This window comes from Desmodus rotundus, chromosome 8 (genome assembly GCF_022682495.2).
Source record: "Desmodus rotundus isolate HL8 chromosome 8, HLdesRot8A.1, whole genome shotgun sequence".
NCBI lineage: Eukaryota > Metazoa > Chordata > Mammalia > Chiroptera > Phyllostomidae > Desmodus > Desmodus rotundus.
The window spans coordinates 41,991,491-42,063,579 of NC_071394.1; the positions used below are offsets into that span (position 1 = coordinate 41,991,491).

The window sequence follows — 72,089 nt, forward strand, 5'->3', positions numbered from 1 at the left end:
TGTTTCTGTGGTTTTCTCCATAAAAGAGTAAGACAAGCAGATTAAGGACTGAGTTTGGGGGAGTTAGCTCACACCTGTGCTTTGTTACAAATTCCTTTAAATTCAGTAGGGAAAAGTAATTCACCAAACAAATTATTAGATTTGCAGCTAGACAGAGCAGTAAGAGGGACAGACCAGGACACAGGTAGATAACTAGAGGACATGACACCCAGCTCCGGGGCTGGCTGGTGCCCCTGACCTGGGCAAGAACGGGTCAAACGCAGGACCCATTCCCACAATGATGCATCTATGATGAAAGTGACCCTAATCATAATAATACTAACACCACAGGAGCTGCAAGCTCAGGGTATTTAGAAGAGCTTGCCTTCAATTAACAGGTGAAGGAAAGCTGATTCCATCTTGAATGCTCACAACCTGGAAAGAGTCTTTGGTTTTTCCTCACACTGCTGAAGAGCAAGGAGGAAGCTCTCAGGTGGTCCTTTAAGAATGGGATTCTCTGCATTAAGTTTGAACTCAGTAACAAGACTGTCTAGCACAATTCAGCCTGCTTTTCTTGAATCAAGTGAAAGATGATACTTAGTTTTGACTCTTCCTTGGAAGATAAAATGGTCTTAAAAAATCTCCAGGGATTTGTAACCTAACATGTGCAAGAGAACTATTAATTATGTGCCTTTGTTCCCGATCTGGCAACTTTTCCCTTACACTTTTTTTCTGCACAAACATCTGAAGAAAATGCTTAGAAAAGATGGGGAATGGTGCTATAAGGCAGAAAGAGTGGCTTCCTTCTAAAGGGAGGGGGGAGAGTTCCTTTTGAGGATGAGAAAAAACACATTAACACTTCAAACCATGGGGCTTAGTGAAGTAAGATGAATTCTTAAGAGGTGGTCCTAGCATCTTATTTGAACGTACTAATAGCAGAGTGGATTTATGCCATCCTCTTCCTGAGAAAGCACAAAATAGACCAACCCAGACTCAGCAAATGTCTAAAACACCATCTGTTGCTATGTTGAACCATTTGACAGGAGAGGAGACGGCTGACAAAACTACAAAGCACCGTTAGACACAGAATTCCCCACTCTGAGCCCTCCACTTGGGGCCTGGAGGAGGAAAGGGACTTGGCCGGTGCCTAGTTGGGACCCTTGGATTATTGTAGTCTTACCAAGTGTCAAAGCATGTATACAGCTCATTTATGTAACTTTACTGAAGCAAGATCGATTAAACAAAAGTGTCAGAAACTTCTGAAATAAGGAATATTTTAATGCCGCTTTGAAGGGATTTTTCTTCTAAAGCACACAGTCATCATTTGATGGTTGTTTATTTGCTGAACTTTCACTGAACTGAATGTAAATTTAAACCAGCCTCTAAAACGAGGCATGGCTTACAGTCACTGCGGTCACACCAGAATTCAACTCCGTTTCCGAAGTATTATGAAGGAAAAATTTCCCTGGAAACAAAATACTTTTAAAATATAACCCATGGCAAAATTCACCATTGTCTTTATCTGGGGTCCCTTTTGGCGGCAGCAGCCACTGTCTCTGAACATCAAATGACCTCTTCAAAGGGTAACTGTGCATGAGCAGAGACTGGCCTTTGGTGATGAAGGAATGGCTTCCCAGATATGCCCGGTGAACAGCCGTTTGATTATATCATCTGGACTTTAATAAAGAAGAATGGGAGCAGAACAGGATGAGACCCAACCGTTGGCTTTGCTGCCAGAACGTATAACACTCCTCCAACCTCAAAAGCAAATCTCTCCGGGTTGTCCCCGCGACTTCAAGCTGACCCACGACGACAAAGCCCAAGGGAGCAGTTAGCACACTAGCTGAGAGCACCGTCCTGTCCATGATTTTTAGAGTGACGTGTGCGATGTGGCCACACTGGCTTTCAGCGCCGCTCCCAGAACTCCGGAGCCTGCGGTCAGGAGGTCTCCCGGCGGCAGTGCCCGTATCAGCCGGTAGATGGCGCACCAAGCCACCCACTCAGCCTCAGCGAGCCAAGAGCAGCTTCTGCCGGCGAGGCAGGCAAGGACCTTGATTCATAAAAAACATAAATTCTACTTGATGAACAACAATAATAAAGGAAATTGACTACTGGGCACCATAGAGATGAATTTTTAAGGCCCCGAAATCAAGTTATTTGAGTTTATTTAATTTAATTTACTAAATTTGAATAACTGTGCGATGTAATGATGCATGGCAGGGCATTTAGGTTTTATGGCTTCTAAATGCTTCTCTTTAGGGTGATTGCACTCAGTTGCACGGTCGCCAGAGAACTTGTCCCCGTCTCCAAGCTGTGTAAACAAATTGAGGAGAGAATAATTACACATTGGGAGAAAGGCAAGGAGAATCTACTGAGGCTAGTGAGAGGGCCCCAGCTACAAAATTTCCCCCCTTTTAAGGAAACAAACTACATCAGAAATACTTAAAGACCAATGCTAAAGCCTTTATTAACGTAAGCACAGCCCCTAAGCCTAACCGAAGCACTTCCCTGGTGCTTCTTGAAGTAGACCCTCATCTCTTAGTAAAACAAATAAGATCTAGAGCAAAATGTATATTTGTATCTAAATTTAAGTTGGTGAACGTGCATTTCTAATGGCTTCCAAACTGACAAATTAGGATGCTGCAAAACCTAGAAACTCTCTTCATCCTTTGATCAATGAAAATTTTCTGCAAGCAGATGTAAAATGTCCTTTTGTGCAAATGCAGCCCCCATGTTCCCTTGAGGGGTGCAGCTCCAGCACACAGATTCCATGTTTGCCCAAATGTGCATGCATGTCTGCATAAGCACAGGGACATGCACACACACACACACATGAATTCAAATACCACGAGTGTATGTACATATATGGGCATATATGTGCATTCTGTGTACCACTCTGCTTTATTGCTTTCAGCATAACTGAATTTGGCACCAGCTCTTTAGCACTTTGGAAGGGCCTTCATTAGCACTGGGATAGTATCCAAAAAGAATCCAGAAAAATCAACACATGGCTGCTCTTGTTCTCACGATAAATGACAGCTTTGGTGGAAAACAACAACAGTCAAGAAGCAAAACAAAAACCAGAAAGCAACAAGAGTAGCAATAACATGAATACAGGAAGTCAGACATCACTAACTCAGATTTTTTTTTAATTTTTAACTTATTTATTTATTCAATTTTTACAACTCTCTTCCTTTGCCACTAAGCCTCCGGGTACTTTCACACAATTAAAAATATAAATAGTAAAATATATTAAGAACCCTGGGAAAAACACAACAATCACGTGGGCTTATATCTCTTTATAGACACAAACAAGCTTATTAGATGCTTAAAAACGTGTGGCAGCATATAAGTGGCCCATTTATGTAACTGTGCTCTTACGACATGGCAAAAGCTGCCTATTTCACCACACCAACCCCCAAATCCAACGCTACCTGCTACACCAACAACCTGCAACGGTTTGGAATGAACTAGAGTTCTGAAGAAATGAGCCTTTCTTGGAAAACAGAATCTCCCTCGTTACTGAAAGTCATATCTCAAAACCATTAATAGGAACTCTTGGGTAGGGCAGATGCCATGAGAATGTTAAGGAAATGCAGTAATTTCTAAACTAGTCAAAATCAAATAATATCCAATGTGTGGGTGTATGTGCATACCATGTCTTCTAACAGGCAGATAATAAATATCTAACAGGTAGGTAATAAGCCACGCACTAAAGAAGCAGTAACCAAACAAACTAAAAGAGACTTTGATGTAAAGGGTTAACTCTCATGCACTTCAGCTGTCAAAGCAATAGTGGAAAATTGAAGTGAGTACAGCCCTTTACGGCCAGTGGCTCTGCCCAGGAGACCAGCCATCAAGGAAGAAAACCCCATTGGATCTTAGGAAAAGTGAAGTTATTGTGCTATTCACCCCTCCATTAGCCCTTTGCCTTCTCTTTCCTCTGTTTCTCAGTTAGAGTCTGTAAGTTGTCTATATCAGAGGGTTTTGAAATTTTTCAAGGAGAAGGGTAAAAGGAACGAAAAAGCAATGAAATATATATATATATATATATATATATATATATATATATATATTTTGGAAATGGAAGGGAGCAGATGCATGGGATTCCGAACAGGAAAAGGTGAGGGCAGCATGGGCTAAACTGCCTTAATGGGAGCGCGGCCCAACGCTGGTAGTAAGGGTCCTAAAAAAAAAAAAGCTGGACATGAATAGGTGGGAAGGGAAGCATTCAAAAGAGCCAAATCTTAGGCTTAAGACATTCTAGAAGTGCGCTATGGACTAATTCAAAACACAGGAAGAGCCTGAGATGGTAGATCACAGCAGAGAGGAAGCAAAGCATCTCCAGATTAATTCATTCTTTCCACAAATATTTATTAAGTGCCTCTGTTGTGACAGGCACCATGTTAAGCCCTGGGCATGTGAAAGTCAACACGATATTTCTTCTTGATGCCTTTCTTACTTAGAACATGGCCACCATTTTGTCTGACTCCAAACTCAGCGCACAGAATCCTCTCACTCGGGAGGCAGAGGTTCAAAACCGTGTGAGTCTGTGGACCAAGAGGCAATTGAGCCCCAGAGCTGAATATTCTTAAGGTGGAGTATGCCTGTCTCACCACCTCCCCTGACCACTCTGCGCCAAACACTCAGCTTCTCGGGGGCTCACTAGTTATTCCAAAGGGTAGCCTAAGAATATGTTGACAACAGTTGCTCCTTAGAAACAGCCCCATTTCACTCCATTATTATGAATAACCTAACACAACCTCATGTTTGACAGAATGGTCTCACTCTCCGAGAAGGGCCAGAAATCTGATTGAAAGGCTTCCAGAAAGAGGAGAGATTCCAAGTAGAACTGAGGCTACCTCTCAATGGCCTATTCAATAACCCTTCTCTCTGTCGTCTCCCCCTAAGACAAGGAGAGCAGCAGCTTGGCGTTTGACAGGGAGACCAGTGTCAACACTCTCTATATTTACTTATTTATTGGCAGTTTGGAAGGCAGCCACCGTTTGTGGTCCTTCATTCCCAAATCGAGGGAGCAGTGATTCCTGCCAGCAATGACTCCGAGGCACCTGACTGGCCTTTCTCTGCACAAGCCAAGAGCGGAATATGTCCAGGACATCCATTGTTGGCCACCATGTTTATAACACATGTAACACTGACTTAGACTTTAAAAGACCCCAACTGGAAAAGAGAGGGGGCTGCAAGCTCCCCAATATGGTTGAGCTCTCACAAAAGCAAGCTTTGGAAATGCAGAACCTGACTGCTTCCACGGCCAGCCACACAAACCCCCGTGCGGTCCAGCCCATGTTGGCGTTCTGTTTGGAAGGGGAGGAGAAGTGGAGTGAGATGAGAAGACCTTGGAGAGGGTCCCAGAAGGTTTCAGGTCCACACAGATGATAACATGTTAGGGAAAACTGTCCTTCTGAGAAGAGGCCAAATAAATTGGGATTTGTTTTAATGGAGCAAAATGAGAAAACTAGAAAAAGGATGTTTTTGGAATAATTCCGAGAGAGTGAGATTGTCTTTGAATGAAAGTAAACAGTGGTTTTTAAATTCCAGTACAGCTAGAACAAGAGAAACTGGAATGGTTTAGAGCTGGATAAAGTTTTAGGGATTATCTAGTTCGACCTTTTTATTTAACAGATGATGATGAAGTGATTGATTGATTGTTGATTGATTTAGATTCTGGACTAAAGGTAGGTCCCCAAAGCCAGGGTGAAGTGCTAAATTCTCACAATTGGCTGACACCAGTCCCAGAACAAGTAATTTCAACATTATTAGAAGCACAGACATGTCACCAAAGACACTCAAGCCACAAGTTAAGTTCTAGACCAAGGTAAGCAAGTTTGTTTAGTCAGGAGCACAGCACACCCTGTGTCAGGACTCAGGAGACTTCCTGTAACCCTTGTGATGAGATAAAACAGCTGCTAGCGGACTGCCTAGTATGCTGCTTTAGAAAGCAAACTGACTATGGGTTGGGGGACAGGAGGAGCTCAGCCTGTCCTGTGCAGGCAGAAGAGATTGTGGTTTTATTAAGTGCTGGAGTGAACCTAGTTATGAAATCCGAATTGTCTTCTAGACAAGCAGCTCAGCCTCAGTTCTCCGGGCTGTTCACACTTATAGGCAATTTCATGGGAAGCTGGTTGTGGACATGCCATGTGAGTCACTAAAGTTCGTTGGCCTCCACCATGGTTGCAGCATGAAATTTCCCGTTTGCTCCACAACCTCCAAATTTAGAGCAAATTGCCACCAGCTGTGCTTTCAACTCCTGCAATGCAAGTAAAGAACAAAACATCTCTAATGATAATGTGGGTGGAGAAAATTTTAGGGAACCCCCTTCTCCACTGAGAGTTAGTGAAGGTTGACCAAAGCCCAAGCCAACCACACCACTTGATCTATTATCTGCTCCCAAAGGTGATGTCCTATGACCTATGCGGTCCAATAGATGGAATAGTGAGACTGGACCTGAGGTCTTATCTTCCTGAGAAGAAAATGTACAATCAAGACAGAAATGTGTCCACAAGAGAAATTTCACCTGAATATTTTCAGCAGCTTAAACATTAATCGACGTTACAGAAATGAGGTGACATATTTTCAGTTCCTGAGGCACCTGCTCTCCTTTTCACTGTCTTTGCACACACCATTTCCTCTGCCGTTCCCCGGTCCGCTTCTGTCACTCCCCTCAGTCAGCCCCCCTCACCCTTCAAACCCCAACTCATATCACCATCTCGGTGCAATCTCCCAATGCCCCCAAAACAGAATCACCGTATTTGCTGCATATAATGCATCCCCACGTTTTTGGCCCAAACTTTCAGGAAAACAATCTTTTATTTTAATTTTTTAATTTATTTATTTATTTATTTATTTATTTATATTTAAAAACAACACCAGTTATCATATTCCAGGGTATTATTTTGCATATGGATATCATTATTGCTTTCTAGAGTTATACTTTTAAAGCATAAACATAAATAAAAGAATTAAAAACATTTATATAGATGTAGAATTAGTATTATCCATGCATAATGCACATCCTTATTTTTCCCTCAGAAATTTAGGCAAAAAAGTGTGCATTATATACGGCAAAATATGGTAGATATTCCCTCCTCTGCTATTCCAGATATAAAATATTATATATTATACATATTTAACACTGATCAATTAAACAATGAAAAACAGTAAGGAGGGGAAAATAACAAGAGCTCTGGGATCAAAGTTAAGAGACTCTATATCCCAAAGCCTCCATTTACAAACTCTGTGTCCTTGGGCAAATTACCCGATCTTCCCAATGCAGCTCCGCCTACAAAATGGGGGCAATAATGGCTACTTTAGAATATTCTCGTGCTGATGACGTGAGATTGGTAAATAAAGGCACTAGCACTGGACCTGACTCAGAGTCAATGCACCATGTTAGTCCCCTCCCCTTTCTCCTTCCCGCAAAGGCAGAAACATGCTCTTCATCACCGTGTCCTCAGCATTGATCACCAAACCTTGAACACACCGAGGATTTAATACATGCAATCATGCAATGAATGTAATAACTAAGGACAAATAGGGGCCAGCTTTTAATCGTAGAATGTCAGGCCTAGAAAGGCAAATGGCATTTGACCCAATGGTCATTATAGAGGAAGTTCAGAGATGAAAAGTGGCAGGCCCAGAGGAGCCCCCTCTCTCCTGCTCCCAAACCAGAGTCTCCTACTATTTCTCGCTGCCAGCACAGGCTTCCCTGTTTCCAAGTGTGGCAGATCTTTCTGGGGATGCATTTCAGCTGGCTTCTTTGCCCGCAGACCTGGAGACCAGACCCAGTCTTGGTAGCTGCTTTAATAGGAATCCTATCCAGCTATTCGTGGTTAAGGGCAACTTCTCATCATCCACGCTAATATGGCTTCGTTCAAATTGGAAATGATAGATGATTAACAGGCTTGAGAAAATGTGTTGTGCTACATTCAGAAAGGAGGCAAATGACAAGAACACGCTGCCCCCTGGACAGGCAGGGAAATGGCGGGCAGCAGAACGCACGTGCCTCCTTGCACCTCCGAGTCTGGCAAGACGGTTTTATGGCATTTAGCAGCCCTGTGCGAAGGCACCCAAGGCAAACCATAACTCTCACAAAACAGCGTTTGCATGTGCTAATGGCAACTGAATCAGAAACACATGGATTTAATTTCCTTCAAAATACCCACGGGTATAAAAATCAATGCAGGAAAGCCATTTGGCTAACTCTATTTGGGGTTTTTCTGAGCCCAAAAATTGTGAGAAATTGTTGGAGATGGTTGCCGAGCTCAAACTCCCAGCAGGTTCAACCCTCCGCATGCACAGCCCTGGCCTAATGTGATGTGAAACCCCGGCTGTCTTTTTGGAGAGAGGCAGGTGCTTGCTGTGTGGTACCTTCACGGCTGCCATCTCCACAGATTTCCTGCTTTCTGCTATTAGTTCATTTGCTCAGCCTCTCCCACCACATAGCCATCAGGGAGATCTCATTTTGGCAGCAGATCGGGATCCCTGCCTGAGAGTTGATAGAGGTTGAGCTATTTGCAGAAATAATGCTTTCCAGACGTACTAAACAGTCCCCCTCTTTCCAGATGGAGTGGCATTAGTGTTGCTTCCAGCCATTTCCTCACCTTCTGGTACACTTGTCAGTTCTCCCATATGCACCACAAGCCTTCCGTATTCTGGGGAATCTCGGAAAACTGCTCAGCCCCTCAGCTCCTCACCACTTGCATGCACAAATGCGTGCGCGCACGTGCACACGCACACACGCACACATCTCTACAGCCCCCACTCACGTTTGCACATGCGGTTCTCTTCCCCCACCTCCTGGGAGTCGACTTAGATTTTCCGAGAGAGCTAATCACTAAATGTGATAGTTTAGCAGCTCAGGGAATTAGACAGGCATGAATACAGGGACGTCAGAGGAGTCCCTTGGCTGTGCTGGATGTGTCTACCGTTAGCAGCAGTCATCAACGGCAGTGTTATTCACATTGTAATGCACATTGCCTTTTGGTGGCCTCTAGTTTTCCATGTCAGAGGGACATTAGAGAAGAGGTTACTTCCTGGCTGAAATAAACCTCTTGAAAGCTGGATTGAGCCTCTGGGTTATAGCTCATACATGAGACGTTTTGGATTCAGGACCCCATAGTATCACATCTCTGTGCTGTTTCCTTATTGAGAAATTGCCTGGCTTGCCATATATTGGATCAGCCCTGGATGGTTTAATGTGCCCAGGCCAGACTCAGGTGCTTCACCCAGCTCAGTTGCTGAGGTCCTCCCAGCAAAATGCTTCACTGCTCTCGGGTTCTGATGTCACTCTCACCCCTCCGTCAGGTGGAGCATGGAGCCACATGGGTGGAAGTCCAGATGGAAACCGTCCCCGGGAAGAATGTAGTGTCTTCTCTGGCTTGCAAGTCTTCTCCTTTTCTAATTCCTTCCTTAAGCTGAGCTCTCCTTTCCAGGGAGAGGGGGCAGGGAAGGGGGTGTTATACATGCAGAGCTCCCCTCTCTGCTGCCCTCACCTCTCAGTTCAGCTGACTTTTGCCCCTGTGTTCAAAATAGATGTGCTCTCCTCAAAATCTAAGACCTTTTCTGTTTCTGCTCTCACAGAGGAAAGACCCATGCTTCCCAGAATGGATAAAGGAGTGAGTGTTTCAGAAGAGCCTGAGGTTGGCACTTCTCTACTATATACTGTGAAAGGCTGAACAGCTGAGGTCAATTACTAAATATAATAAAGACAAGATAAAACAGAAAACCCATTTAAAAGGTACAAACCATTGGATATAACTGATACCTTTCTCTTTCAACTCAAGTCTCCAGTTGTTAGTCAGAATCAGTATATCCTGTGTGACCTTGAGCAAGTCACATAACCTCTCTGTGCCTCAGATTCCTCATCTGTAAAATGGGTCTAACAATACTAGATACTTCATTGGTTTGTTGTATGGATTAAATAAGATAAGGCTTGTAAAGTGTTGAGAATAAGTTTGGAGTGTAGTATGTGGGCTCTGGGTGTAAGCTGATGACCAAATCATGAATTTTTTTTCTGCCTCCAGGAAGAATTACTTCCTATTACCTCCTATGCCTTTAGGGACTGAAAGACCTTGGCTCTCAGCCCAGCCATTGCCTTTGGTAGACTTGATCACAGTAACACTTCTAGGTCATTGTGGTCATCAATGTCCTTGTCCTTGATGTGTGAGTTGAGTCACTGATGGTCAGGCTTGCTCCTTGGAGATACAGCCCTCGCTGATGAGCTATGTTTCCTTCTGGAAAGGCTCTCCCGGTCATCGTGGGGAAGATCTCACACACTCGGGCCTATTTCCTGAACCCTACATCTCTTGATCTTGCTAAAATGACAGGGATACAATCTGTTTGCACCCAACTGTGCTATGTCCTTCCAATCTAGAAAAAGGGAAGTTTAGTGAGCAAATAGTTGCTTCATTTGATCAGGTGTGTAGCTTCCCACCTTGACCACGCCTCCCTAAACCATGGATCTCTCCCACCCAGAGCTTGGCAGAATTGCCACATTTCTTAAAACCCCCAGCTTTTTTCTTTGATGATTCAAAACACACAAAAGCAATAACAAAAGCCTTTTTTACAAGTTACAGCCATTCTTCTAACACTTCGAAATGCATCTTATTGCTTGATTGATGTGTCTGTACAGTTTAAAGTACAAATCAACTGCTCCATATTTATTTGGTCGAGGCCCACACTCCTGGATTCTGGAAGTCCCAAAGAGCAAAACAGCACCCTCCGTAATTCTTTCTGCTACTGCTGTTGATAAAAGGAAATGAAATGTGCTAGTCAACACCCATTAACTCAGGCTTCTGATTACATTGCAAGACTTGCTCATTAAAGCAGGTACGGGGTGCACAGCAAAAAGGAGGGGTTTCCATTTAGCCGTGATGGGAGTAACAAGTTGATCAGCACGACAGGCCAGCTCCATGAGGAGAAATACCTTAAACAATTCCATCAACATTGATTTACTTTATTTAACCAGGTAATATTTTAATGAGCCAACCCCAGTGCTCCCTGGATGACATGCCTTCTCAAACTGAGGGTGTACCGCGTTTATAAGAAAAAAAAAAAGCACTAAAAAAGCCAGAGAGTTGACACTTGCAGACGAGTCTAATTCCCTTTGTCCTGTGGACATGCCCGGTGTTGGGAGAGTTCCAAGTGCATCGAGCTGATTCTTGCTGTCATCAGAACTGACCCCCGCTCCCCCAGGAGGCCCGCGGCCTGTCTGCTACAATGACAGGGACGGGAGCCAAGCTTCAACGTGGGGTCCTCAGATGTGCGGCACAACAGGCTACGACCAGCCCTGACGAGGGCAGCTGGATCGCATGAATTTTTAAAGTAAAACAACTGATTTGGGGGGGTGGGGGCTGAGAAGGAGAAGCGGGTCTTACTTTTTCCTCCTGTGAAATCCCCATGGAAGAAATGCATGGACCCGGCATGTTGATTTTGGCATCGGCACACACAGTCCCTCTGTTCTGAAGATGAGCTGACACGTGCAGATTTGCAGATCAGCCATTTCAAAAGGTTAATTAAATATTACCATTGTTTTCTAAGCTATTAATGTATGTTCTTTTATTTCTTCATGTGAAAGGCTTCTCCCTACTCAAAAATCAAGGGTGAGCTTTGATTCCCAATCCCCTTCCCTTTGTAAAACCAGGAAAGAGAATGACCAGAGAGAGAGAGAGATGGACAGAGAGAGACAGAGACTCCCAGGCCAGAGGCAAATGCAGTTTTGAGCTGAGAAAGAGAGTGTGTGGCTGACATTGTCTGAAGTGGAGCCCCAGAAACACATTCTCAGCTGCAGCTGAGGGATTAGCATCATGTCATTCAAGGAAGCTTCTAGAAAGGAGCAGAAAAGGAACCCCTGCTCTCCCCATGTTTATTGACTTGCTGACATCATTGACCTCATTGGAGCTCCGGAACATTGCAAGCCTTGGCCTTCAGTGGTGCTGAGGGAGTGTAAGCACGTGAGTCGGCAAATGGCCAGTGAGAACTGAGACAGGAACACGGCATGTCCCACTTTGCAATGTCTGTTTGTCCCTTGCCACCTCCAAATGACTCGGTTTTCACCCTGCCTGGCCTGGCCTGCGGGCGGCAGGACAAGGCCCTCAGTGCAAATGAGAGAGGGACTCCAAGATGGACGGCAGGGATAATAAGACAGAGGTCATGGAGAGGACAAGGCTCCTCTCTGGCAGGAAGTGCCACCCTCTGTGACTGCAGTTTACAAGAATCCTGAGCCACGATGAGCACAGCAGTCTGTAGGAAATCTCTCCAGACAACCCATCTTGCCCAGCAAGCAGGACATGTTTTGTTTGCAAAGTAATAATGCCTCCCTAGGTGTGGGGAGGAGACAGCTAACTTACAGGGTAATGAATGAAAAACAAAGGCGAGGAAGGAAGACAGGTTGGTGATGGAGTGCATGGGCAGGGCAGGGCTGACCCAGTCCGATGAGGACAAAATCCCGTGCGGGACACCTCCCCTGAATACTCACTCCCCACCCCACCACGCACAGGCTGGCCAGTCTGACTCGCTGTCCGCAGAGGCTCCGTGACAGAACGCCACGATGCTTACAGGTGCAAGCTCTCTGGCTGGGTTTCCTTAATGTTTCTCAAGTCCTCAACGGTTCCATTTTTCAATGAAATGCGTGGACAAATCGCTATACTGCCAGGTTGTTAAAGTGATTTTTATAAAAATGTTTAAGTGTCCAGCATATAGTAAATGCTCTTGAGATGGGAGGAAGTAGAGGGAAATGGGATGAACATGGGCAAGCAGAGGGGCGAGGAGGAGAGTGCAGGAGTGGGAGGCCTGGACACCTTTGCCCTTCTGGAGCCACCTGTGAGGAAGCTACCCAGGGGGTCTTGGGTCCAGCTTCCCTGGATGAGCTCATTCTGATTTCCTGTGGTCCCGACACAGCATGCTGCTCAGTGCTTGTGCCCCAGCCTGCCCTTGCTTTGCTGGTAGGGTCACGCTGCGCACACCCAGCGCTGAGCCTGGCCTGCAGGTGAAACTTGGCAGTGACCAGGCAGGTGGGACAGAAGGCGCCAAAGGCGAATGTATGTTTGCACAGTCTGGAGCTGTGAAATAGGAAAGAGAAGCACACGTGTCCTCAGTGAGCATGTGGCAAGTGCTGAGGGGCAGCCTCCAGCGGAAAGTGCTGGATCTCCTCTGAGATTGTTGGACGGCAGACAGGCGTGGACAGGAAATGATGTAACAGATCTGAGGACCTTGGGCTGACTAAATTCTACCCAGGTATGTCCTGGCACCTAATGCGAGCCAGGCCCATAATGAAATGTCACGATGCACTGAGCCAGGCCCTGCTGCTCATGGAGCTTGTAGCACAGCGCAGGGGCCAGACTCCGAGAGAGTTAGCAACAGTGACCGTGAACCACAGACCTGGAGAGTTAGCAACAGTGACCGTGAACCACAGAGCTGGAACCACTGAGCTGGAGAGTCAAGCTGTGACCAGGAGGTCCGAGTGATGGGAGAGAGCTCCGTCCCAGGTGGAGGAGAGCTGGTCTGAGTCGGGCAGGCGTGGTGCACTCCGCTGGGTTGTCTGCTAGGCACAGTGTCCACCCTACCCCCACCAGCGGAAAGTGGGCCGCGGTGAGGACTGCTCAACCCCACTGGCTGCAGGGAACTGATGTGAGGGTGAACAGAACCCCTACTCCCTGGCTCTAGGCCTATTGATCTAAGAGGGCTCCAGGTTAGGGTTGCCAAACTTGCCAAATAAAAATACAAGACGTGCCGTTAAATTTGCATTTCAGATAACCAATTAATAAATTTTTAGTTTAAGTGTATCTCATGAGAATTTGGGGAGAAACTTATAACTAAAAAAAGGTGAGTTGTTTCTCTGAAATTCTAATTTATCTGGGCATCCTATGTTTTATCTGACAACCCTACCCCTGACCCAAACTGGGCCCTCAAGAGAGTGCTTCCTGCAGAATGGAATTAAAGGAGAACTCAGTCCACCTCTCTCCAGGGGCTGAAGGTGCAAGAAGTTTTCTCCAGGGGAAGCAGGCCAACCTACCCACCAAGGGAGAGACTGAGATGAAGTCAGAAGTCAGTGATAAGCAGTAACACAGAGAGCAGGAGGGCTGGCAGCTCTGGAGGCCACGGTCAAGTCTCTTCCTTGCCCTTGCGACGACTTGGTTATTCTGCTGCCTACTTTCAGACCCCTAGTCCCTGCGCACCCCCCACCGTGGCGCCCAGCTCCTGTTGACAGAGGAGAAAGTAGAGGCATTTTCATTCGTCAGCTCCATGGTAACCAAGTCAAGCAAATGCACCTTGGCACAACAAGGCCAGGGTTATATGGTACATGGTCCGAGCCATTTTACAAGAAGAAATGCCATTTTTTATATAGACCAGACTGGGTGTTTTTCAAAAACAAATCAATCCTCAGGGTGGTGAATTACATTTGACTTCCAAATTTAAGGAGAATAAAAGCCAGAATTTATACACATATTTTCTCCCCACTCTGTCCACGGAGCCAGAAGTCCCTCTGCAAACCAAGCATGACAAATTATTTACCACAAATAACAGACCCTGGATTTATATCCTATGAAGAGTTCTTCCTAACTAGTAAGAAAAACGCTATCAGCACCATCCCTAAAAAATGGGCAAGGGGCAATTTGCTTAAGAAATGAGTTTCTAACATAAAAAAAAAAGTTCAACCTCATTGATAAGCAAATAAATATAAGCAAAAACATCAGAATGGCTTTTTAGACTGTTAAACTGGGAAAGTGAGAAAATCAATGGTACCGGATGCTGGCTGGGGTGCGCCAGAGCGAGCCCAGGTTGCACTCATGGTATACTCCTCACAGACCAAGAGCCTCGGCAAAATAACAAATGACAAGGAGTCAAGCGAGAAAGTGGGCAAAGGGTTTGAGCAGGCAACTCACAGAAGAAGTTCAAGTGGTAGCAATAGACAAGGTATAGATAAACATATCGATTTAGATCGGGGTTTAGACTGATGTAAGTGCTCATCCTCACAATCACAGACGGTCCACATAAAGCAAAATATCAGTGCTTGGCCTGTGCTATCCTAAGTCCTGATGACTCCTGTTCTGGGGAAATAGCCAGTCTCACAAACTGCTGGTCGATGTAAATATTCCTACAGCAATTTAGCAGAATAATTGAGCACTATCTATTAAAAACACATGAAATCTCTGACATCTCTGTTTATTCCTTAGAGAGAACGATGTTTTACTCTCCTCCTAGTAAAAAGAAGTTCACAGTTCTTACTGTCTCAGGAAGTAATCATTACTCCAAGGCTCCCTCTTCTCCAATTTAAAAAAATACGTTTTGGACAGGCTTATGAGGGGGGATCACTTCATAAGTTATATAAATGTCTGAAACTAAGACAATATTGAATGTCAACTGTAACTGAAAAATAAGAAATAATTTTTAAAATAAAAAAACACATTTTTGAAATTTTTATACAATGGGGTCCCCCCCCCCGTATGTCAATCCATTTTATCGTTATTACGGGCAGTCTTTGATGAACCATCTCTCATTTTTTAACAGTCCATTTAGACTATGGTGACTGATGTGGTCACAGTATCACTCTGAAAAAACAAAGCTTAAAAGCCAGCGACTATAACACAGTAATTACGTTTGCAGCAGAGATGGGGAAATAGTGACCGTTGGAGTGAATGGGGAAGGACCCTCTGCATCCCGGAAATGCAAGTAGCCCTGCCCGATCCGCAGCCCGTTCCTCCTCTCCTTCCCTTGGAATTTCTCCCACTGCCCCTTCAGCTACGCACCCTATTCCCTCCTTCAAGATTTCCTTGGCTCTTGGGCAGGAGTCCCTGCGCCTGGAATCCTGCCGCATCCCATCTTGTCAAGCTGTCTCCTGCAATCATTCGACCAGCTCCTGAAATCCCGCTTCCTGCACAAAGCCCTCTCCAGCTGAGAGCAAAGTGATTTTCCTCCAGCTTCCCACCTGTTCCCAGCCACTGGGGCTCCCTCTCCTCCTTCCATTGTTTGTGCCAAACGGCAGAGAGCTCAATGACATCCTGTCCACTAAATGGCTGCAGCGTCTTGCACGTCCCTTTCTGTGCCCGTTTGCGTCCATGACGGCTGAGGCCCGAGTTTATAAATGTGCTTTGCTTGGATCAGCAAAGCGGGAAGCTGTGAGTGACTGTTTACGTTCTCGGGAGGTCACCTCGCAGAGCGTCGCGGAGGATCAAAGTTCCCTGGCTTGGGAACCTAGGCTCGCCTTTAGGGTCAGGTTTGCTCCCTGGGAGACTTACACGAACCTTTCTGTGCCTGTTTCAAGTGTCCTTGGGAGAGGTATGCTGACTTAAACTGGCGAGATCTGAAAATTAAACTAACCCTATTGAGTTTAGCGGAACAGAGGACTGGCTTTCCTTTAAGTGGTTAAAAATGCCACTGACAACTGAAACTAAACATCAGAACCCACCCTCCCACAATTATATTTTCCCCTTCCGTGATTCAGCACGACTTCAACTGAACTGGATGCCACAAAATTAGAGATCCGGTCTATAAGACCATAAAACACCTTTCATTGGTAAAATAGGTGGGAAATTTTCTTTTAAATCTTTTTTTTCAGATTTTGTTTCTATCCACCATTAAAATTAATTTCACACCCACTTCCCCCCTTATGCCTTTGGGAAAGATGCTTGCTTTTACAGCCTTCTCTGAATGTCAAAACAAAAGCCCCCTTATGCTTCCTGGAATCTCCGAGATCCTTTTCTGGTAAAGAGAAAAACAAATGTGCTTGAATTAAGGCGACCAGGGAAGCGCTGGCTGACAGCAGAACAACCAACCCTCCTCAACTCCCCTGAACTGGGAGCTCCAATAGCAATAGACAACAGGAAAGCGGAGAATGCCAGGAATCACCGGGTTTTCTCTCCCTCGCTTGCCCTTAATGTTTTCCTAAAGTGTTGTGTGGATTTTTGTGAGCCACGATCTGAGTGAACACATTTAGGGTGAGATACAAAGATTTGTTCATAATATTGTATAAAATTCTATTCTACAGTCAACAGTGTTTCTGAAGAGCAAAGGATTTTTTTCCTCTCCCCTCCTCTGTAAGGGAACAAGAGAAACAGAACAAGCCCAGAGTCGAAATCTCTGGGCCCTTTGAGTAATGCTTTTTTATTTTATATAGGCACTGACAAAAATACCCCAAGGAGGACAAACAATAATATGTAATAAATTATAGATGCTAGAAAATTGAAGGACATTATGCTTCAGCGTTTCTGCCTTCTAATAAAGCAGTGGGGACGAGACGCCCTTTTTCATCTGTCTGCTCGCAGACAGTCTGTTCATTCACACCCACTGTGTCGTGGGTCACCTGCACAGGACCTCAGCAGACAGACTGTAAAAGCAGGTGAGTGGCCGCTGACTGCTGAACCCTGCCTCCCTCCTCCTCAGGCCATCTGACTTGGTCCAAGGGCATCCTTGAGAGTGGTGAGAGATGAAGGATGATTCTCCTCTGAGTCGCAAGGAGGGGCTGCGAAGACCCGCAGGTTCCAGTCTCTGCAGAACCTTTGTCAGCATCAAGGTCTCCTCCAGTCCCTCCTACACCAAGCAGACAATCCCTTCCCCAAACCCAGAGATCGGTAATAATGGATTTGGCTTCCAGCCCGTACCCTTCTGATGCAAAAGCAACAGCACAGTTCACTAGGTCCTTCTGATTTCTCCCTGCCCTCCCTTCAAGAGAACCCTCGTGTCTGATTAAAATCGGTAATGCGCTGGTCCTGGAGTGAAGAGGTGCTATTTATTTCTGTCAAGTTCTGCTTGAAAGGTTTGAGGCTTCCTCCTACCAGACATTTTACTAGTAAACAGAAAAGTTACCCATATTGTCATGCTTGCCCTGACCTGCGGAGCTAGTGAACAATAAATCTTAATTACAGTTAAATGCCAAAATCTTCAAAGAATGAGACAGCACTAGTCAACTGTGAATTGGTTCGACTCCTCACCTCGGCTGGGGTGCAGCTGCAAGAATACATAAATTAGTTTGAGATTTGTTTGTGCTGGAACAATCCGTCCAAGCACTCCCAGTATCAGTGGACACACTGGCATTCATCCTGTGCAGGTGGCATCTGGGAAGCTGTATTTTAAAGGACCTGCAGCATTAGGCTCGGGTTAGTAAGAAAGCACTATTTCTAAATATCTCGGCAGTTTTCCAAAAGAGTGCTCAATCTCCTGACATCTGCTCCGTCCATACTTGTTACCTTTGGGTTTAATTCTGGGAACTGCTGAATAACCTTTTTGTTAGCAATCTCCTTTTGCACTGCGCGGGCCACCAGAGCGCGAGGCAGGCGTCCGTGCAGGGGTTCTCTAATTTTTTTTTTCCTGCTGCTGCAAAGCTCATGAGCTCCTTGGTATTCAAGTGTTTGCTTGTCATAATGCTAAATAAAGCCACCCTGTTGTCCCCTTGCCTGGGTCCTCTTGATGTATTGGCACCTATATGCAAGAATTCGAGGGGTGATTGCAGACATAACTCTGTTCAATGGCTTTGGGCTGTTCTATCAATTTTGAGACTGACAGAAGATCAGAGAGGGAACTCGGAGGCAATGGAGTTTGGGCTGCCAGCGCTCAGTCCCATGAATCAATCTGCAGTCTTACTCATATTATTTTCAATGCAGATCCTGTTCTCACTGGGAGTCAATCACCTGCCAGGTGTGCCTACCCTCGGTTTTCTAAATGAGAGGGCAGGCGCTGATTCCCAGGCCTCTGGAATGAGCAGAGGGTAATGGCATGTGGGGCATGAGTTGCTCTTTTACTAATTACAAGACGGATGTTTCAGAGGAGAAGAGGGAAGTAGAAAAACCCTTCCCCAACAGAGGCTGGGGGATACAAAAATAGGCAGAATCTGGTCCTTTCTGTTGTGTTTTTGAGACAATGAAAGAGGGAGCATTACTGGGTACTTGATAGCCAAGTCATTTTCACTTGGAATCCCCTGCAGAGAGCCCTCCCTTCGTAGCATAGGATGCTTTACCCCCAACAACTCCCCCACGGCCCCCACCACCCCTGCCCCCGGGCTCTTCCCGGCTCTGGCAGGGCCCCATCCTGTCACCAGCAGTCCTGCTTCCTGTTTGTGTTGCTGCTTTGTTGCTTCCTGGCGGTCACCCCGAGCCCGCCCTTCTGCTGAGCCTCCACCCTGGGACTGGCTCCCTTCCCAGCTCTCTCTTGTGCTTGCAAATCTGTCTCTGCCTCCGTGTAAACCCCACATTTTTCAAGGATCTGTCCTGGTCCTGATGCCTTTGCCACCAAGCCCGCCAGGAGAGGGTTGTCCTCTCACATACTCTCTGATTCTCTTCAGACCTCCATCGGAAGAGCTTGTTCAAAGCATTTCGGCTTTTGCTGTCTCACCTGCTCTTTTGCATTCTTTTGAGGACGGGGCAAGGGTCGTTTCCTGCTATTATTGATTTAGAAAGAGGCCCAGAGAGAGACGGAAGCCCTGAGTGGTCCTGGAGGAGAGTGGGACCAGCTCAGGCTGGCTGTATCCAGGGGCAGCCACTCTCACTGAGACCACCCACCCTGTGCCCCCTTCCTGCTGTGCTCCCAGCCCCACACATTATTGCATTTCATCTACAGGAGCACTGTGCCAGGTAGGCGTTATTAGTGTTATTTCAAACCATGGAAACGGAGGTTCACAGCAGCTATTATCTTGCCCAGGGTCGTGCAGCTGATATATTTGTCTGACTGAACGCTTGTCTCTGCAGGTGCCACCGAGCTTGCGGTACAACACCCTTACTTCACCCAGGTCTCTGCTCTAATGCCACCCCCGCAGATGAAGCTGCATTAGATAAAGTGCTCGGTCTCAAACAGCTCTCTGTTACTTTCTGTCCCCTCACCCATCTTCATCCTTCTCTGGACCTCTGTCACTACCGAATACTGTATATATACTTAACTTGTCTAGCTGTTGCTAGCCTCTTAAGAGGTCAGGGACTCGGACAGTTTTGCTCACTGCCCTTTCTTCCTGGTGCATGGTGGGCACTTAATAAATACCTGTGAAGGGACAGAAAGGAGGGAGGGAGGGAGGAAAGAAGGAAGGAAGGGAAGAAGAAGGCTGCATTCCAGCCTGAAACTGCAACACTCATGTTTGGCCAGGTGGCCAGCGGTGACAGGCAATAATTCCGCCTACAATGGAAAACCAGGCATGAGGTGGCCTGGTTCAGGATTCTACCCTAAACCACTAGTAGATTTGGGACTAAACCATCAAATTCTCTAACAAGCTAAGTCACTGCCAATTTTCCTAGCAGTGGCTTCCTACAAATTCTTTCTAGGAGCTGTTTGACTAAGCTTCTCGACACTTATTTCCTGTGTACTGCAAATTCTTGCCCAGACATCACTAAGCCAACTCCCTACACTTTGGTGGCTCCTGGAAGCAGAAGGTGGCAAGCCTGTGGAGTTGACCCATGTGTCATGCAGACAGAACACGATAACCCTCACAGCCTTCCCTCAGGTCCCTCTCCTGACCCCCACATTTTTTTTAAGTCAAAGCACATAATTCCTATGTTTGCCTTGACCCTGGGAAGCAACCCCTTTTGCTGTCTAGTACTCCTGCTTAGAGGGTCCAAGAGGAAATGTTTGGGCCAGGACTCCACTGGAGACCCCTCCAGAGTAAGCCCCACTAGAAGTCCCAGGAGTTCAAGAGATCCCCTCAGAAACTGCTCTGTCTTATAGGAACTTGAACTTAGTACCTCCAAGCTGCAGAGAACCATCGAGGTAAGGAGGACAACATATTTGCAAGTCTATTTCTGGCCTCAGCCTCTGGGCCCCAGAAAGAGACCTCAGCAAAAGTCAACGTGAGGCAGCAAATTGGATGTGCGAAATTAGACTAAGATAAACACCCAGCTGCTCTCTTTTTTCCTTTCAGCAAGTAAACTTAATAGAGATGAACCCCAAAAGAAGATCCACTCTCAACTTAATGCTAGCCCTCTTCCCGTTGCAACCATGGTGGCTCGCAGAAGGCAACTAGAGGACACCATAGTGTAGGGGGTGGTGAAGGGGGCTGTGGAAGGTGCGAGAAAGCCTTGTACTTCTGCTCCAAGGAGACAGCATTTTGATTAGACTGGAATACATGTTGAAGTGGATTAATTGGATGTACCAACGTGCTTTGGAGATAAAAAGACAGGAGAAATCACAGTTGGCAGAATTACAGTTGAGAAAATCAGGAAAGATTCCATGGAAGAAGTAGCCTCGGAAGTCAATCTTGGAGGAACAGCAAGATTTCAATAGGCAAAGATGGTGTGAGGGGAAGTGCCCTAGAAGGAGGCAGTGACATTGCCATGGGGAGTGTGAAGGGCTGGCCGGGGGGGGGGGGGGGGGGGGGGGGTTGGTAAACTGGGTGAGTTTGGCTGTGTTTGGAGAATATGCCCAGGAGTTGCAAAAGATAAGGCTGCAAAGGAATTCGTGTGCAGAAAGCCTGTCAAAAGTGTTTGGACTTTATTTAAAAGACAAAGAAGATGGAACAGTACTCTGTGTTAAGTAGAAGAGGATTCTTTAAAATTGGATTCCAATTTAATTAGTGTAAATTCTGCTCTAAAAACTGATCTTTTAGTTATTGGAAAATTTTAAGGCATGTTTAAGCCACTTGGTCTGTGAGTGTTCGCTTACAACTGTAAAGCTAAATACAGATTAAGTATATCTAATAAATCCTCCAAATTGAGATGTACTGTAACTGACACACTGGATTTTCAAGCTTCGTATGAAGAAAAAAATTTTATTTTTAATGAAAATATTTTTGATTTCTTGGGATTTAAAAATGTTATTAAAATGAAAACTAAAAAGTCAAAAGGGAGCCAATGAAGGTCTTTGAGCTGGGTAATCACACAATGAAAGATGTATTAAAATAATGATTTTAATAATAATAATAGTAATTTTGAGGAGGTGTGTGAGGCAGACTGCAAGGAGGAGAGGCTATGACAAGAACGTTCATTGACAGATATTTTTTAGTGGCTACATCAGAAATAACCTGAATGGATCAGAGATGCAAAAATATGCCCTTCACCCCCTCCCCCAAATATGGCTTAGAAGTGGAGTTCCTTTTCTTAGGGATGCTTCCACTGTGCTAACACTGACCCTTAACCACTCCCCAAATACTTCATATTCAGGAGAGTCCTGGGCTCTGTTGGGAGGGGTCAGTTACTGTGAAAGGTCAAAGGTTACCTTAAGGGGTCCTGGACCCAACCTGACTCCTGGTTTGAACTGGAGGAAAATCTGACAAAGTACATTAATGCATCTTAGTCTGGAACTTACCATTGAAAATGCAGCTTTTGTCACTGGCCTAAGAACTGTTTTGCATTTGATGACATTTTCAAAATGGTGTGAAAAAATCTTGACATTTTTATTAGAAAATCTATAAAGTCCAAACAAATGGTTTCATGCTGCTTTGCCTCATTCTTCATAGGTTCCTCAGCAATCCATCATCCCTCCCTCTCCCTCCAGTGCCCTCCCACTCCCCTTGAACCCATCAGCAACAACATCTTGCTCATAAACAAAAGGACCACTCAGAGGGGCCCTTTCAACCTTAGTTGTCCTTTGCCTCTCAACTTTTACCCCTTAAATCAACTACGGTCACTCCATGTTCCCTGGCTCCTTCCCTGATAGGCAAAACAATGTTGTCACCTCCTTCCAGAAACTCTTCCTTGATCTCTCAGAACGCTGCATCACAGAAGTTGGACCTGCCTTCTCTTTAGTTAGAGATGGAACTCCCTTTCTCTGGTCTGCCTCACATGTGATTAAACATCCAGTTTGAACCAAATAATTGGATTCAGAACAAATAAATGAAGGCTTTGCCTCTGAAAAAATAAGTCCCTTCCTCAGGTGGCCTTTTGAATAAAGATTTCATCTCTCCCGAATATCAAATAAGGTACCCTACCTCACTTTCAACTCTGGCCCATCCACACTTCCTCCATCTGTCGTCAACCTCCTACTTGTGCCTTCATTCTCCCTAAAACAAGCTGTTGTTAGACTTCCTCTCACCCACCTTCACCCTGGGCTTTTTTCCCTGCTGACCCTTCTCCTGTGTCTGCCTCCCATTCACCAGTGCAATGTGGGTATTGCTGCTTGCTCATTGGACCCTGTCAGTCTTTTTTGCATTTCTGAGTAAGTCTGATGCCTTTTGGCATCAACCATCACCATTTGGGTCTTTCTTGGTTCTCTGCCTTGCTTCTTCTGGCTTCCTTTGGCTAGTCATGTTTTCTTTGTATTCTGTTTTAGGCTCACCTATTTATTTCTTCAACCAAATTTGTTAGGTAATCATGGTTGGGCAAGTTGTGTGGTGGCATAATTTTGGCTTACGGGGTTTTCATTTTTTCATTTATTCCTCACAATATCCTTATAAAGTAGGGGGGAGGTTATCATTGGCTCCATTTTAGAGATGATAATATGGAGGCTCAAAGAGGGTAAATTTCTTTTGTTAGGCTCCCCAGCTCATAAGGGTGAGACCCAGGCCTTCAGCCTCCAAGTCACACCTTTCTACCCCACCCCACCATTTCACTTCCTCGTCCACTGCTATGCTGCCTTCTCATTTCTGATTTCTGGCCTCTCATAGCTCTCCTCATTCCTCCACTTGGCTTAGCTTCACCCACATCACTTCCTCTCCTCTTCACCCTCTGCCCCAGCAGCTTCTGCACAGAACCTGACAGCCAGCAGCATTGCACACTAAGCTGAGAGGAACCAAGCAGTCCCGTGCCGTCTCAGAGCTAATTGCCGGGCTTGCCTGAGCTCTTCAGAGCAGGACTGTGATCTGAAATGTTGTTGTCCGTTGTCCTCCACTCTCTCTGCCATTCTGCCACATCCATCTCACACATACTCCTTGTACCCCAGGACACAGGCCACTTATGGGCAGGACAGTCCCCTGTGTTCCCAAACACCATGGACTGTAGAACCTGGGAGGCCCGTCGGTGTTGTTTTCCCATCCTCGGTGTGTTTTCGTAGCACTCCCTGGGAGCGAACAGATACTGGGGGAGGGAGGAGAGGAAAACCCAGCAGGCTGATTTTTCCAGCAGCACGAGGAACTACCTGAGCCAGCTCAACTCATCAAGTGAGACAGTCAACAAACCTGTGCCACAGGTGAAGGGAAAACTGCCAAAAAATAAAAAATAGACAGCTTTGTTGTGTTTTATTCTTTTTAAACAGAGACGTTTGGAGTCATATGTACTGATTCCTTTATAAGACCAAGAACAGACCCAAACAGAAGTGAAACGGGGTACAGAGCATGTTCCTCCACAGCTCATGGCTGGGGGAAGGGGAGAAGCGGATGACATGGCTTAAGATACCTTTCATAACAATGGCAAGTGATAACCGTGTCCTTCCTGAAGGAGAGCTGTGCTGCCACCCGGGTAAAGGCCTACATGACCTTCTGTACGTACGTATGGTGCCAAGTTATGAAGTCACGTAGGGAGCCCCGGGTCAGCATTTGAAACTAGGGCGGCCAGCCAGGAATGGGGCCGTGCAGTTTGGAAAGGGCGTAGTGAGTGGAGAGCCGTGAGGAAGGAGAGCGATGCTGTAGCAGCCGTGTGAAGGGAGGAGTAATGGGCAGCTGTGTGGTGTGTAGTCAGGATCGGGCCGGGCAGCCGGGTGTGGTAAGGAAGGAGACACTGCTGCTCTGATCGCGCCCGTTCCAGCGGCTCCGAAGCCATCAACGACCCTGCCTTGCAAGATGCTGAATCTTGCCTCGCAGACCCGGCTTCTATCAGGACTCTTGGAACTCACCTTTCTTGGACTTCACCATGATCCAGTGTAACACAGAACACGCTTTCCTGGACTGTAACATGGAGGCTGATGACAACGTACCCCAGATCCTGAAGGAGAGAGCTGCTGTGAGATTGTTTGCACAGCCAGCTTAAGCACAGATAAGGATATGGGGGACTATTGGGCTTGGCTTTGGCTATTAGCCTTTTGGGGAGCAAGGGAAGTGCTGGGTCTCAGGGAAGAACAGGGCTCTGAGCTGAAATGCTTCCCACCCCCTCTCCCCACCCCAGGTTGGACTACTGTGAATAAGAACCTGTTTCTTCCAATACTAATTGTTGTGCCATACACCAAGGCGCCACGTGAATGGGCCCCTGTCTGCTCGATTACAGAAGGAAATGCAGTATTGCTCTAAAACACACAAATTATCCAGGGGCAGGGGCAGTGCATGGAATTCCTGCAGTACCACAAGCCTGGCAGGAATTCTTCATGTCCCCTAATCCACCTACTGTGTGACGGTGGCTAAACCAGGCAGCCATGCAGAGCCATAGGGAGAAGCGACACCCCATCCTAGTACTTCACTCCAGGGACCATCGCCACCACAGGGAAGTGCCTTCATATCCTGGTATTGAACGCAGCTATGGAAATAAGGTCAAGTAAGGTCGCCAAACAAGGCGAAGTGGTTTCAAGCTTGAGGATGATCTGGAGTCAGGCAGGAAGCTGGTAGGCAGTGGGTAAGGGCTAGCTGGCCAGACCTCCTAGCCTGACAGCACCTCCCCGCTGCCAGTCCTCCTCTCAAATCACTGCCGCTAACAGCCTCTGCACTCTTAGCGAAAAGGTAGGACCCACCCCCTCTCATCATGTCTTATGCCCTCCCCCCAAGGGCACTCCAGTAGGAGCTACTACATGGGTTCTTTCTTATGGGAGACAGTGGGTAAATCATATCTCAGTGCCTCAGCCTCTTTAAAAAAGAAAACAATGCCTTCTTTCCAACCTAGTCCCAACTTTCCAACCTTTTTCCACACACACATTCACACACTCACCCAGAAGCCCCCTGTGAGCTAGTAAGAGTGCCAAGAATACTGTGAGGTCCTTTCCAAGAACTCTGCATAAATATTCAAACATCTTTTGACAATGACCACATGGCTATTTAAGGTGATCTTGTACTGTTTAAAAGGAAAAGTCATTCTCAGCTCCAAAAGAGACTACTTGGCTGCAGCTTGAATAAGTGACAACCTCACCTTTTACTGGTGCCCCACTTTCGCAGAAGGTAGAGAGGGTGCCTCAGCCTGCGCTGGGCACTGCCCATCACTTCACGAAGCCATTCTCTTCCCAGATAGGCAGCCAGAGATTTGTTCCAATAGTAACATGGGACCAAATTTGACCATGGATGGAGACTGAAAAAATTGGCGGTTGGTCTCCCTTCTTATCATTTGATTTTATTCTAATCAGTATAGATTTAACGAAAGTGTAAGATGTATAAATCATAGATATAAGTATATAAAATTTGTAGACATCTGCATACATATATACATGCTAGATGTTTGTTTGTTCCAAACACCGAGGCTGCATTGCCCTGTAGACCTGTCTTTTAGGCAAGGATGTCCCACGATCATTTCTAGATGTTAATCGCCATGACTCCCAGGATTCCCAGTATGTCTGCCACTCTCCGAAAGCTCTTTGAGCGCTTCTCATCATTAGAATTCCCTGAGTTTTTGCTCCGTCCTTGCAAGCCATCTGGCCTCTCTGTACTGCAGCTGCAGTTTGCTCTCCCCCTGCCTCACATACCTGAGCCTTTGCCATCCCCCATCTGAAGCAAATCAATTCATCAAAAAAATCCAATATTGCAACCAGAAAATTTCCCCTAAAATCCAGCATTAAATTGCTTTCTTTTAAATCTCCATTAAGTTTAATTCTTAATTTTGTTCTTAAATTCATTATTTATGCTCTTGGAATATACATTGCCATATACTGAAGAAGAAAAACAGTCTACCTCCCTTTAATCATTTTGTCCAATTAGCTGAGGCCACCTGTCTCAGAGGTGTGCCTCTTGGACGGTTATAATTGTCATTAACCAGAAGAGCAGCGGAGGTCAGAGTGTCAAGGCCTTGAAGAGTCAAAGGTTGCAGGTGACCACCCGTGGGCTTGAAAGCCTGTCTGCTTCTCCCCAGAAGAAGGGTAGGTGCCAACTAGCAAGTCCTTGCTCAGAGTCATTACCCCTGGCCATGGGGACATTTTGAGTGGCAGAGAAGCACCAGAGCACCACTCAAAGGAATACATAACTGGTGATGACATTTGCAGCACGCAGGAGCCTAAACATAAGAAGAGAGAGGAGACAGAGGGAAGGCCCAAGCCGTAGCTGCATGGTTCTGAAACTGGAAGAGATGGGCCCGGCGACAGAATTTTCAAGAGAGTTTTTTAATTTTCCTATCTTTGGAACCAAGTAGCTCTTTCTCCCTCTTCCTTCATTTTTATGATTGTTGATGCTGCTGCTTTTGTGTGCTTTTGTCTAATTGAAGAAATACTGAAAAGCTATTTTGTAAGATATTGCAAGCAACCCAATGGATTAAGACAGATGTGCCTTTATTCATGAGATGACAATTGTGATCTTGTGCTCCAGTGACACAGGGCACGTGACCAGTAAGAGCAAAATCCAAACAAAAGAGATGACGTCCTAAAATCCCTAACAAATTTCCCATTCAATCGCATTACAGCCAAAAAAAAAAAAAAATTCTTAGCTCTCCACTTGTTTGCCTCTTGCCAGTGGGGGCACACCAGGTAAACAGGCATAGAATGTAGAGGGTATTGCTGTGAAATAGAAAGTAATAAATCCCAATTGCCAATGCAGCCGGTTCAGAGCAGCAGATCCTTCCCCTTCGTGAACCACAGGTTGTCCTAGCAAAATACAGTGAAGCAATGGGTGTCAACATAGTTAATGAGCACTTTTCAAGTCTCTGCTTTGGGCCAAGCTTTAACACACAATTTCTCATTTAGCTTCCTGTTATGGGCTGAATTGTGCCCTCTCCCCACCACATCCCCAAAATTCATATGTTGAAGTCGTAATCCTCAGTACCTCAGAATATGACTGGTTTTGGAGAAAGTCTTTTTTTCCCCTTTAATCATCACCCGAGGGTATGTTTATTGATTTTTAGAGTGTTGAGGGGTGCTGGGAAAGAGATATCAATTGGTTGCCTCTTGTATACCCCTTGACCAGGGATCAAACCCACAACCTTTTGGTGTACGGGATGATCCTCCAACCAACTGAGCCATCCAGCCAGGGCTGGAGAGAGGGTCATTAAAGAGGCACTTCAAGTAAAATAAGCCTGCTCGGCTGAACCCTAATGCAATCTGACTGGCGTCCTTATAGAGAAGGAGATTAGGGCACAGACCGAGGGAAGACCATGTGGAGACACAGGGAGAAGGCAGCCATCTGCAGCCAAGGAGAGAGGCCTCAGAAGCAGCCAACCCTTTCAACACCTTGATCTCAGACATCTAGGCCCCAGAACTGTGAGAAAATAAATTTCTGTTGTTCCAGTCCCCAGCCTGTGGTATTTTGTGTGACAGCCCCAGCAGGCTCATGCACCTCCCCAGCAGCCTGTATATTCAGGTTAGAATCGAGGACACGAAGGCACAGAGGTGGAAAGTAACTTGTCTGGAACAGAATGATGAGGTGGCAGAGCAGGAAGGAGGACACATCTTCTGGCTTTGACTCAGGGTCCTTGAAAAGCCAATGCAGTTTCCCAGTCCCTAAAACAGGAAAAACGCCGGACAAAACACTCCTCCCCACTGGCGAGCAGGCATCCCCTTAAACCTGCCTCCCCAGGGGAGCTCTAGAGAGATTAATGATGAGGAAGTCATAGAGGGGCCGCCATGGGCCTGACCCATCACCTGTCATTCGGGAGGAGGGTCTCTTCTGTCACTCCAAATGTCCCTCTGCTGAAACAACTCTGGAGCAGCTTTTGTGGGCACTCTGAGGGTGTCGTGCTTGTTACACCAGACAATCCTCACCACCCATGAGCTCAGGACAACGGGTATTCCCATTCGATAGCTGAGAAGCCCGAGACACAGAGGTGGGATGATGAGCCCAGGGTCAGCAGGCAGCAAGAGGCAGAGCAGGATGAGATCCCAGGCTGGCACAGGGCCCAAGTGCTGCCCTCTGCACAAAACTGCTTCTGGAGAGGAAGGTCTCACAGGAGAATTCCACACTTGGAACTTCATAGAACAGAAGCAAGGCCTGCTCCAAACTGACCATAGACAAACGAAATGGGAAGAGATTCTGTAGTTTGGGGAGATGCTCTAAGTCTCTTGTCATAGTTCCGGAAGGTCAACGAGAGGCTAGAGTCCGTGGTGGTAGGGGCCTCACCGCCCTACTCAGTGGGACCACAGTTACTCTTACATGAAATTTAGTGGAAGTTGCATAAAGAAAGAAAACCCCCATGACCTTCCAGATGTTAGCAGTCTTTCTTATCCCCTTGTGACACCCTAATGAGGTAGACAAGAAGGTATTTTTGTAATGCTCACCCACCCTTCCTTCTCCCTAATAGTGAAAATGAGGTTCGAGGAAGCAAATGACATGCTCACAATGCAGGCAGTGACAGGGCTCCTCAATAGGGTTTCAATGACCTTCCATGACCTTCTCTAACTCCACTCCCCACCCACCTCCAGCTCACTGCTGCTGTTTCTGCAAAATGCTTTCCACATCACCTCCTGGTTCTCCCCTGTGTCACAGTCCAGCTCTCGCGGTGTCACACCTTTCTCTTCTTAATTCATCTGTTTTCTCTAAGGTTGACAAGATCTTTAGTTCTTCTCAAATCTACAGACTTTCAAATCCTCAAAAAACTGTGAGGCTTACTCAGAAAGAAAAATTATGCATTAGAAGCCTGTCCGGATGGTTCAGTTGGTTGGAGGCTTGCTTGGTTAGAGTCACCCTGTGCGCTAAAAGGCTGTGGGTTTGATCCCTGGTCAGGGCTCGTGCAGGAGGCAATCAATCAATCAATCTCTCTCTCCACCCCCTCCCCACTTCCTTTCTCTCTAAAACTGATGAACATGATGTGTGTGAGGATTAAAAGAAAAAAGCATGCATGTGAAGATCTCCACGGATATTTTTGTGCAGTTGCCAGCGACTCCCAGACCTCCAGAAACATGGACAGATGGACAGACAACTGCTAGCAACCCCTGCCCTAGCTGTCTCCTTCTCCTCTGAAAAAACTAAGTCTCTTCTCTTCGTCCACTTCTTCCCCACAACTTTCTTCTCTCCAGTACGCGCTCTTGCCTTCCGTCACACCCACCGAAGGAAGGCCTCTGCTTCAGAGATGGCCCTCTGGGTCACCTCCCATCTCGTGCCACTTCCTGTCCGGTCACCCCCACAGTTTTCTCTTCGCCTCCCTTCACTTCTCATGGAAACTCTCTTGATTCCTACATTCCATACATCATACACACACATACTGATCATCTTTTTATTTTCTGTAACTGTGGCCTCTTCATTTAAACATTCTATATTGAATTCCTGCTCAGGATGAGGCTTGGAAATAGGTAAAGCATGCACCAGAAAACGAGATATAGGTGTGCTCTCCCAGCTTACACATGAGTAAGAAAGACAAAGTCAGACACTTACAAATTTGACACTTACCTTACCAAGACAGAGAAGCATGGGTTTCTTCAGGAGCCTACAGCAGAGGGGCCTAAAGCAAGCTGCTGAACGGGTAGCCCTAAGAAAGTGGCATCTCCAGGGAAACCTGAAGAATGGCCAGGGTTGGTCAGGTCAAGCGGAGGGGGCACAAACGAAGCAGAGCAAAGGGGCTGTTGGCTGCCGCATCGGAGCGAGCTCGGCCAAGCTGAGAACCTGCAGGGCCCAGTGTGACAGGCACGAGGTGAGAGGACACAGAAGCCAGACTGTGGCCATCCTGAAAAGTCGCCAAAAGCACTGTGCATTTACACCAAGATAACAGGACCCGATAAAGCGTTTTAAATAGACGAGAGACGTGCTCTGACATGGGGAGGAGGTGAGAGCTTATTTTACTTTTTATTTTAAATTTTTGGAGATGCAACACATTCACGGGTCTTAAAAACCAGCAAGTATGAAAAAGTATTCAGTAAAAGGTCTTTCCTGGCCCTCAGTTTGCCTCTCTCCTAAGGAGGTATCATTTTTTTTACAGTTTCGTATGTGTCCTTTCTTACTTTTTAATGCTTATACAAGCAAATAAGACTAGAGAGTCTTACTTTTCTCCTTGTATATTCAGAAAGTAGCATACCACGCACTGCGTTCGGTACCTTGAACTTTTTGTGATAGCTTTGGACTGTTTTACATATTGTCAATTTAGCTCTTAGTATTAGTACTAGAATTAGTTTTAGTTTTAGTATTAGTGTTAGTTACCTTTTCACAAATGCAGATCTCTCCTCACCTACCAGATGGTAAGCTTCTGAGGGGCAGAAGCTGCGTCTTATTCATTTTGCATGAGGGAGGGAGGTGTTCAGTCAAAAATATGATGAATTGAAGTGGGTGATGAAAAAGTATGTTTGTTGAATAAATCCGTTACTATTACAAAGAACAAACGCTTCCTTTGGCCTAGTCTCTTGATTTTTTTTTTTTTTTTACTTTTAATTATGTTAGTTTTCCAGGAGAAAGAAAAAAAAAGAAGACACAGTGAAACCCCATGAACCCATCCCCCAGCTTCAACAATGAACATGTTGGCGATTTTGATTCTCCTCTGTCCCCACCACCATCCACTTTGGGGAAGTGGAGGGCTGCGGTATTTTAAAACAAATGTAAGACATGTCATTTCCTCTGTAAATACCCAAGAATGCACCTCTAACTGATAAAGCCTTTGCTTTCAAAATGCAATTTGTTGCACCTGCAACAAAATTACCAGTAGGTCTCGAGCATCATCTAATAACCCTTCCATAGTCAGACTTCCCTGATTTTCTCAGAAACGTCTGTATACGGTTGCCTGCTGGACTCAGGAGCCACACAAGGCCCACAGGTCCTCCCCTTCTTCCATTCCACCACTGTCTCCTCCTGTCTTCCTCTTTTGATGCCATTCATTGGTTGGAGACACCAGGTCACTCATCATGTGCTGGGTCCCACATCCTGCATCTGGCTGACGGTTTCTTTGCAGTGTCATGTGACTTGTTTTCTATCCCCCATCTGGTCCCGAAAACGGGCAAAATTTGTGTTGTGAAGATGCCATTTAAGCTGCTCTGTGGAGAACTGACTGAAGGGTGGGAATGTGGCCGAGAGGCTGTGTGGGCTTGCCAGGCAGGGGACAATAGCTCCTAGATCACAGCCATGGCACGTGGCTTCAGGGGCAGTGTGGGCAGAGGGAAATGGTCCCATTCGAGAACTGCTTAGAAGACAGGATCGACGGGACACGCTCACCAACTGGAAAGGTGTATGCGTCCAACACCCTACTAAGAATCCGGGCCTCAGCACCAGACAAACCCAAACAGGCTGCTTTCCTCTGGAAAAACATCTATATGTTTACTAACATTCTCCTCACAATTATCATTTATGACAACTTTTAAGAGCATACAAAGTTGTAGTATTATTGTTGGTGTTAAATTTTATTGCTATGGCTTTAAAACATAAACAAAAAGAATTCCTTCACTACTTGGAAATTGTAATGATACTCTTGGGAATACATTTTACTGCTATGGATACTGTAAAGCACAAAGATAATAAATTTAAATTGCAGTATTAGTATTGGGAATGTATTTTATTGCTTTGGCTAGAACACAAAGAAGCAGGATTCATAACTCCTTCTCCCCCTGCAGCAGGTTTATATGCAACAATGCCAGGTCTGGGGTGTAAGGAGGATCGGAGGTCACCAGCATCACCGGGCGTGGGACAAGGTGAGACACCTGGGCTGATGGGAGAGACATAGAGAGGCTTGGTTCTTGTCTGTGGTCCGGGAGCTGGGGAGAAGCAGGCCCACTGAGGAGGAAGAGGAGGTACAGGTGATCACGTAGCTTTGAGGAGGGGTCATTGGGGAGAAACTGCTTCGAATCTCTACCCCAGGGAGATGTCCCTGCACCCCAGCCACCAGCACAGCCCACTGCTTCACATGCTTCCAAGTTGGGTCCACTTTTGAAGACAAGCTGTGCCGGCCAAAGAGGACGGGTTTGGGTCTGGGTGTCTCACGGCCTCTCACTGGTGGACACTGCCTGTGTCTCTCCCTGCGTCCACCTCAGTGGAAGGGCCACCAGACACCCAGCCAGAAACCTAAAAGTAATTTTTGACTCTCCTCTCCCTCACCCCCTGCACGTCCTCAGTCCCCAGCCCTGCTGATCCTGCTTCCCCAAATATCTCTCACGCGAGCCTCCATCTCGCCACGCCGTCTGCGGCACCACCTTCTCCCACTGGCACTTCAGCACAGCCTGTTGCTGCTCGCAATCCCCAAGCCATCACAGCAGTAATGACCCCCAGTTTCTGAGCTTTGAGAAAGTGCCAGGGACAGTGCTAAGCACCTTCTATCAGCGTCTCATTTGACCCTCATGCCTTCCTTATGTTGGAAGGATATCTCTTTTCATAAACAAAGAAACTGAGTTCAGAGGTTAAACATTAAAAGACATACTGGACTTATAAAGATCACCAGGCACAAGTAGAATATAAATCTTAGATCTTTTCCTGTTCTTCAATACTCCCTGTTGCCCATCCTCCCTCCCTTCCTCCCTCCCTTCCTCCCTCCCTCTCTCCTTTCCTTCCTTCTTTCCTTCCTTCTTCAAATAACCCCCTTGGCCTGAAACATAAGAGCACTGCCGATCTCTCCAGACTCATCCATCACTACAACTCCAGGTAAGAGGAGCTCTCTCATTAACAAAGTGACTTACAGTTCTTAAAATATCTCTTCTTGTTATTCCTCTTATCTAGAATGGAACTTTTTTCCTGTCATTATCTAGCTTCCACTTACCCTTCAAGATTTATTTTAGACATCATCTCCACCCGAAAATCTACTTTAAAGCTATGCACTTCCAAACGCCGTGAGCACACACGTGTACACGTGCACGCTGGCCCCTCAGGGCTGGATGGGAGGCTCCCCTCCTGGCTCCCACTGTTCCCTGGGCGTCTCCCTGTCCTCATCACAGTGTTCATCACGCTATATGGTAACCACCTGCCTTGTCTTAAGAACATTTCTGGACTGCAACTTGCCAGCGGGCAGGGACTGTGTCTTTCGTGTGTGAACTCCCAAGATCCAGCGCCTGCATCTTGGCACCCAGTGGCAATCAACGGCAATTTGCTGAATGAATAAATACAGTGAATTCAACAGTAATTGTTAGAACAATTAGACATAGCTTTTTGAGTCTCAAAGAAATACCAGGTCATGCTCTTATTCAGACTGAGGAATTATATTTATATACTGTTTTCAACAGTCTGCAAATTACACACCTGTTCTCATGCTAACATCCAGCAAAATGTTGCCTATAAACTCCTGACAAAGTATAATTGATGGAGAATAAGCAGTTCCTCTCAGGGCACTTTAGTAAGTACGTGGAAAATAGCACCCTAGCAACCACCCAAATAAATATTGGGAGTCATGTTTACCACGTGACAGCAACCTTGGAATGTTTCAAGGTTTAGCGCCTTTGAATTCTCCCAAATGTCAGAGTCAGCCTAAGTTCTGTGAGCTTCTTGTTTGGTGGAAAACTCCTAAAATCTCGTTATGTGAAGCTCTTTTCTTTGCAGTGGGTCCCCAGTGAGGTCATAAACTCCCAGAGCCAGAGTGTGGAATCGGCGAATGTAGAAAGCAGGAGAAGCTGACAGGAACCAGGCCTCTGACTATGGTGGGGTTTTGCCTCCCTTTCTATTCCCATAGAAACGGCCATCTGACCAGCAAAAAGAAGTTCAAGACTCTTCTACTTTGTTTTCTTTTCTTCTTCCTTTGACATAACCCCTCAAGGTTTTGTTAATTAGAGAAATGGTCCCGTGGCTGAAAGTTTCAGTGTTGAAGTTAAATGGTCTCCGAGTAGCAACAGTGTGTTTTACTCCTTCCTGCTCCCGTGCCAGCTGTCCTCTCGTCACGGGGGTGAGGCGCTCACAACCTTTGGATCTACAATCATGTTCCCAGCCACTTCCGGCAGCTGGATAACCTTTACGACTGCACATGTGGCTGGGTACTCGTGACGAGCCCTACCAAACAGAGATGAATGTGCTCCATAATGTCTGGTTTTATTACATTAGGCTGGGAAGACGAAATCAAAAGGACTACTTTCAACAAAAATGTCCTGTGTCAACAGTTCAATACTCTTTCCACAGGCCCTGGTGACTGCCCGCATTGTATGCTGGAGAAAGGCTAACTGTGGGGCTACCTGCTAGTTGGACAAAGCTGTTCTCTGACCAGCAGGTTGCTCAGGCTTTTTTTTTTTTTTTTTCTTTTCACAGCAGCCCTCTAATTCCACCAAACCTACTGGATTAACAAAAACCTGAAGGTAAAATAGCACAAAATGATATCCCTGCATGAGCTACTATTACACTTTGCAACCTACAATTATACCAGTTCAGTCTCAATGCCCCCAAACATTATTTCATTAATTCAAGCCATTTCAGAACTGGTAAATATTTCCTCTTCTCAGGTTTTCTGTTATTATGAGTATTCAGCTGAGGATTAGGAAGCAGGACAAGGTCACCTGAATGCTGTAGTGTAGGGCAGGGGTCCCCAAGCCCCCTGCCCCAGACCAGTACACTCTGAGGAGTGTTAGGAACTAGGCCTCACAGCAGAAGGTGAGCGAGCAGTGGGCAAGCTAGTGAAGCTTCACTCACATTACCGCCTGAGCTCCATCACCTCCAGTCCACTGCCCCCTACCCTTCCAGTCTTCCATGAAACTGGTCCCTGGTGCCAAAAAGGTTGGGGACCACTGGTGTAGAACCAACTGCAGAGCCAAGATGACAGGAAAGTACAGGAATGGGGATGAGAGTTGACAAAGTTGAATAGGAGAGAAAAAAGAGAAAAAGAATGAGTAGAGGAAGAGAGAAAAAGATCTCAAACAGAGGGGAGCAGCCCACAATCAAGGAGGAGCTCTCCAGGCTGGGAGTTTGAGCTCTAGGGCTGGTCTCACACCTAGGGCTGGCACAGGTTCCTTATCTCTGAAGCACAGTCCCGCCAAGCTGAGCCAAGCTGAGCGCTGGGGACACAGGGCAGGTGCAGTACCTGGGCCTCACGTGGCTTTAAAGGCCAGTGTTCCAAATGTCCTTGGGTTTCTAAGTTAAACCCTTTAAAGACGCATATTGTGTAGTTAATTTACTTTGTAAGAGAAAAAACAATTTTTTCCTAACATTCTTAGTGGGTTTAAAACCTTCCTTGTAAAATAGCTTTCCAGGGTTGAGAAAAAATTTGGAGGAGGATTCTGAAGCTTAGGCACAGCAAAACGCGTGTGTTCTTGGGCAGCTCGGTGTTGAGAAGGAGAGGAGCAGACGCCTACCCTATCGTTGGTTCATTTGGGGCCTGAATGTCAGTGAAGAGGAGGAGTTTTGGAAAGAGAAGGACCTAGATTCCAATAGCAACTTTGCCACTAACTAGCTGTGACCTGGAGTAAACTACTAATTTTCTGCAAGTCTCCTCAGAGTTTCCATGAGAACTAATTGCGATGATGCAAGTCAAGTGCTTAGTACATCGCTAGGCACCTATGTGACCTCAAATAAAAGTTAGACAGTACTATTGGAAGCATAACGAAAATGATAGGCTAGAACTAGACCTTGAGGGTCTATGAGAGTGAGGAAAAGGACTGTAATCCTCATTAGCAAATCTTGGGGAGTTCACAGCGGTGCACACCATATTTCTAAAATCAAGTGCTGGAGAAAGGAGGGACCCACTCTGCACCGCCCCTTCCGGAAGGTGAGGATGGACTTGTGCACCTGTGTGGGAGGGAGGCAGGCGCCCTGCCAGTGCCAGCAGCAGGGTCAGAATGCAGGAGGACCAACTGTCTAGAATGCAGGTTAAGCTCAGGGCTCTCCTTTCCTGAATAACAAAAGTCTTCTGAGAAAGGTGCTGCTCTAACCTCAGGGGCACCTGTGCCAGGCAGAGTGTTAGGGGGAGCTGGGGGCCTTCAGTTATTGTGTTGGCTGAGCTGACAAGCCAGCTGGAGCTCCTCATGGGTATCAGGTATACTGCTATCTGGGATCCCACTCTGTTTGCCCAATTACATAACAGACAACAGAAAAGGTGCCAATTCACTCTTCAAAGGCATGTGAACACTGGGTTCCTGCAGCACTCAGACATCACAAACACCGATCCCCCACTTCCTTCCCCCCAGGGGCTCTCCGTCACCTCTCCTTAGGATGGAGAAATAGGTCCTTGCTGATGAGCCATCTAGGACAGAGAACCACGAGCACACTTTTGCAGCAGCAGAGCCTTTTTGCAAATGCTGGTCCTTGGTCTCTGGCCTCCATGGCTGCTGAGGAAAACCAGCTGCATCCTGGGAAAACAATTCCACTCAACAAACAATGCAGTGCCCCCACCAGCCATAATGAGGTCTGGCTCAGATGTTGGCACACACACAAAATATTAATTAAAATAATGCACATGATAAATAATATTGGGATCCAAAGCACAGGCCTTCTCCAAAATCGCAGTTGCTAATTATGTGGGCACCTGCTAACACGCACTCAGAATTCTAGGGTTGCTCACAGGACACAAGTGGTCTCGGGAGGTGGCCCGGAGAGGTCGTCTAGTGTGAGCGTCCTCATGATTGTAAAGTGGACAATGTCTGAACAATGCAGAAAGGAGACTGTTTGTCCTAACTTTAAGTGCTAAGTTAAGAAATTTCTCAAGACCCTCAATAATTCAATTTAATAATAAATATTTCAGTACCAGTCACTCACGCTAAGTCTCTCTGCCTAGCACTACGGCTTAAGTGGTGATGGTGGTGCAAACCATGGTTCGTGATTTCAAGAATAACTAGTTATCAATTAATATCTGTCCCAGAAAGAAGTCCTTCTGCACGTCTCACCTAAACCTTTCATGCTGCCATTAAAAATTCATTGCTACACTTAGTCCTTGACTTGAGCTCACAGGATTCCAATTCTAATGCTTCTAGGGCCTTTATTAGGTGCCAGGGGCTCAGGGTAAACGTCCCCCCAGTTTATAATGGATAAATGTCCCTAGTACTCCTGCTCACTCCTGAGATCCTGACCTAAGGTTTCCTAGCAATTCCAACACAGCAAAGCAATTGTACACCATCTACTTTATCTAGACCTTTTAAATTATCATCAAATTTGACATTTATTGCCCTGCTTAGTACAGAGAACTAACTGGGAAATAAAAAAGACCCCATTATCTTAATTCCAAAGCCATTTTCTATTTGTGGCTCAGTCAACACTTTGGCATCTCATTAAAAGTATTTAATTGCATTCCCTCAACAAGAACCCACGCACCACACCAGTGACCGCGACTTCTGTGTCTCGGCCCCTCGATTCTATTAGCGTTCAGGAAGCCTCGTGATCGCAGCGTAATGTGCAATCAGTGCAGAGAAATTAATTAAATTAAAATTATTTTTATTGTGATTTAATTAGCTTGATTTAATTACTTTGTTCACTGACTGAGCATTCTGTTGTTCAGCCAGACCCTCACTCTCGTTCGTGGCATAAACGTTCCCTCAGAATTACACATTTTCTCTGTTCAGCCACTGGAGCGGGCTGGGGGAATTGGCCAGAAACTCACGATTTATCACAATCAGCATCATCACAAATTATAGGAAGCATCCAGCAATATGATCACTTCTAAATGAAGTGTCTGAAAGCAGGTCACACCAGCAGCCTCGGCTGTTAATCCGTCATATTTCATAGTCAACCTGACACCCTGTCCAATTTGCTGGGCCGGCTTTATCACCGGGCAGCTCCTGGGAGCTGCTGCCTCTCCCAGGGCCTGAGCCAGGGGTCCAGCTCCTACACAGGCTGCCGTCCTTCCAAAGCCTGCCCAGTCCTGCTCGGCCTTCCGACAGCCCATATTCACTGGCGCTCCTGCTGCCTCGCCCTCTGAGCCAGGGGTCCTGCCCTGGCAGTTCATAAACTGAAATCCAGCATTTCCTCCCATTGCCAGTATAGGCAGCACACCACAGAGTGTCGGCAGTCCCTGGGACTGGGTCACTAAACGACACCACATATGCCCACGGCTACATGACAGCTACACCTCGGAACACTCTACTTTCATTGCTTCTTCAAAATAACAGTGGGCGTTCAACCCCTCAGTAGGCCGGCCACGCATGCTCTCAACCCTTTTTACCTCAGGCCGCTCCACCGTGCATCAGCAGCCTTCCAGCTGGTGTCTCCTGAAACTAAAACCAGCTCTGGCCTACCTGTATTTGAAATGCATCATCCTGATGAATGTGTTCAAAGTGGAACACAGTTGTTTTCTTATGTTCTAACAACTGTATTTCAATACCCTGGCTTCCTGCATGATCTTTTGTATTTTACTGTATGACTTGAAACAGATTTTCTGAGAAGAGATCCACGGACTTGGCCAGACTGCTCTGACAATAGAGGCGTAAGCTTTTTTTGTCCCTCTATTAGTTTCTTGTGGTTGTAACAAATTCCCACAACCTTGGTGGCTTTACACAACAGAAATTTCTTCTCTCAGGGTTCTGAAGGCCAAAAGTTTGACATCAGCCTCACTGGGAAGAAATTAAAGTGTTCATCCAGCTGCCCTCCCTCCAGAGGCCCTAGGTGTGAATCTTTCTTTGCTTCTTCCAGCTTCCGGTGGCTGCCAGCATGCTTTTGATTGTGGCCACATCACTGCGATCTCTGCCTCTGTCTTCACACAGCCTCTCTCTTGTGTGAGTGTCAGCTCTTCCTATCTCTCACCTACACAGACACTTTTGTTGGCATTTAGAGCTCAGCTAGATAATCCAGGATAATCTCCCCAACTCATGATCCTTCACTTAATCACACCTTCAAAGGTTCTTTTGCCAAACAAGGTAACATTTACAGTATCTAAAGATTAGGAGCTGTTATTTGGGGGGCCACCATTCAACCACTAGCATCTTTATGCTTAATTCTTTATTGACCATACAATTCTGGCCTTGAGTCCGATGATATCAAGGACATAAGCTGATTTCAAATATGTATAAAACTGTACCAATTAATGATAAATGTCCCTGCCAAAGCCCATGAAAATTAGTTATGAGTTAATGTGATGGCTAATGAGAAAGCAAGTCCTTTAAACAATTAAGTTTTCAACAAGGCCTAGGAGAGGAAGCAGGCCTGTTTCTTCACCTCCAGACAAAGAAAGTAGAAAGCTTTGTAAACCTTGCCACTATTATATGTGCAGTTCTTGGGCCCTGAAGATCTCAGGGGGCTCAGGTCTATGGCTCTGCTCTTCCCTCCTCCACCTCTCATCCTGCCCCCAGGGTGCTGAACGCAAGTGTTCCGCAACGTGGTGAATGAGGAACTTACGCTGCTGACCAGAAGTGAAAAAGGGTAGCACCGTGTGTTCTTCAATTAAACTGAACAACAGGAAGTAAGTGTTAAGTTCAACTCCTAACACTGAAGATGTTCTGGCTCCTGTTTAGAACAAATTCCCTACAGTCAGGTGTGCCAGACCACAGTTTATTTCCAAAAGGAGTTTTGTAACCACCTCTTGTGGGGACCAGGGAAAGGGTGCATGGGTTGATCCAGGAGCAACCTGATATCACCCTTTGGTCTAGAGGTCAGACCTGGCTTTCTGCCCCAGCTATACCACTCCTTGTGTGATTTCCTTCACAAAGTCTGACCTCTCTGAAGTGCCAGTTTTCTCACCTGCAGCAGGTATACTACGTGGGATCCCCAAAGGCAGGACTAACTCTTATTTTTCCATGTGAAGCTTTGAGCCCATTGACCAGCATACAGAAAGCCCTCACATTCATGTTCATTTACTTGAACTGACTGTCAGCCTAACCTGACTCACAGACTCAAAGCGATACTGGGCGGGCTGCCTCTGAAGATAACGCTGAAACTCTACCCAGACAGAAGGTCAGGATTGCTGCAAATGTCCTTGCCCATACACTAAGTCATTTTGCAAGGTCTCTTCCAGCTATCTGATACTTTCATCCCTTTTAAAATTAGCCTCAGAGAGTGCACATCTGCACTGGCAATGGGTAGAAAGAGGTCTCCATTACTCATGCTCCTCAATGCAGAGCATGTGCCCTATCCAGAGGGACTGTGAGCAAACCCTGGCACGCGTCATCAGGCTGGGAAGAACTTTGAGGTGACCTAGCTCAACGTCCTCCCTTTACAGAGGAGAAAACAGAGCTGTCTGAGGTCCCCTGGCTGAGTAGCAGCAAGGAACCCAGACAGCTAGAACTCACTCCGGCTGTCTTCTAGGCCAGTGATTTCTTCATTCTGTTATGCTCTGTCTTTGACCCAACGCTTTCACTCGGCCTGGGAAAACTGGCTCAAAGCCCTGCCTCACAGCTGCGTGCTCCAAGCTGTCAAAGGGTTCAGTATGTTACTGACGCCCCTCACACAGGCGGGGTTGGGAGAACCCGTACATCAAAACCATTACAAGGTACTCTGAAAACCCGTCGAGTGTTTGGGGAGTGCTTGGCTTTGTAGTGTACCGTTGTGATTCCCTCCTCCTGCCTTTCCCACATTTTTTTAAGTTAAGTTCATTGTCTCAGTGGTCCCTTGCGAATTACAACTAAACGATGAAACTCATAACAACCTAGTTTGAAAAATACCAACTTAGTTTCAGTAGTATACAAACACCCTGCCCCTGCGCATCTCCATCTCTCCCCTTTACGCAGGGTGAGCAAAAGTGGGTTTACGGCTGTGAGCACGCAAACACAGAGTTTATCCTTGTACCCTCGTTCATTAATTATTGTATTATTTTCCACACAAACAACTGTGAGCCTACCGCTTGCCCACCTTGTATTGCCATTGGTACAGATCGCGTCTTTATACATCGTATGTCCGCTAGTACAGACTGACAATCACCGTCTTATGCATTTGCCTATCAAATCATGTGGGAAAAAGAAATTACAAGCCATAACAAAAGCAAAATGATACTGGATTTTATATTTACCTATGTAGTTGCCTTTATCACTTCTTTATTTTTCTTATGACTTCAATCTACAGTCAAATGTCTTTTCATTTCAGCCTGAAAGGCACCCTTTCACATTTACTGTGGGGCAGGTGCACTAGTAATGAAGCCCCACAGCTATTGTTTGTTGGGAAATGTTTTAATTTCTACTCCATTCCAGAAAGATTATTTTACCAGATATAAAATTCCTTTTTTTTTTTTTTTGCATTTTGAGTTTGTTTCTTATTTTGGTTGAAACTGCTAAGAGCCCACTTTCCCCTACCTACTCTGGTTCTGCTTAACTTATCTGTTAAAATGCTTACAAAAGTGTTAACCCATATAAAGAGGATTCCTCCAAGGTGCTTTCCATAATTATTCCTTTTTTGCATATGGAGGTAAGGTATTGTTCCTAAAAAATGGGAAAATATACCTCTCATTTGTTAACCCAATTAAAAATGAGGAGGGCTACCCCAAAATTCCCACCCCAAATTCCAAAGATGAGCAAAACAAAAACCCCAAACTTCTTCCATGAGAGAAAGTCCTCTGCCAAGTTTGAGATAAACAGTCTTGAGAGCGCAAAACATCAAACACGTTGATGTACTGGAACCAACTGCACCAGACACATTCCTAACGTCGGGAACATACATCGCAAGTACAACAATGGTGACATGGAGCGCTAAAGTAATCAAAAACTGGTGAATCCACAAGAATGTAAAATTGGAGAATAACATCGTCATTAAAGCTTTCCTTTCAGGGAAGTGGATTAGAAGGACTGTCAAAAGTACAGCAAACAGAGCCCTGGCTGGATAGCTCAGCTGGTGAGAGTATTGTCCCAATATGCCTAAGTTACAGGTTTGATCCTCAGTCGGGGCACACACAAGAATCAAGCAATGAATGTATAAATAAATGGGACAAGAAATTCTTTCTCTAATCATTTTTTTCAAAATAATGTTTAAAAATAAAGAAGCAACTGATGAATGCATAAATAAGTGGAATAACAAATCGATGTTTTTCTCTCTCTCTTCTTTTCTCTAAAATCAATAAATAAGAAAATTAGTCCTGACTGGTTTGGCTCAGTGGATTGAACACTGGCCTGCAGACTGAAAGTCGCTGGTTCAATTCCCAATCAGAGCACATGCCTGAGTTGTGGGCCAGGTCCCCAGCTGGGGACATGCAAGAGGCAACGGACTGATGTTTCTCCTGCACATCGATGTTTCTCTCCCTCTTTTTCTCCCTCCTTTCCTTTCTCTCCAAAAATAAATAAATAAATGAAATTAAAAAGTGCAGCAAACAGTATGCATAACTTCACAGTCAAGAGAACATCATGTCACAAGTATTTACTATCATCTTGTATTATATCAGATGCCACTTTGTCATAAAAAGTGAGGTACCCGAAGACTGCTGATATAACATACATGAGAAAAAGTAAAGCAATTGCTGTATTGGTTTCACTCCACATTCTTTTCTTTGAAGGGCTTTGAAGTTCACAGTATACTGACAATACTGAGGTACGGCACAGACATGAAAAGGCCATGGTTGGCATAGCACAAGCACTCTCTTTGGAGAGATGAAAGAGCTTTGGTTTATAATCATCAGTACCATTTAAAATCTGGAAGTATTGCTCTATACAATTTAATGTCAGAGGACAAGGGATGGATCATTTTTTAAATTATTATCACAAGAGCAAAGAACACCATAAAAATGATAAACTACTTGTGTAGCCAAGAAAACCTATTTTAGGAAAAAGTGCAAGAGGGAACACAATGAAAACACAAATGATTATTAGTATGTTTGTCCAGCAAGATACCAAGATCCACTATAGTCTTCAGACAAAAATTCTGAAATAGCAGTAGGAAGCTCTGTTTTAATAATTAAAAGATAAGATGACATAGCTCCAATATTCTGAATTATTATGCTGCTTGCGACCACCACCTTTCCAGATAATCCAAATGCAAAGACTCCAAGATCTTCATAAGGCATCATACTGTCTGAATACACATATAACCAGGAGATAAACTAAGAGAGAAGACAGGAGCCCTGGCTGGGTGGCTCAGTTGGTTGGAGCATCATCCTCTAGACCAAAAAGGTTGTGGGTTCAATCCCTGCTCAGGGCACACACCTAGGTTGCATATTTTGATCTTCACTAGGGGCGCATATTGGGGGCAACCAATTGATGTTTTCCTCTCATATCAATCTCTCTCTCTCTCTCTCTACCTCTCTTTTTCTCCCTTCCTCTCTCTCTAATATTAATAAATATACTCATATAACCTCAGGTGATGACTTTTTAAAAAGGAAAGAAAAAAAGGAAGCCAGGAGAGCAGCTATCAGCAGCAAGAAACAAATACAAGGATACCAGTATGAGCCATAAAATAAGCTAAGCCAAGGATGCCAGTTCCCATGATGGCATTCACCAAATTAAATACTGAGAAACTAAATGAAACACCTGGGGATCCCTGTCTGTGAAGTTCATTGCTTAGCAACAGGCTCAACTCTTCTACCTCCATCTCCTCAGCCTGGTAGGAAGAGACATACAAGCTGGAATCAACATTGATGATCTCCCAGGGCACTTGCTGGCTGCTTGCTGGTGGACTACCAGTTCCACCTGCAAGCTACAAACCCCGTGCTCCCATCGTTAGTCATGCCAGAGGCAGAGCAGTGGGCCCAGCCCTTCTGATTACTATCCCTCACCAGAGCAGGGAAGCAACATAAAATTCTTGATTGATAGTTGGCTATCTTTTTGTCAGGACTTTATGTAATCCCATTGCCTTCTTTCCTCCATGGTTCCTGAGGAGAAATCCATTGTTAATCTTACTGAAGATCCTTGAACATGATGAGTCACTTCTGTCTTTCTGCTTCCAAAACTCTCGTTTGTCTTTGGGTTTCAACGATCTGACTACTAAGTGTCTTAGGGTAGATCTCTTTGAGGTTATCATTTATGGGGTTCACTGAGTTTCTTGGACATGTATATTCATGTATTTCTTCAGATTTGGGGAGATTTTAGCCATTAATTATCCAATGTTTTTCTTCCCCTCTCTACCCCTCTTCTGATAGGACTCCTATACTGTGTACCTTAGTATATTTAATGATATCTCATACATCCCTCATGCTCTGTTCATTTTACTGCATTCTTATTTCTTTCTGCTCCTCAGGCTGAATAATTTCAGTTGTCTTATCTCAAGTTTCTTGATACTTCTTTTTGCCTGCTCAAATCTGCTGTTTAAGCCCTCTAGTGAGTTTTTCATTCCAGTTATCATACTTTTCACCTCCAAAATTTCTCTTTGGTTCTTTTATGTAATTTCTATCTCTTTGTTGATATTCTTATTTTGTTGATTCATTGTTTTTTATAAAAATATTTATTTATTTTTTTAGAGAGACAGTAAGGGAGAGAGAAAGAAGGAAAGATGCATCAATGTGAAAAATATCCACCAGTTGCCTCCTGTACCTGCCCCAATTGGGACCACACCCACAACATAGGCATACGCCCTGAATGGGAATGGAATAAGTGACCTTTTGCTTTGTGGGATGATGCCCAACCAACTGAGCCACACTAGTCAGAGCCCTACATTGTTTTCTTCATTTCCTTTAGTTTTATTTTTTCATAGCTTCTTTTAGCTCATTGAACATATTTAAGACAACAGATTTAATATCCTTAACTAATTATTCCAATGTCTGGAATTCCTCAGGAATGATTATTGTCATTTTTCCCTCTTAATAGGCTATATTTTTCTAATTTTTTTGCATATTTATATTTTGTGTTGAGGACTGGATATTTCAAATATTGTAATGGCAACCCTATAGATTAAAGATTGCATAATCTTGCTTGTTGAAAGCTAAATCCAACCATTTTTAATTTTTCAAACTATTTTTGCAATGTGTGTATTCCTTATTTTTTGTGGTCCCTAATGTTCGGGTTCTGTTCCATCTGCAGTCAGCCAGTAACATAACAGAGGTGTTATGTCCTTAAATGTCTGCTCCCCAAAAGAGGTGAAGGAGTGGAAAAAACATTGTCTTGACTTTTCAAATTGCTTCAGAAACTGTCTGAACATAAACAGTCCGACTGTCCTGCCATCTCAGTCATTGTTTTGGTGGGCAGATTTCTGGAGCTTCCTATACTGCCAACTCCCTGTGTCATCACCCAGTGTTGATTGACCTTAATTTAGAAACAAAACAGAGGAAGTATTATTAATTCAAAGTTCAAAGTACATGTTTTCCCCAAACATGGAAGAACATTTCATTACTGTGGGCCTTTACTTTCTCATGGTCACTCATGAGAGATTGAATAACCCAGTGATTTTTTTTTGTCTGCTGTCAAGTCACATATATTCTACAAATCCCTTTCAGGGGCAAGCAAAGTATAAAATGGGCTGGAAACATTATCTGGAAAAAACAGACCTAGAAGAGTCTACCAAGAGGATCAGAAATGAGATGCCAAAGTGATGCTGCTAATTGAGATTCATCTTCCAGGGTGTGAATAGAAAAACAAGTTCTCAGAATCAAAGAATGTTTGATCAAAGGAAGCATTGAGTCTGAGGGCAAAGAAGCCCCTGAGTCTTGTATTTATTATATGTTCTCTTATCACTTGGCTGCCTGGTGGCTTTTGGTCTTCCCATCTTGTGGTCCTATTTGGTCATTTAACTTGCATATCATTTATCTTCTTCTAGGACATGTGTTCCTTGTTCTAATATAATTAGATTTCTCTCAAGAGCAAGAATAATTTCTTAAACTGAAATTAAGCTGAAAGAGCAGGAATAAGAAAGAGGAAGTGAGTGCCATCAGCAGGGCAATGCTCCCTCCATTCCATTCTTGCCTCTGAATCCATTCTTGCCTCTTCTGGCTTCTGTTGGTGCTGGGCATCTCTTGTCATGGTAGCAGAAGTCCTATCTGTGCCTCTGTCTTCACGTGGCCTTCTTCCCTGTGTGTCCATGTGTCATCTCTTCATTCCAGTCTCTTATGAAGATTCCAGTCATTGCACTTAGGGCCCACCCTAAATCCAGAATAATCTTAACTCAAGATCTTAAACTTAATTACACCTGCAAAACCCTATTTCCAAATGAAGTCACATTCACAGATGCCATGGCGTGATATGATACAAAAATACATTTGGTTCTTACACATCAAATGGTACAGTTTCTGGTACAGTTTCTAAAACCCTTGGGTTTTCCTCAGCGATAAGACTGTCTTTTATAATTCATAATGAGCCCCTTTCAATCACACTGGAGTTTATGCTAATGGCAGGGCCTCTTGATAGGGCTGCTCACCAGGAAGACCTAGTGACTAGAGGGTTAGAACTTTCAGCCCACTCAACAACCTGTGATAAGAGGAAGAAATGAGAGCTGGACATTGGTCTTTATAAAAACTCTGAAACAATGAAATTCAGAGAGCCTCCAGGTGGGCGAACACATCAGGTACTGGGAAGGTGGCACTGCCAGAGGGCATGAGAGCTCTGCATCACTGCCCCATCCCTTGCCCTGTGCATCTCTTCCATCTGGCTATTTCAGAATTGTATTCTTTATAATAAGCCAGTAAACGCAAGGAAACTGCTTTCCTGAGTTCTGTGAACTGTCTTAGCCGATTATCAAACCTGAGCAGTGGTCCGAGAGTCCCTCAACTTACACCTGACCAGTCAGAAGTATGGGTGGCCTGAGTTTTGCAACTGGCATGTGAAATGGGGGCTGTCCTGTGGGACTGAGCCCTTCGCCTGTGGGGTCTGCACTTACTCTGGGCAGTTAGTGTCAGAATGGAACTGAACTGGTGGACATCCAGTTTTGGTGTTGAAGAGCTGGAGAATTGGTTAACATCAGAGAAAACACCTCACAAAGGTTAGGGTTTAGACATATATTTGGGGGGAGTACATAATTTAACTCACTACAGAGGGGAGGGAAAAAAGAAGGATTTGTCTTCTGTCTTTCTTCACAAAATCTAATAGTACTAAGCATGTATTAATTAACTCTATGAATGTTATTTATGGCATCAACCTAAGAAGGCAAAGTGGAGAGGTTAATGGGTATGTCATGAGGGAGACTCCTTTGCCTCTGGTTAGACATGGGGTTTTTGCACAAACTTTATTAAAAATACTTTAAGACTTCTTTAGGGCTTTTCCGTCTGCCCATCAATCCTGAGTTTACAGGGCAGGTGGTCTTTTAGGAGGAGGAGCAGGAAACAGGGACAGCAATTAATAAGGGTAGAATCTGTGAGCTCATCACTGGGATTGTGAGCACTGCCAAAGAAAGTTAAAGAAGCCTCCAAAGATCTGGGACCCGAATTTTGGCCCCTTTAGACGTCCTTCCTGGAATGTCCCCTGCAGTTTCTCACCACTAAAAAATAAATGATTGAGATTCATGCCAAGGTCAGACAGCCCATGAAAGGGATACCATTGTTCTAAGTCTTATGAATTTTTATTCTATTTCATGTTCTTTCCCTCCCTTTTATAACAGTACATTGTCTCTCTTTTCTTTTTTATTTTTTTAACGAAAAATAATAACAAGTATTTGCTTTCATAGACATACAATCTTTGTCTTGCATCAATGCTATGACATTGTTGGTATCATTATTCTGTTTTACAGAGAGTGAAATGGGGCCCCAAAGAGGTAATACAAGGTTATGCAGACATCAGTTGTGAAGCTGGGAATCAGACACAGGCACTAGATCTCATGCTTTTCCCCCCACCTTATGGGGTCTTCATTTCTATTCCTGCTGTTTCATTTTCTTCCTTTTTATGCATTTCAAAGGCATCCATAGGCTCCCATTACTCTGAGATCCACGGTTCTCAGCACTCTGAGCACCAACACTGCCCAGGGAGCTTTTATGAAAGCTGATGGCTGGCCCCCGCCCCAGAGGTGTGACTGAGACATCAGCATTTTGTCGGCCCCCCCACCCCCCTGGATCCTAATGCGCAGCCCTGATTGAGAACGACTGCTATAGGTCATGTTTGCACCTTTTATTAACTATAGAAAATAAAACATTAACTCAAGGTTACTCTAATCTTTGGAGCACATCTTATTAAACCTGCCTGATGAAAACCAAGGACAAGGTAACCACTGAGACTCGCAGGTGGTGCGTTGGGCTGACATGTCAACGCCCCTCCTTTCCCAAATCCCACGAAAAGGACCACAGAGTTATACTGAGTGGGAAGAAAAGTCCATCACATTCATTTAAACTAAGGAAGAATAATATCAGTGAGCTAGAAAGTTGGAGGAAGTAGGTACGACTTGGGGCAGGTAAAAACAGATGGGTCAAAGTACCAAGAACTGTTCGGCACTTACAAGGAAAGGCCGTGTGGGAAGAGCATGGGTGAAATTCCCCTGAAGACCTGGGAAATTCTCAAACTTGCACTGGAAGAAAATGGGCCCGTGGGAGAGGAGGTGAGGGACAAAGGAGAACAGTCTGGCCGCAACACCAGTGCCTCACACAGAGGCCAGCAACCCTGGAGAGATTTGGGGAAGCCCCCATCAGCACCTTCGCCACAAGAGACCTCAAAGGAGCAGTTTGAACAAGCAGTGAATCCCTAAGACAAAAATGCCTTCCCAGTAATTTGCTACCAGCATCGCCCTGGCAGACTAGATCCCTAAGCAAGAAAAATAAAACTACCAAATAAATAAAAACTTAGTATTTCCCCTTTGAGACTAAAACAACAGGAACTAACACTCAAGTTTCCAAGCTGGCCAAATATAGGTGTCCTCTGAAGGAAAAAGCAAATGGAAACAATATTGAAATCACAGAACATATGCAAAGGTTTGGTACATATTTGAATACTCAGAACAAATGTTTATCTGTTAAATAAACTTATACCAAAAAGCAGAGAATAAGTTTAAGACAAGCTTTAATTTGGATTTTAACCAATGCTTCAAGGCCATTTTGGAGAATAGTATAAAGAGCAAACAATTGATAAATATTGCTGTGGATGAAAAGCATGCTCACTAGAATTTTTTAAAAATCATTTTTAATGTGAACAGTGTGGCACATTTAAATATCCAAAGATGGCGAGTCCCCTAAGCCAGATGCAATATGACTTCCCTCTTCTGTCCAGAAGGTGAGTCTGTTTCCTCCCATCCTTCAATCTGGGCAGGGGCTGGGGAAAGTTTGTGACTTCTGTAACCAACAGAATATGCTGGAAGTGACACTGTGCTAGCTCTGTTCATAGCCCATCTGACAGCTTTTGCTTCTTGCCCATTGGACGTCAGCAGCCGTGTAAAAGATGCGAAAACCCTGAGACACTACCATGGAGACAGAGAGAGAGAGAGAGAGAGAGGCGGAGAGAGATGGGTGGGGGAGGGGGAGACAGACAGATAGACAGACTGAGGCCATGACTTGGAAGAGAGAAGGCAGCAAAGAAGTGAACCCTCCATCCCAGCTATACCTTCTTAGGTAGTGTACTCAGAGATATACCACCCAGATGAGCCAGCAAATTCCTGACCCTAAATATCATGAGCAAAATAAAATGATTATTCCAAGCCACAAAGCTCTGGGGTAGCTTGTTAAACAGAAATAGATAGCAGGCAGAAGCAGCCAACAGCAGCCTGGGGAGCCTCACAGAAACGGTGGGTTTGGTGAATGTATACTTGTTGAACGTTAAGATCCCAAGCCCCGTTCCCCAACTCAGGTCCCAGAATGCTTGGCAGCTAGGATATTACCCTACAGGCAAGAGACAGACAGATTCTTCTCTGGGAATTCTGGCCAGCTCTAAGGGAAAGACCTAAAGCAACTCACTTGGGAGCTCGCTCCTTACAGCCACACTACAGAGAGGGAAAGTAAAGTGGCAGGGAATCCACGTGGTGGTGGCAGATGCATCCTCCTGGCCAAATCCCACAGCTCACGCCCAAGCGCCTAGGCCCTGAGCAGGTGCAGGATGGGTTTTGCAGAGGTTGTGCAAGATGGCTTCCTGAGGGTGCCAAGGGCACAGCGGAGCTAAGCGAGGGGAAGCACAGTTCTCAGGAAATGAACGTCACACAGGTGACTGGGTGAATGTGCCCTGCAGTCCACTGTCTCCACACCTCACACCAGCCCCCTCTCCGGGGTCTGGCGACTCCGTTGGTAGTCCCATCCTTCACGGCCCAGGGCAGGGCTTCCTCCTCTGCCAGTTTTTCCTGATGATGCCTGTCCTCACCAGTTATCTTTTTCTTAATCTCATACAATTCGTGCGGTATGTCTCATGCAGTTCGGGACTTAACTATAAAGTTTTTGAATTGCATATTGTTTCACATGTAATTCCCAAACTGCGTGATAACAGCAGGGACAATCCCACGTGCTTCTGTGTGGCCCCACCATACCTAGCGCAGGACTGAACCCAGGGTATAGGCTTACAGAGTATTTGATGGTGAGTGCTGGTGGTTAAATTACAGATTCATGCATGCATTTCTATAGTGCTTCTTAGCACAGACACAATGGTACTTTATAGGCAGGTAGATCAAAGAGAGAGGATTTTCACACATAGGAATTCAGCTACAGAGCTGAGTTCCTTCCGTTCATGGCCCCATGTTATAATTGGCCAGTACAAAACCTCCCCCTTCTTTAATTTTATTTGACTTTTTTCCCCTTTAGTTTTGGTCCCTATGACCTGTCTTTATATTCCCCTGCCCCAACAGATACCCATCTAACGTATTAAGAATTTGCCCTAGGAAATGTACATATTTTAAAAAGGAAGTGTTTTTTGCATGTGTGTGCTTTTCTTGATTTTAAGTGGTATTATGCTACAGCTTTTGTTTTGCGTTTTCAGTTAACATTCTTTCTAAGAACTGTGTGCCTTGCTTCATTCGCTGCATGGTGGGCCACCATAAGCTCCTATCACGGTCACCTATCCGTTCCCCCCACAACAGGCACGTATGTTGCCTCTGGCTCCCTGGGTCCCAGAGCAATGCTGTGAAGGACATCCTCATATGTTTGTCTCCGTATGGACGTATACAAGAGTTTCTCTGGCACATATTGGGACTGCCGTGTCTTCGAATATGAAAATACAGCATTTGGCTAAGTATTTTTGAATTGCTCTCCAGAATGGCCACTCTCACCTCCCTTCTACCAGCTGTAGATGAGAATTCTCTGCTGTGTAACTCAGCAATGCCTGTCAAATACAATGACAGAAATAGCTTTGGGAGCGAAGTTGCAGCCCTCAGAGGGGAAGCCTCACTGCGATTCTCATCGAGTCCCTGAAAAGAAGAGGACACAAAGACAGAGGCTGGTGCTCTCCGGCTCATTTACCTGGGCCACGTCCATTGACCGTAGGGACAAGGACAAGCTGTTTGTCCTTGCTTATCCCATCTTTCCATTCTTTGCTCTGACTCTTGGCTACACTAGTTAGGGTATGACTTATTTCAGACAGCTCTTTTGATTCATATCTCAAAAGGTTCTCTAACTTAGGAAGAGAAAGAAAGAGGGAAAGAGAATAAGAAAGCACTGATTAAGAACACCTGAACCCACGTTTCTTAAACAGCACATACACACAGAGTTAACTAGAAGTAACATGACTCTGAGGTCGATGTCTGTTTTCTACCAACTGGGGAATTGACGAAGCCCTTCACCAGGTGCGGCCGAGTGAACCGTCTCTGCCTTTTCCTGCCCGCGCCCTCGTGTTTCATCACCCAGGGTCTGCGTGGTCCCAGCGGCAAGGAGTCCTTTTGTTTACCCTCTTCCCATCCTCCACCTGGGGGCTCCCTAACCGTGGCTCCCCTGAGCACTCCTCTGCCGTCATCTGTCCTCCTCAGGTGTGTCCTGTGCCCTCCACATGCCCACGTCTGAGCTTGAAGATGAGACTTCTCAAGCACCTTTTCCCCACTTTGCCTCAGCTGTCAAATCTCAAGATCTAGGTAGGGGGACAGCAGATCAGACGTGGAGATGGAGGAAGACCCAGAACCTGAGAAAGGGCAGAGAGCCTTGCCTGCCTGGGCCCCTCAGCTCCCCCACATGCCCCTCGGCTTCTTTTCCCTCATTCCCACCATCTGGGGTCCACCTAGGAATTGACGAACTCCTGTTGGTCACATCTGGTTTAAGAGAAAGAAACAAGGAGTTGGGAGACCTAACTAACAGGCAGCACTTGGCACACACAATAGAAGCAGCTGCTGTTTATAGCCCTTTTTAGGGTGGCCTCAAGCTGGACCTCACACTTCCCTCCCTGACTTTCCCCTGTGGGGCATTGTTTTACACAGAGCATCTGGAACTTCACAATCTTACAGCTAAAAAAAAAAAAGAAAGGAAAAAAACCCTCCACGAGTCCCATGCATCTATGAAACTCAAACGAACTTTCTTCCTGGGAAAACTTCCCAGCCCCGCTCCTGGTTTCCCCTTCACTGTGAAGCAGGTCCATGAGGTGCTTAACTTCTCACTTCCCCTATCCATTAAATGGGAATATAAAGATCAGCCAGTCAGCTCATCCAGTCAAAATGCTACCCCATGAAGCCTTTTCTAAATAACAGCCTGCGAGATTTGAAACACTTTTAATGTTTCAACCAGGAAAAAAAACAGCATGAATCCAGGTTGTCGGTTCAAAACCAATATCACACTACGTAGGAGGTGAGTGACAAGGAACTTCCCAGGCCCACCCTGCCAGGGGTTGTTATTTGTGTCTCTTCTGACCTCTTCCCTGGTCTGTCCCCATAGAAACAAGCCTGGAGCTGGCAGGCACCTCTGCACACACCATGTGACTCCACCAGAGCCCGTCCAATACCCACTTCTGATTTCAGATGCCTGAGCTGGCTCTGCTGGGCAAGGTGGTGCCTAATTACCTCCCTTCTGTTTTTTCCTCTCCTCTTCTCCCTTGCCCGCTCCCCTCCCCACCCCCTCAGAGGACAGCCTTTCCAAGAAACAGCACACGCGCACACCTGGCACGGTGCGATAGGGAAGCTCACCATGGATACCGGGCTACCATTCCCACCCTGGCGGCAGCTCCTGGGAATAAGTAACTATCTCCAGAATGCTACAAACTCCAGATGTGCACCGACTAGTGCCTTGAGACCGGCTTCCTTGTCTCATTATGCCTATTTTTTTTCACAGGTTTCATATATGCATATCAAGCCTTCAGAAGGGGGAAAAATGGGAAATGGTAATCTTCCTTTTAATATGCTACCGCATGCCAGTCCCGAACAGCTGTACACACACAACACGTTGGACTGGACATGAAATATAGCCCAGGTCCATTTTTTAAGTATTCATTTCCAGGGCTTACAAAACACATTTACTTGGAAGGAGGTCACACAGTCTTCCTTCTGCATAAAAAGGTGGCTTTGAAATAGGTACAGCCATCTGGAAGCAGCCTCCTCTGCCATTGATATGTAAAATGCACATATCACACCATCTTGCTCCGGACTGTGCAGCAGGAGGCAGGGACACACACAGGCCCGTAACTGTTTAAATATACAGCCTCTGCTTCTCCAGAGTGCTCGCTGTGCTTGCTCTGGAAAACCACTTGCCAGCAGCCTTGGTGAGTCTGGACAGGCTGGGGAGGCAATTTGCTCATAGGGGCATTCATCTGTGAGCGGGAGGAGTGTCCTGGGGTCCAGATTTGGGGGCCATGAGTTGAACACTCTCCAGTGCTGCTCCAAGCTTGCTAATAAGAAAGAATCTGTCAAGTGTGTGACTGGGAGTAAATAGCAAACACCCCATCGAAATAATGACCTTTGCTCTTCGGCTCATTACAGCCAAGAAGTTGCTTCCCTCCCTGGAAGACTTAGATCCTACCTTCAATGACTAGTTTTGTCAGGCATTTAAAGGAGAAGAGCAATGGGTCTTATGTCGCTAATTGAGCTCCATGTTTCCATGTAGTCAGGGTATGACTCTTTATGCTTATTAACATTTGATCCTTAAAATGAGTTACCCCCACCCCTCAACACACCCTCACACAAGATCTTCTCTGTGCAGACCTTATCCAAATAAATCCTTGACCTCCGTAGCCCTTTAAATTTCGTGTTGTTTCGTCCATTTTTATTTTCTAGGCTTGTCCTTTTGTTGCTGTTTTATTTATTTTTTAATATTCCCGTGATACAGATAACACAGATCCGTTGCCTTGAAATTTAAAATGTCATCCCAAAGCCAGACACCCTCCCAAAAGAAATCCCAGCAAGAATACAGAGCCCTGGAGTAGCTCAAAGGGTTAAGCTGTTAAATGCACAAATAGCCGAGCTCCTGTTACCGAGAAAGAGAGGAGAGAAGATTACTCTAGGTCAGTCTGTCCTTTACATTGTGAAGAGCTTGAAAGGGGCTAATAAACCCAGCCGCCTATGGCAAAGGTAATTTATTTTATATTCCTAGTCATCGCATGCAATAATTTTTGGAGGGAGAGAGCAAAAATAATTCAAAGAAACTGATAAACAATAATTTTTAAAAAACACTGTGTCTGGTGATGATTTCAATCCCCCAGTTAAGAGAACACGTGTCTTTCTCTGCTTTCGTGGTGCATTTCTCTTCCTGTTTGTGTGTCCACACCTTCAAGGAGCCTACCCGGTCGGGGGCAGGCTGGCAGGATAGCAGCTCTGCCTAGCCTGGGATCAGTGGTACTTCTTGGGGTGAGGGACACAGATTCCCTGAGGTCGTCAGTAAGTCCCAGGCATGGGCACTCACATCTCTGCCCAGGCACCTCTCCGCTCCAGCCCCTGGAAGACACATCCACTCCACTTACGAACTGGCTCCTGGCTGGGAGCGATTACTAAGTGGACGGCTCTCTGGCTGATTCCCTGAGCCCACGTGGAGGGCAGCTTCTCTGGGCCCGAGTGAGAGGCTGGGCCGGTTCAGCTCCTGTCTCACACTTGCCACATTTTACATGGATGAGGTCATTGGACTGCAGATGAGGTAGCTGCCGCCCGCCCATGAGCTGGGAGAGGTTACCATATGACCGTTCATGTAAACACAGTGAGATCCCATGGGGCCTGCTGACAGCTGGGCTCTGCTACGGGCTGTGGAGGGGTGGGAGCCCCAGCACTCCTGGAGCTTGTCCGTGCTCTTAACGGAGCCAAATCGCTGCCTGAGCTCATGCCACACCCACCTCAAACACTGGTCTGCTAGCCTCAGGTCAGAAAATCCTTGCAGGAGGAGCGCTGGCTGGTCCTCTGACAGGTCTGCACAGGGGCACAGGCAAATAAATAATACCGCCCCTGAAAAGAAGCCTTCTCAAGGCGGTGCTACTGCGGACCGAGGGGTGTGCAGGGCTCTGCCGGCCCACCTCCAAACCTCTCTGCCCTCAGCCGGCAGGGGTGGTTCCACCATTCGGACACAGACACGTCTCCTGGTAGTCTCTCAAGTTACAACCACGACTGGAAAACAATCATTTTCAAATGCCAATAAAGAAATACATGTTTAAAACTCTTCCAAACTATACAATGACCAAATGCATTCCAGATGGAGAGCTGTCCTGCTCAGCTCTGCCAGGGTCCCATGCTTCTCCAGGTCAGGAAGTTCTCTCCAGGGTCATGTCAGATTAACTAAATTCTGCGTCTACCCCGAACATTCCACATTTGCTCCTGTATTACTGAGCCCTACCAGGTACTGTGCCCTATGGGAACACTGGGAATGCTGCAGGACACAAGAGGTTGGTCTCCACACTTGTGGGGCTCACCCGCCAGCAGACCGTTGTGGCTCCTGCACAGTGGCAAGCAGTAAGCTACGAAGGATGTGGTAAAGGGGGATACGTGCATGGAGGGGAAATTCGGGAGCCGTGAGAACAGAGGGCACCTCAGTGAAGACCTCCCTGGGAGCCTCATTAAGCTGCGACCAGAAGCACGGCAGTCACGGCATTAGTGCAGATGCACAGTGGGCACATCACATGTCTTGTAACACCTGTGAGATCAGTTCCCTGTGGTCCCCATTTTACAGATGCTCACATAGCTTAAGAGAAGTTAAGGGGTGTACCCAGGGAAGTGAAAACATCAAGATTGGAACCCAGAGCCTTCTATAATCACTCTTCCTCAGACACAGTGAAAGGGACACCAAAATAGGCAGAGCCTCATGGCCAAGTGCGGGGCCTGTGCCTTGCCAGCAGTGCAAGCAGCTGAGCGCACAGGAAAGGGGGGGAAGACCATGGCAGGAGAGAGCTACATACATGAGAGAGAAAGAGAGAGGGACTTTGCAAGTACCCTAAAGAATTTGAACTTTTCCCTAAAGGCCACTGGAAGTCTTTGAAGGACTTTAGGCAGATTAATGAGATGATCAGATTTGTTTGTTTGAAATGTTTCTCTGGCTGCAGTGTGGAGCATGGACTGAAGAGCAGTGAAGGGTGTGTTGGAATAATGCAAGTGAGAAATAAGGGCCAGTGGGCACTGAACCAATGGGTTCCACACAGGATACAGCCAAGCACGCTACCTGACTGGGGTGGGGTGGTGTGTGGGCGGAAGGGACCAAACGGCGGAGGGAGGAGAAAGATGGTTTCTGACAGAGCTGCAGGACGTGGAGGATCGGGTTCAGAGATGCTCACTGGGCACTCGGCCATGCAGACCTCGAGCTAGAGAACAAGATCAGGACTGAAGACAGAGATTTAGGACTCATCAACATCTGTCTGCACAGCAGTTGAGCCTTGGGAGTCGCTGGGTGTGACTGACATGTTACTAATACTACATTTCTTCCACTTAGGTCATTTCTAAAATACTTTATTTATTATTTTTAGAGAGAGGGGAAGGGAGGGAGAAAGAGAGGGAGAGAAACATAGGTATGAGAGAGAAACATCAATCGGCTGCCTCTCAAAAGCACCCCGACCCGGGGACCGAACCTACAGCCCAGACATGTGCCCTGACCGGGAATGGAATTGGTGATTGTTTTGTGGGCTGGTGCCCAACCAAATGAGCCATGCCAGCCAGGGCTGAATCTAAAATGTTAAACCGCAAAACAAGGTCTATAACACTACTGTTACCGCGTAAGTATCATCCACTGAGTCACGTGGTTGTACTCACAGAAGTCAGCGCGGCAAGTGGACTGCGTGCCCCTGAACCTGTGCTGCCCGGAGCAGAATTTCCACACGTCAGATCAAATGCGCTCTCTTATCTTAAATTACATCGTCGGCTCTAAATCACACCACATTGCAGCTTACTTCATATTTGAAATGTACATTTCTTATACAATTTTTATTTTTCTCACAATTTCTGTGGTTTTTCTTTCTTTTCTGATTAACAGAAGACAGATGTACTCTGATTAACAGAAGACATGAAAACCTTGCAGGTTCTTACTCATACAGTGTGTGTAACGGAACTCCCTTTCTTACTGAAGACACGCTCTAGGGGCCCTCTGCTTTCCCGGACTAATTTGGACCGATCGTTTTCTGAGGCTGCCACACAGCTGTCATCCCAGGGCCCCTTTTCATCACACTCCTGGGCCAGTTCTCCTGCTTCTCCGATTCCCATTTTTCTTTCTCTTTGAGACCTTTTTGTTTCAATTTTGCTATTACCATGTCTCAGCCACACTAGTGTTCTCTCTGACCCCAGAAAATACACACAACACTCCTGGTCTGCAGCCTCTGCACTGACTCTTGCTCTTTGTCAAACCTTTCCCTCCCCTCCCCTGACTCGGGTCATGATGGAGCTTGTTCCTTTGTATCATTCAAGTCAGGTTCACATGGTGCTTCCCCACTGAGCTCCTCTCCTACCATCCAGTCGGAAAACAAACAAACAGAAACAACCTCCCAGTCATTCTGTATTAAAACAACTCCTTTTAACCCTGGCCGGGGTGCTCCGTTGGTTGGAACATCGTCCAGTAAACTGGAAGGTTGCGGGTTCGATTTCCGGTCAGTGCATATGCCTGGGTTGCAGGTTTGGTCCTGGTTAGGGCATGTGTGGGAGGCAACTGATCGATGTTTCTCTCTCACATCGATGTTTCTCTCTCTCTCTGCCCCTTGCTTCCCCTCTCTCTAAAATCAATGAGCCTGTTCTCAGGTGAGGATTAAAAAAATACAAATAAAAAATAAAACAACTTTTATTTTCACATAGCACCCTCATTTCCTGATATTTGCTTGTTTTAGTCACTTATTTATTTTCTGTTCTTCCCAATTAAAATGCCAGGTCTAAGAGAGTATGAGTTTTTTTCTGTCTCTTCCCCCAGTAAAGCTCAGCCCCTAGAGCAGTGAGTGGCATGCAGCAGAGGCTCAATGAAAAGGGCTAACCGAGCTTTCAGAAGGCCACATTCATACAGAACACCCAAATTTCTTCTGCTCCATCCTCTGACACGACAGAAGAGAGGTCAGAATGTTCGTACACCTCTTCTGAAACCTTGCTAACCAAGACTATAAGTTCTCAGGTGGAAGAGGAACAATAAATTGGTATGACAAGATGTTAAAGGACTAGGGAAGATGCCTAGGGAAAAACAGATGGTTGCCATTTGACTAATGTACCAAGTTGTGTTTAGCTGAGAGAGTATGTAAGCTAAAGGGAAGAGAGAAACTGTTGGGGTGTTACTTTTGGAAATACAGATGACTAAATATGTTGAAAAAATTCTTCTACCACAAAACACTGAGATGCTGGATAAATGGCAATATTAAACAAATTGATTAACTCTCAAAATAATATGGGAAATTCCCAGAAACATAAAGTAAAATAAAGCAAAACAAAATATGCCATGAGCAAAATAAATAAGAAAATTCAGAAGCTGGGCTGCTCAGGAAAAAAACACCAAAAGGGCAGAGATGAGCAAACAATAGCACGCAGGCCAACCACCTGTTCAGTAAATAAAGTTTTATCGGCACAGGGCCACACCCACTCATGTACAGTCGATGGCTGCTTTTGTGCTGCACCAGCAGAGTTCCGTAGTTGCAACAGAGAACATAGGGCCAGCAAGCCTAAAATATTTGTGCTGATCCTTTAAGAAACCCCTAATGGTTGTGCAGGTAAGTGGGGTCTTTGGAGTTTGTATAAAGTAGAGGAATGACCCTGAGACTCACATAAAGCTTGAATCTTCAGAGAGGCTCACTCTTGCCCTGGCAGCCGTGGCTTAGTTGATTGAAGAGTTGTCCATCACTGACATTGCTGGTTCAATTCCTGGTCAGGGCTCATGCCCAGACTGTGGGCTCTATCTCTCCTTGGGGTACGTGTGGGAGGCAGCTCATCAGTGTTTCCCTCTCACATCAATGTTTCTCTCTCTCTCTCTCTGTCTCCTTCCCCCTCTCTCTTGAATGAGAATAAAATAAGCTATGAAAAAAGAGCGGGGACTCATTCTCCAGGAAAGGGGTAGACTAGACCAACACACCTGTGGGCAAAACAAGTCAGAGAAAAACATCTCTGTTTCTGCCTCAGCTCCAGGTGTAAGATATTATTAATAATAGTAATAATAATAAAAATTTAAAATAATAATGATAGTTTCTCCTGCGAATTTGTAATTACAGGCCTGGTGTTACATGAGTCTCAGGTTCAATTTTCACTAAGCATCTAATCTTGAACACCTCAAACAAAGGAAATAAATCGAAGTGTCCCAGTTTGATAACACCTGTGTGCCCAGCAGAGGGAAATGCAAATCCTCTCGAAAGCAAAGCCTTCTTAACCCAGTCACCTAAGGATTCTGACAGTTTAAATTCAATTAAATATAAGTTTTTAAAAAGAGAGAAAATGTACTAAACCATAAAGTAACCAACCACCATTAGTAAGAGTCAGCAGAAACAAGCATGATTTAAACCTCCAAGAACTTTGAACAGAACTATCAAATACAGAATGTAACATAACTACGTATGAAATGTTGAAAGAGATAGAAGATAGAAAAAGGATTGCCTGGCTGGGTAGCTCAGTTAGTGAGAGCATTGTCTTGATATGTCAAGGTTGCAGGCTCCATCCCCTGCCATACAAGAGGCAACCAATGACTGCATCAGAAAGTGGAACAACAAACTGATATTTCTCTCTCTCGCTTTCTAAAATCAATAAATTTAAAAAATTAAGTAACAAAAAAATATAGAAAAGGGAAAGGGGACTATCAAAAGTGACCAAACAGACTTGACAAAAAACTAAAAAAAACTTATAGAAATAAAAATAGAATCATATGTAATTAAAAACACGTAAATATATATACATACACACATTAAACTATAGATAGATATGTATGGATACTGATAAATAGGTAAAATAGCAAAATAAACATGGATAAAGAAAGGGTTAGTGAGCTGAAACCAAATTTTAAGAAAACACTCAGAATGCAATACAAAAAGATAAGAAAATAGAAAACAGAAAGAGAAAGGAAGGAAAGACTGAGAAGTTCTAACATATATTCAAAGTCACACAAGAGAGAATAGAAAGAATGAGGAAGAGGCTCTGTTTGAAGAGATAATAGTGAAGAAAATGCCAGAACTAATGAAAGACATACATCCTTAGAGACAGCAAATATAACATATCTCAGTCAGAGATCATTTATTTTTTTTAAATGATCACAAACACTGGGCACATCATGTGATACTGTAAAACACCAAAGCTAATGAGAAAATCTTGCAATCAACAAGAAAGAAAAAATGTATCACCTACCACAGGATGACTATGGTCTGACGACAGACTTCCAACAGAAACAGTGAAGCCAAAGACTATGGGAGCGTATCTTCATGGGCTGGAAGAAAATAGCTGTCCATCTAGAACTGTATTCTCAGAAATATTATCTTTCAAGAATGATAAGAAACTTTTTTTTAAATTGCCAAACAGAAACTGAGACAGTTTGTCATCGACAGACTCTTAACAAAGGAACTTCTACAGGATGAACATCTAAAAGAAGAAAAATGATCCTAAAGGGATGTTCTGGAATAGAAGAAGAAAAATGAGCTGAATTACTCAGGAAAATAGAGGATTTTGAAGCAGAAGAAAAAAGGGAGACAAGAAAACTGGCAAAAATTAAACGCTTTGAGGGAGGCATAAGAAATGTCCGATAGGATGTTTTATTATGTTTTTGCACTGTGGAATATGTTCTGCATTCTTCCTCCTGAATTCCCACATCTTCAGTAAAATGTACATTTCTCTTAAGTGTTTTGTAGAGCTGAATATATTTCTCAACATGGAATTAAGAACCAGATACACGCTCAATGTGTGTGCAAAGCAAGAACAGGGGTACACAGTCCTGTATTAAGTGTGTTAGTAGGTGACAGGGCACACGTTAGATGTGATCCCTAGCTCCAGTGGGAACACCCTAAGTATTTTCTGGGGGACTCTACCAGTATTGCTTCCATAGGGCAACATCACTGCTTTTCTCTGCACGCTGCTCATGCTAAGCACAAGGGATTACTCACCAGGTTGGATTATGGGCTAAAGGAGGTTCCCTTCTTATCTCAAATGAAAAGTTACGGCAGCACCCCCATTTCTCTAGGGTCAGGCCTCAGTGTCATTGATGGATGTTTCTAAGCACAACCTTAGGGGAAAACGGAAATCAGGAAAGGAACGTTCACTGAGTATTCACATGGCCAGGTGCTGTGCACGGCTCTTTTCCCATGTATGTCATTTTACCTCACATATATGCTACGTGCAGTCTACCAGATACCTGTGGCCATTACATGGCGTGCAGGAGGCATGAAGAAGGGGGCAGCCACACTGAGACAGGCCCTCCAATTTGGAAATAAGTGTGTAATAACTACATTGTAAAATCAATACACGATGCTTGAAACCAATGATCTACGGAGCTTTCTAATTAGAGGCAACCTGACTATTTCATAACCCAGGGTCCAGCAAACTACAGTCTGCAGGACAAATCCGGCCACCACCTGACTGAGTTTTACATTTTTGCGGTTGAACAGTTGAACAAAAGAAAGAAAGAAAAAATATTTGGGGGTGGGGTGGTGAACACACAATACAGTACATGTGCAGATGATGTGCTATGGAACCATGCACCTGAAACCTCTACAATTTTGTTAACGGTGTTACCCCAATAAATTCAGGTAAAAAAAGAAAAGAAAAATATTCTTTGACAAGTGAAAATTACAGGAAACTCAAATTTCAGTTACCATAAAACTTTATTGGGACACAGTCCTGCCCATTCATTTACCTATAGTCTGTGGCTGTTTTTGACCCCACAGTGACAGAGTTGAGGTGTTGCAACAGAGCTAACAGGGTAGGGGATGCGTGAGGGGCAGGTAAAGAAGCTGCCACTGTTATTTCAGAGGAAACAGTGCCTGATAACAACAAGGGCCCCCCAACACCCACTTCTGATCCATTTGCCCAATCCCCCACATTCTCCTGCTGCTTCTGCTCCTTTTTCTTCCTGCCCAAGATATTAGCTATCAGATTCTTTAAAGAGAGTATTTGCGAACCCTTGGCCCAAATGATGGCATTAATATATTTAAAGACAAAAATGTAATAACCAGAAAGGTTAGTGGATATTAAAGGCAGGGGGAAAGTTGAGAAAATGAAAGCCAGATGTACCCGTATAACTTAGGAGGTTAGCTTGATGAACGCCCGGGGTTAGCAAATCCTTGTAGGGCCTATTGCAAAAATGGAGGCATGGAGCTAAAATAGTGTATCAGTAGTTGTTACAGCACCATTTATTGAGCCCGTCTGTGTGCCAGACATTATACTTAACGCTTTATATACATTATTTAAGTTTATACGTGAAACAAGACTATGAATGAGGTGGGTGCTATTTTTATTTTAGAGGTAAGAAAAATATGAGGTTCAGAGAGGCTATGTGACTTACCCGAGGCTATACAGTGTGTACGTGGCAAAGCTTGAGTCTCGGACCCTGTGATTCTAAAGCTCCTAGCCCCACCTTACACAGTCATGAGCATTCTAGTGTTCCGCCCGCTCGCGACACGTCAGTGTGGTGACCGCTACGGCTGCGGCACCTAGCCCGCAGCCCAGCACATCTCAGGCGATCAGAAATTGTGTGTTGAAATCGTGAAACGCCCTCTGCTCACTCAGCAAGGTTTTTATTACAGTCTGGCTTCTCATGACATCATGGAAAAATGCATTAAAATGAAGAACTCAAGACTCCTCCCTCTTGCCAGCTCATTCTAGCTCATTATCAATTAAAATAAAAATGGAGTTTCATTTACACATGACTCATTTATCAAGTTGGTTCGTGTAAGCCCATCCCTGATCCACTCTTGGGGGATAACAAAGTCAAGTCCTTCTCCTGCAAAGCTGTGGGGACCAAGCCTCGTTCACACAGCAGACCCTGTGGACCCGCCGGATGACAGCTCTGTGCCTCGCTGTGAGCCTTCCCTGGCGGGAATAGGAAACAAAAGACCAAGTGCCAAGGCCACCTCGCTAGTAGGAGCACCGCTGGGATTCACTCTAGAGGCAACCAACGCTAGCTCCTCCCACCACAACTTCTCTTTTCTTATGACAAGAGGTGTCCACCAGCTTCCATTTTCTCTAATTACTCAAGAAATCCATACTGATTTTAGGAAAAATTAACATAATAAATTAGACAAGAAAAAATATTACACATAATCTCTTCCAGAGATGATCTATTAATATTCTATAGTTTTCCAGATTTTTTCTTTTGCATATTTTAACCAAATGTGAAATTATAATGTCTTAAAGTTTGCTTTAACCTCTAATAGAATGTGAATATTATGACTATCTAGATACATACAATCATTTTTAATCTTACTGTGTTTTACTGTATTGATATGCCATAATTTATTTAACCAAAATCATACTGTTAGATACTGAGCTTGTCCTGGTTTTTAGCTTATAATCTAATGTTTGAATGTGTGTACCTCACTCTCAGTAAGCAATTTCCCCCAACCCCAACCTAATCCTCACTTGATCTCTGTCTCCAATGTTAGTATTAATCCTGCAGTGTTAGCATGTTAGCAGTGATAACCACAACTCTTTTTCCTCGCTGAGTTCAGAATCAATTCAAAGTAGACACAGTAGTTCAAAATAACAGCTTTATTACTAGGGAGTCTGAATCCTATACCACAGTTTAGATATGACCACAACAGGGTCTTCCTAATGGGAGACCAAGTCTAGACCTGAAGACAACCTAAACCACTGCCTGGGACCCTCCTCAAGACAACCAGCTTTCAGCAAGCAACAGGCCCAGCCTCTCAGCACCGGGAGCAGGGAAAGGGTGGAAGCCAGGATATTTGCTGGCCAGCAAAACTTTCAAAGAGGAGAAGGGCTAAGAGGCCACGCTGGCTTCTCACAGCTTTACCAATCAGAAAAAAACACCCCCACGGCTGGGCTGAGGGACGGAGGAGGAAGGCGTGAGCAAACAGGCTGGGCAAGTCATTCCTGAGGAAGTGGCACGTGTACTTAATGACACACACAGGCCAAAACCTCCCCCTAGTTCTGAGGTAGGATTGCTCCCCATGGCTTCCCCATATATCATATGCCTGTTAGAAGGTCATAACCACAAAGCTACTCATTTGCTCTGGCCATAGCCTCAGTCTCGGTGCGGCTGCCACCAGCCCAACTGACTCAGCCCTAGTCAGGATGGTCAGTCTGCAAAAGGCACTTGGTTTTGCCTTGACATGAGTCATTCTGAGTAAATATAAGAGCTGATGAACTCTGAGGGAACCGCAGTTCTTCCATGAATTGAAGCCCTTGCCTCTGTCCTTTCAAGGGGAATACCAAAACATCCTGGCCACCCTTGGAGCACCCCAAGGCTCTACAGCTCCTATGGCCACCTGCCCCCTCCAGGAGACCACAAATATGCCCACCTTGACTTTGTGCTCCAGGTGCCTTGTCTTTCTGAGACAGCAAGATCAGCAGATCAGAATTCTAGCTTTGCTTCTGGGCTGTGTGACCTTGGACAAGGAACCTGGCTTTTTTGAACCACAGTGCCCTCATCTGCAAAATAAGGAGAGCAAGCCCCTTTCAGAGACTGTTGGTATGGCAGGCAGGGCCCCCCTGCAGCCTCCCCCACTCCCCACCCCACTTGTATCAGAGGTCTCCGCCTTGGCACCTCCCTCCACATTCAGCTTCCCCAGGAAGTTCCTACCTACACCCAGGTTCACATAGGTATTACTCACCCCAAGTGCCCATGGCCGCCCCTGCGTACCCCATTCAAAGGTCTACCTCAGTGCTTTGAGATTATTTCCACACCTGCCTCACCTATCCCAGGTCCCCCAGGGCGAGATGTTTGACTCTTCGTTCCCCATCGCCATGTTCAGTGCCCGGCACAAGGGCCGGACTCAGATGAAAAAAGGTGAGGGCAATGGAATAGGAGGAAGGGTTCAAATCACGGCATTCCTGAGTTCCGGAAATCTAGGCAACTTGTCCCTTTTAGTGTCTATAACTCTCCAAACACAAATTCTTACCTCTTAGACTGAAAATGCCCTTTAAGGGCACTGGCATAAACCATGGCCACTCCACAGGAAGCTGTGTGTGCTGCCCACTGGCCCTGGATCAGCAGCTCCACGCAGGGTCACTGCGAATCCAGAGCCAGAGTCACGTGTGCACAGCCAGTAGCCTCTCCAACACAAAGAGCCCAGAAAGATAATACCGGTTTGTTCCAAAGAGAGAGGAAGGCTAAGCAGTTGCTGGTTTCCGGATGACTGAGTAGTCTTCACCCTGCCAACACGGACAGTCTCAACAGAATTTATTCCCAGCATCTTTCCTTCCTTGTTTCAAATGAAGGGGTCCCATGTTACTTCCCACCAGTGTGTGATAGTGCTATCGGAAACAGGGAAGCTTCCGAGGGATATTTTAGTACAAGCCTCTCCCAGACGTGTGCAAATTCAAGCATAAAAACCAGACAGGAGAGCGCGCGGGGGAATGCCAAGTACACGCACAGTTTTCCGGGAAATCTGTAGGTATAACTTCTACCTCTGATCGGTCTCACTGTGCAAATCATTCTGCGTGTAATGTATAGACAATTTTTTTTTAGCTTGACTATCAGGCGAAGGAGAAAAACACTGTGGCCTTTTATAAGGGAAAGTGTCTCCCTAAGGAAATAATTGAAGGCCCCAATTGCTCGAGTCTTTCAAAAGAGCTAGTGCAGAGCTCTCCCGAAAACGCTGTGGGGAATAATTCCGTGTTAGCTGGGGAATTGGCTGGATGATCTAATGGGTCTTTGCCCTCGCTCTAATTTCTGTGATTCATGTGTGCCTTATTTAATTGTTACCAGCTACTGCAGGTATATAAAGAATGCTTTTATTCTTTAAAAAAAAATCTAAATTCAAATCATCTTTAATATCACACCAAGTTCTTACTCCCATCACCCATCAGAACACTGACATATTAACTTTTTGACCTGCCCTGAACCCTCCTGCTCCCTCCCAGGATACAGAAAGTACATCTGCCACGCACCGCTGGGTGTAACGGGGAGCCCCCCACCCCACGGTGCGTTGAAAACAGGTTTGGGAGAACTAAGGGTTAAGTGAAGTCCCCCAGGAATTCCAATCTGTTGCACTGTGCTGATTCCCACGCTGCCTGGGGCCTAGGTGTAACCACAGCTAGGAAACAATGCCTAACTGCCTTGTCCTCAGCAGCATTTTCCATTTATCATGGTCAGAAAACCACCTGTTACTTGGTAGAGATTCAAAAGAATTCTTAGCCATAATTAAAGCAATAATGAATCAAAACATATTGTGAGTTGCTACCCAAACCCCAGGCAGATGTGTTATTTAACTGTGGGTTTGATCTGTGCTATTAATTTGGAATAAAAACAGACAACAAAACGTATACCAAGCCAAGACCCGGAATGCCCCCTTTCAAGTTCTTGACAGTTGTGGTTAGCAACCCATTGCAAGCAGAGCTGACTGTTCTTACAAACCTGAGTGGTGTCTGGCAGCTGGCAGCCAATCGGAATTAAACAAACCACTGGATCCCTGCGACTGCCCACAGATGAACTTGAAGGAGATGGGTGAGCTGCGGGAGCCCTCGCTTGCATCCTCCCCTGCTGCTGAGGGCTCTGTCGTGGAGAGGCCTTCTGACCCTGCTGAAGCCAACAGCAGGTCTTCGTCCCTGGAAGGACGCACACACCTGACAACTCGGAGCCCTCCTGAAGAGACCAGGCATTCCACTGAGAAACATCTGAAAGCACATTTTTCCAACTGTCAGCAGAATTGCACTGAAATACAGAAACTCACTTGGAAGGGTCAGTGACAGGGAGGGGTCAGTGTCTACCTGCAAGTTATTTTTGGTGGCTATTGATTTGTTTGTAAGGCTTTGGTTCTATCTCTTTAAGCTCCTGCAAAATGTTCAGAGAGAAGTGTGTTTCAGAGAGGGTGACGGGAAGGGCAGTGGGGGTGTGCAGTGAAGAAGACGGGGCAAAGCAATTTGTGGTACGTGGTGTTCATAACTTTGTATTAAACATTGCTCTTAAAAGAATTGAGAATTCAGTTGACAGATCTATGCAAATGTATGAAAAGTGGAAAAAGACAAGTTAGCGTTCATTTCAAAAGTTGAAAGCATCACTTTGATTTGCAATGATCTTTAATCTACCTCTTTTACCACAAAGAAACATGGCAAAGAACAGAGCCACAAATGTCACGTAATAAAGCCTGATAATGTTCTGTTGGCATATATTTTAATTCTTGAACAATTACTCTGCCATATACATTTATTCTTGAATTTTATATATTGACACATTAAATTTTGGAGCTCAAAGAGAAAATGACACATGTAAATACCCCCAGTTGCAGACCTGACTTTAAATGGTAGCCTACTAATGTGTGTGTGTGTGTGTGTGTGTGTGTGTGTGTGTGTGTGAGAGAGAGAGAGAGAGAGAGAGAGAGAGAGAGAGAGAGAGAGAGAGAGATACAGTAAATCTGTGACAAGTGCAAAGTAGTGCTGGCTTATTGCACTTGTCTTAACGCCACCCTCAAAGATGGAATATACATGTTCACGCCACGAAAAGGTTTCCGGCAGGTCTTTTCTGGGATAGACTGTTGTCTATTTAGGACAGGATCTCTAAACTTGCTAAAATAAGTTGCACTGAAGTCAATTCGTAGTTGAGACTGGCCTTTCTGTGACTGCAACCATCTTATTGCCTTCCAACAGCTTGCCATTGCCTTTCAGATTAATTATAAAACTGCCAAAATATGTCCCCAAATACCTTTTCTGTATTCACTTTCCATTACTCTACAGACTTTATCCTGGCCCCAGATGACTCCTGATCAGTTTACAAAGCTTGCTTATTTTTTATTTCTATGTCATTACTCACCTAGTTTCTTCCTCTTGAAATGCCCTTCCTAACCGGTCCCATGTGAAATCTCATCCCTAAGACCACTTCCTGGATACCAGGACCATGTCCTAGTTACCACGGTATCCCCAGCATCTACCATTATAACTGGCAAGCAGTAGGGACTCAACATGCAGTGAGTGGATGGATTTTCATATCCTTTTCAAAAATTAGTTTTATTAAGATTTTATTTATTTATTTTTTAGTGAGAGGGGAAGGGGTGGGGGAGAAAGAGAAGGAGAAAAACATTGGTGTGAGAGAGAACAATCAATTGGCTGCCTTACATACGCATCCCAACCGGAACCGAATCTGCAACCCAGGCATGTGCGCTGACCAGGAATCCAGCTGGTGACCTTTCACTTTGCAGGATGATGCCCAACCAACTGGGCCACGTCAGTCAGGGCCCAAACAGTTTTTTAATGAAGCCTTTTCTGATTCTTTCCCTACTGGACCCCAGAGTGCAGGGCTGAGATTCTTTTGTGGGACTTTCCATTTTCAGTGTGGTATTACAGTTACTGTCCACTCCTCCACCCCAAGCCCCTGCCTCCAGCACCCCCTCCCCCATGGTAGTCTCCTTGTCTTGCTGTCTGCTAGAGCTATGAATTCACATACCTTACATGTATCTTACACTCAGTCAGTGTTTAATAACAAAAATAATACTATCTAACATTTGAGCAGTGCAGACGATTTTACAAAGCACTTTCACATTCGTTATCTCACATCGTTGCTGTAGTAAATACATAAAACAGTAAACACGTAGATACATTTGATAGATAGTAATAACAGGTAACATTAATTGAGGGCTTACTTCAAGCCAAGCACATTAAATGCACGCCCTTATTTAACCCTCACGTCCCCATGAGGACACTCCTCTTTTCGTCCTCCTGTTACAGAGGAAGAACCTGTGGTCTCGATCAGACAAGTAGAGGATGCCCAGCTGGAAAGCAGCAGAGCGGGGTGTAAGCCTGGATCAGTCCTGCTCCAGCACTGGGGCCCTCAGTCATTTCCCCCAAAGGAAGCTTAGAGAGGCCACCTGGAAATAGACCTATCAACAGCAGAGCTGGACTGGAGTCAGTTCTTTCCACTACATTATACTGCTTCTTCTGTCTGCTCGGCGAAGGACTCTGGAAAAAAACCCCAAAAAACTAAATATAGTTTGAGAGCTGAATCTCGATTGGCGGGGTAGTGGTTAAGAGCACTCATAATGGAACCTGACTTCCTGGGTTCAAAGTCCAGCTCCACACTCACCAGCAGTGCAACACTGAGCAAGCTGGTTAATTTCTCTGGGCCTCCTATCTTCACCCATACAATGGGACGACAATAGTGTCTACCGCTTGAGGGTGTTAGGAAGACAAATGACTTAATATCCGAAGAGTGTGAGGAATGGTGCATGCTTTATGCACACCTGGCACCTTGCCCCATTTGGTAGGGTTCTGAAGTCCATTGGTAAGTCCGTCAGTCCAAAAGGCCTCCACTTGGGCTTCCAGGATCTCTGGATGGTAGGGCCATCCCTAAAAATTCAAGAGACTGATTTTCACTCCATACAGAACAGGCCTTCACATCTTAGCCCCAGTATAATGACCTGGTGAGCACTCTACCGTCTCCCCAGCCTCATGTATGAGCAAGAGAGACGACTAGGCTGAGGGTGAAGCCTCTTGCTGTGGAAACACAGGTCTCCCAGCTCACCCCCCTCCCAGAACTCCCTCCCGGCCCATTAGGGAAACACTAACGACCATACAGATGCTCACTTTGCCCCCATTTCACACATGGTCCTCCAGATGGGACTGACATTCTACACTATCCCATTTTCCATTTGTGTGCACTTAACCCAACTAAAAGGCCACCAACAGTGCCCGTCTGGACGCGCTCCCAAGCCCTCTTATCTGTCCATCTTTCTACTTCCAGCTCTCTGCTTCTTTGTTACCTTCTGTCTGTCTCTCTGTCTCTCCTTCTCCTCGGAGTCTCTCTCCATCTCTCTTTCTGTGTCAGTTTTTTTCTTTTTCTTTCTCTCACATATCACACATACCACACACACACAAACACTTCTGTCTCCCTCTCTCACACTCACACACAACATGACATGCTAATTGGGCTCTCAAGTGAGTTTTCCTCACCCCTACAAGCAGAAATGAATAGAGATGGGCTAGAAAGGACACACTTCACACCTGTCAGTTAAGCTCAGTTGCTTGTTGTATGAAAATAGACCTGATGCCCAGGAACGGGCGGACCTGGCTGGACTGGACCCAGCCCCAGCTGTCCCCCACAGTGGGTTCAGGGAACAAATGCTCCTTCTGTTTGCAGTGGATGAGAGTGTCTCCTGGAATGTCCTGGGAGCAGGTGTGAGCCCCTCCACAGGGTGGACGGACAGAGGGGCCCATTCCCAGAGAGCTTACAGAACTATCTGTGCTGCAGTTGGCCAGCTATTTTTACAAAATTCCAAGTACAGAGCAAAAGGACAAATACCACATAAGAAGGAAGTAGGTGATGTCCCGATGCTGATGTCACTGGAATATATCAGTAGCAAGGAAATGTCTTGAGACTGAACTGGCCATAACAGGAAAGAAATATTACCAGAAACAAAGGTGCCTCTATTAATATATTACTTTCGATTTAAAATGGGCTGCCAACTGGAACAGAGCCCATCCAGAATGAAAGCTGGATGTTGCTGCAAAGGGATGGTGGGAATATTTGTAAGGCTAGGCCGAGATCCAAGTCTTTGCCTACCATTTCATTCACTTGACAATGATCTGGGGGCTCATGGTGTTGAAAGCATGGTGCTAGCCGGAGGATGTCCCCCAGCCTCACAGAGCTCACGGGTTAGATAGAGGAGAATGAGGACCAGTGAACAAGCAATGACCACTGTGTGTGCTGCATGGAGAGAACAGGAGAGGGACTAGTTAGTAGAGCAGTCAAGAAAGGACTCCAAAAGGCAGTGACAGGGAAGATGAGTCCTGACTGAGGAGTAGGACTAACAAGTGGAGTGAAGGAGAGTGTGTCCCATGGAACAGAGACAGGAAGTGCACAGGCCAGAAGTGAGAGAAATTGGAGAGGGGTGGGAAGCCAGATGGCAAAGGGTCTGATGGGACTGTTGAGGAATCTGGGCCTCGTCCTAAGGTCCATGGAAAGTATTAAAGGGTTTTAAGTAAGTCACAATGTAATCAGAATTGCAGTTCAGAAATATCGTGCTGGCTGCTGTGGAAAGAAAAGAATGGAGGCAAGCAGGAGACTGTGACAGTTAACGGTGGAGGGAATGAAGGAATCAGTGGTATTTAGGAGGCAAAGCAACAGGGCTCAATTGCTGATTGAGAGGCCGGTTAGGGAAAGGAATCAGGGCGACTCTCTGGACCTCTGGTTTGAAAGGTGGCACCATTTCCTCCTGCGGGGAAGGTGGAAGAAGAGCAGAGTGGTCAGGAGGTGATGCATCCCACCTGGGGCACGTTGATGATGCCTATTGAAATCGGTGGCACT

At 45.4% G+C, this 72,089-nt stretch overlaps 1 long non-coding RNA gene and 1 pseudogene across 1 annotated transcript; both read right to left on the bottom strand.

Annotated features, from left to right (window-relative positions):
* Positions 1-2,106: 2,106 nt before the first annotated feature.
* On the bottom strand, positions 2,107-30,509 carry LOC139441101 (uncharacterized). The gene is made up of 3 exons (XR_011651512.1): positions 30,281-30,509; positions 24,676-24,764; positions 2,107-2,290 (listed from the first exon to the last, which is right to left on the bottom strand). It is a non-coding gene; the product is annotated as an uncharacterized lncRNA (long non-coding RNA).
* An 11,557-nt stretch (positions 30,510-42,066) lies between these two features.
* Positions 42,067-51,839, bottom strand: LOC112315645 (solute carrier family 38 member 6-like; annotated as a pseudogene).
* Between the last annotated feature and the right edge of the window lie 20,250 nt (positions 51,840-72,089).